Genomic DNA, 53,932 nt, shown 5'->3' with positions numbered 1-53,932 from the left:
ATGACACGAGCGCGGGGTGGCTGACCCTGCGACCCCTGGTGACCTCTGGGTCTTCGTGGACTGGTGATCGAGAGGGGAAAGACAAACAGTTAGTATCTGTTAACAATGGAAATAATGCATCCACTAATCCGCTCTGTGGGTTTAAATATGGCATTGGTGATTTTCAACTTTAAAAGTGGGTGCTTCGTTTTCTTTGAAGGAAAATATTATTAATAGTACATTGCCTTTGGTCCACAATGATCCCAAAGGATTAGACATTCAACAACTCGTGAAACGAGAACCTTTGGACTCTTGATCACAGCTCTAGGAGAGACCTTCTGAAGTATGTTTACGTACTCCAGAAGTTGGGTAATGGTGGATCTGATCGACCACGGATCGATACATAAGACGGGTGATTAAAAGAGCTCGGGGACCATTAAATAGACATGTGGTCGGAGAAGACTTCACCATGGACCCTGGTTAATGAATTACACCCCGATGCGTTAGTCCAACCAGCTGCATAATTAATCTACTCATGCTCTCGTTTATTTGTTATAAGAAGATAAAGGCCTAGTAACCCTAATATTGTAGATGTGACAGGTAGGATATTATTAATGACTGGGAGGGAATGGCATTGTTTTTATTCCAATGATAGATGAGCACATCGTACGATTGAGACAGTATTAAACTATGATTAGGCCCCTGGCAGCTGTTTGTTTGTCCCTTATCAGCCCAGGTTATCGAAATTAGGGATAAATTAATCAAGTCATTTGACACCAAGGAAGGAAAATCAACCACGTGTGAAGTTATAACCTGTACCTGTATGTTTTTCATAATTCCACAACACGATGTCTAAAAAGCTCTGACGCTTTAATGATTTTTTTTGTGTGTTCTTTGCATATTAATTTAGCAGTTTGGAGATTCTGGAGCTCAATTCAAATTAAAGCCTGATCCCAGACAGTGTACTCGAGAATCTTAAATATTTGGATGTGTGTGTGTGTGTGTGTGTGTGTGTGTGTGTGTGTGTGTGTGTGTGTGTGTGTGTGTGTGTGTGTGTGTGTGTGTGTGTGTGTGTGTGTGTGTGTGTGTGTGTGTGTGTGTGTGTGTGTGTGTGTGTGTGTGTGTGTGTGTGTGCGCGCGTGCGTGCGAGTGTGTGAAATGAGTTGACACATGATGCTATATGTAATGATCTGGAAAAAAAAATTGAAGTAAGCCTGGATGTATGTATGTATGTATATAAACATATATTAGGTTAAAATAGTATTAAATTAGGCCTGTGTAATATAATTGTTTTCACAAAATAATATATATTTTTAATTAAAGTTAGTTTTATCTTATGTCTGTCGGCATCTTTTCAAATGATTTGAAACAATGTTATAGCCATTATAATACGGTTATATGGTGCTTCTGTTTGCCTATCATCGTTCTCAACGTAACTCATCCCTTCGCGCCCTTATCGGATGATATTTAAATGTCCCTGAGCTCTGGTCCAAGCACGCGGCCACCATTTAAATACAGCGGCTGACGGCCACGCGCCTCCTCTGCGCGAGGCCCTTTGTCCGGCCAACACAACCCCCACATGTCGGCCTCTGAATAAAGAGTGAGAATAAAGACTGAGAGTGAAGACTGAGAATAAAGAGAGGGAATAAAGAGTGAGAATATAGACTGAGAATTAAGACTGAGAGTAAAGAGTGAGAATAAAGACTGAGAGTGTGCACATGTGTTCATCTAGGAATGGCAGAAGTTGGAATAATAATTTGCCTAATAGCAATAATTACATATATATAATATAATATTAACAATTCCAACCAAACTATAGTAATAGTATTATTCGATTACTATTATTATATAATAATAATTATTATTATTATCGTTATTATTATTATTATTATTTTTCGCTGTTCATATTTGCAATATGCTGCAATCAAGCTAATTTACGGCTTAAAACCAATTGCTACACATTTGACCAGAAGCACCATATTATTAAATTATATAGGTAATGATATAATAGCCTTACTTAATCGTTCATATTTTCAATTAGCAAGAATGTTTATTGCATAAATATTTAGCAGAGTGAAACGGTGTTGATCTATCATATAGAGGACCTGCTCCCCCCACCATCACCTCCAACCCTCAGAATGAACCCAACCCACCGGAAACATGCGGCCTGACCCCGCGAGGACTGCTCCGTCATCTGGACCCTCGTTACCGTGCATATTCAGAGCAGGCGAGAGAGAGAGAGAGAGAGAGAGAGAGAGAGAGAGAGAGAGAGAGAGAGAGAGAGAGAGAGAGAGAGAGAGAGAGAGGGGGGGGGGGGGGGGGGGGGGGGGGGTTGAGACAGATGAGAGAGGGACCGACAAACAGATGCTAAGTTGCGCAAAGCAGTAGTGTTGCTGGTTGTCACCAACGCTATAGATTAGCATGAGGTCTCGAGCACAAAGCTACCGGATCAATATTCTGACAAAGCAGATGGCGGGAGAAGAGAGAGGAGGGGAGAGGAGAGGAGAGGAAAGAAGAGGATTGGAGAGAGGAGAGGGGAGGAGTAGAGAAGAGGAGAGGAGAGGAGGAGAGGAGAGGAGGAGAGGGTCAGAGAGAGGAGAGGAGAGGATTGGAGAGGGGAGAGGAGAGGAGAGGAGGAGAGGGTCAGAGAGAGGAGAGGAGAGGATTGGAGAGGGGAGAGGAGGAGAGGGTCAGAGAGAGGAGAGGAGAGGATTGGAGAGGGGAGAGGAGAGGAGGAGAGGGTCAGAGAGAGGAGAGGGGAGGGAGAGATGCAGGTTTAGCTCGACCCAAGACTGTTCGGCCTATATTTGCTTTTAGAGATAGATTTATACACCGCTGTACAAGGAGGACTGACAGAGATCCACTGTTTTATTCTTTCTCTATTTAGTTAAAACAATGAAAACAAAAAGTAAGATTGCTCAAACAGAACTATACAGTGTGCGTGTGCGTGCGTGTGCGTGTGTGTGCGTGCTTGTGTGTGTGTTTGTGAGGTGAGGGCTTTATGTGTGCGCGTTTGCGTGAGTGTGTATGTGTTAATGTGTGCCTGTGTATGTGTGTTTGTGTGTGTGTGTGTGTGTGTGTGTGTGTGTGTGTGTGTGTGTGTGTGTGTGTGTGTGTGTGTGTGTGTGTGTGTGTGTGTGTGTGTGTGTGTGTGTGTGTGTGTGTGTGTGTGTGTGTGTGTGTGTGGTACCTTCTCTGCTGGGTCACTCATTGACAATATGCACCCACCGTGCGAGCAAGACTAAATGTTTGGTTCCTGCACACGCGTCCGTTTGTCGACGCACGCGAGGGGGTGTGTGGGGGGGGGTGGGGGGGGGGGAGCAGCTGAAACTAAGAGATAGAGCGCGAGAGTCGCCGATAGGAAAAGAGAGGGAGCTGAAGAGAGAGAGGGAGAGAGAGGGGGAGAGGGAGGGAGAGAGGCCCGTGCCGGATTGGACCCCCCGCTCCTACTTTGACAGCTGATCAAAAGGACCAAAATAGGTCACGCTTCTCCTCCTTCTTAATTACACTGTCTTTAAACAAAGCAACATCTGCGAACCTTCTCCGTCCTCCCATCTCCTCCCTCTCCTCCACGGTCGACCTTGCTCTGCTCTTCTCCTCTTCTCATCTTCATCTCCTCTCCTTCCTCTCTCTCTCTCTCTCCGTCGACTCCGTATTCCGCCGTCGGACGTCCGGCCGTGGCTCGCGCGGGGCGAGCGATAACAACAAGAACAATGGAACAGAATAACGGGTTTTGGTTTTGAAATATAACTAAATAGGATGTGAATAAAAAAATAAAAAACACAATTAATGCATAAATAAATAAACTATATTCACAGGCATCACTAACTAATTCTGCAGTGATAGTGCCTTGCTCTACTGAGCTACACAGGGAATATTTTGCCTAAGCCTGCAGTGATAGTACCATGCTGTACACAGGAAATATAACCTTTTTACCTTATCCTCTAAACAGTGATCGACCTGATTTAAGTCATAATATTTTACAGTTATTGCGAAATCTGTGAGCCAATGTCTGTGCGCTCAATACACACTTTGCGTCCCTCATTGTAATTCAGCCCTGTTGTGGTATATCTCTGGCTGTTTTAACCATCTCCTCGTCTCTATTAACTTCTCATTTATCAGACGCTTTACACAAAGCGACGAGCAGCGAGGAGCAGGTATACGTCTTGCTAAAGGATGTTTGCAGACGTTGGGGATTGAACTCAGAACCTTTGGGCTGAGAGTCAAACCACCACCAGACAATGCTGCTGCACCTCTTCATCTCCCGTGTCCTCGTTTAATGTCTACTCATCTCCTGTCTTCTTATCTTCAACATCCTCGTCTCCTCGCCCCCTTGTCCCCTCGTCTCCTCATCTCCTACACTCATCCCCACCTGCTCCTCACATCAGCATTTCCTGAGACGGACACATAAAGCTAGATATATAGATAGATAGTTGGTATTATGGGATGTTCCATCTGTGATCAAGCGGAGGTTGAGAGGGTGATTAAGGCGGATCCCTGCTCGCTTCTCCCTGCAGCCGGATTGGTCATCTTCTGAAGAAGCCCGCCCCTGGGCGGGCACACTGCTCAGGGACTGGTTATGTGGACTGTCCATCACCCCGCAGGCCCCGCCCCTCGATGATGCGCTTCCCTGCAGAGCGGACAGCTCCCGCAGACAGTAGCAGTCGGAGGAGGAGAGGGTTGGTGAGGCGGAGCGGCAGCACGGGCCCCTAGGATCACATAACAAAGTGGACGTTATTACCGGGGAGAGAACACACCGAGCCGGAGGGGCCCTCGACGGACTAAACCCAAAGGTGGAATTAACATTAAAACCAAAGAGAAAGACGGTGGATTGGAGCGACCCATCCCGGGCGGAGAGGAGGAAGAGGGGGCGTAGAGGTTTCTGTGTCAGCCGATGGACCGAGCGGACTGATGAATGAAGACTGCCTACACTAACGCCTACCGATGCCTGGCCAAGGACCTGGACGCGTACGCTATGAACGCGGAGATGACGATGGACAACATCGCAGGTCTGCATGGCGGGGTGAGCGTGGGGGTGGCGGCCCATGAGGCGGACATGATGAGCGGACACAGCCCCCACCAGGGCCGGGGGGTCTCGGCAGGGGCACCAGGGGGGGCTGTGTCCGCTGCGTCCAGTCTACGGTTACACCAGGACCTCGCCTCGCGCTCCGCCATGGTGTCCAGCATGGCCACCATCCTGGACGGCTCCGGGGACTACCGGCCGGAGCTATCGCTGCAGCCGCTGCACCACGCCATGAGCATGCCGTGCGACACCTCTCCGTCGGGGATGGGGATGAGCGGGACGTACACCACCCTCACGCCGCTGCAGCCCCTTCCCCCGATCTCCACCGTCTCGGATAAATTCCACCACGCGCACCACCACCACCACCACGCGCACCACCAGCACCAGCGCCTGTCCGGGAACGTCAGCGGGAGCTTCACCCTGATGCGGGACGACCGGGGGCTGCCGACAATGAACAACATCTACAACCCCTACAAGGACCCCATGTCCGGGATGGGTCAGAGCCTCTCCCCGGTGCTAGGCTCTATCCACAACACCCAGCAGGCGCTCCACTACGGCCCCGCGACGCACGCAGCGGGGCACGACAAGATGCTGGCCGCCGCCGCCAACTTCGACGCCCACCACACCGCCACCATGCTGGCCCGGGGAGACCCCCACCAGCATCGGGGCCTGGCGGGCCCCCCGGCCGGCATGATGCCGCACTTAAACGGGATGCACCACTCTGGCTCGGTGGGCCACCACCCCCAGCTGCAGTCCCCCTCCCACGGGCAGGTGTTGAGCTCCAGTCGGGAGAGACCCCCCTCTTCCTCGGGGTCACAGGGGGGGAACGGCTCGGGCCAGCTGGAGGAGATCAACACCAAGGAGGTGGCACAAAGGATCACGGCGGAGCTGAAGCGCTACAGCATCCCGCAAGCCATCTTCGCCCAGCGGGTGCTTTGTCGCTCCCAGGGAACCCTCTCCGACCTCTTGCGGAACCCCAAGCCCTGGAGTAAGCTCAAGTCCGGCCGGGAGACTTTCCGGCGGATGTGGAAGTGGCTCCAAGAGCCCGAATTCCAGCGGATGTCTGCCCTTCGGCTAGCAGGTAAGAAAAGGTATCCGCAAAGCCACCTGTCTCTCTGTGTCCCACCTGTCTGTGTGTTCCAGCTGTCTCTGTGTGTCCCACCTGTCTCTCACTGTGTCCCACCTGTCTCTCTCTGTGTCCCACCTGTCTCTCTGTGTCCCACCTGTCTCTCTGTGTCCCAGCTTTCTCTCTGTGTCCCACCTGTCTCTCTGTGTCCCACCTGTTTCTCTGTGCCCCACTTGTCTCTCTGTGTCTGTCTCTCTGTGTCGCTGCCCCTGTTCTTATTTCTATTTCTGAGTCGCAGAGGAAAACCAAATATCGTCAGCCGTAAAACTCGCTGAAATCACGGCTGTGTGTGTGTGTGCTTGTGTGTGCTTGTGTGTGTGTGTTTGTGGCTGCAATTGTGTTTGTTTTGGTTTCCCCTGGCTGTAACGTGTGTGATTCGGGACCCGTTTCAATACGTCTCACTCTCACACTCAAACGGAGAAGACTGACATTTATTGCTAATCACAGTATTATGATTACCAATATTGATCATAACACGCGATCGATAGGAAAAGACAAGGTCACGGGATTTCCCTCCAGCGGCCCCCTGACCTCACTCATAACATACACTCTCTCTCTCTCTCTCTCTCTCTCTCTCTCTCTCTCTCTCTCTCTCTCTCTCTCTCTCTCTCTCTCTCTCTCTCTCTCTCTCTCTCTCTCTCTCGCTCTCTCATAACACACACTCCGTCACTCCTTACCTGATCGCCCAAATCACCTGCTTCTCCCCATCAGGATAAAGGATCCCGTTAATACCGTGGGATCTATTCTGAGCTCCGCTGTCTCTCCCGGTGTGTTGAGGTCTTTATAAACAAATAAACAACGAGTAGCTACTGTGTGTGCGTGTGTGTGTGTGTGTGTGTGTGTGTGTGTGTGTGTGTGTGTGTGTGTGTGTGTGTGTGTGTGTGTGTGTGTGTGTGTGTGTGTGTGTGTGTGTGTGTGTGTGTGTGTGTGTGTGTGTGTGTGTGCGGTGTGTGTGCTCCGTGCGGGACGCGGGGGAACAGAGGGGTACGGGCCGGGGGGCGATGCCCCCTCTAGCGAGGAGCAGCATCTGTCCCCGGCACACCTCTCCATTGTGCCGAGAAAGACGAGGGAGAGAAAACGGACCGTCGATGTTCCGGATAATAACCCATAATACCTCCATGGATAGTAGCGATAAGGCCCGTAGAGCTCCCGGTGTTTTTAACGGGGCTCAGCCCTGACCGTCCTTTGTAGTGATGTGATTATTATACAATCAGGGGTATAACACACGCGTTATCTAGCCTATAAATGTTGGACTATTCGATGGATAAGAAATACAGGTTTATTAAAACGTGTGGCCTCTCTATTTGACTGAATACTAGGCTATATGGCTTATTATTATCTTAAAGTTTGTGTCACGACTAAACTGTAAAGAAATAACCCTTAATCCAATATGATTCTCAGGGTTTGGGTTTGGATGTATCGGACAAAGATAAAGGTATTATAAAGGAAAAGGTACACTTCTAATACCGTGTTGACGGCTGACATCTATAACATGTTCTGTTTTAGAAATATGTGCTTTCATAATGATCATCATTATTATAATTGTTGTTCTGTTTTTTATAATTATTAATAATTAGTACATTGCAAGGAAGGAAACCGAAGGCCATATAAACAGACTCAAAATGTATAGTATAATAATAATATATTAATATTCTAACGACAATACTGGACTTCGAGCCTCACCAGTAAAAGAGGAGATTGGGACAAGACTGTACAACACTAAAGAAAACATTAACGCAATTCTAACAGGATAAATGACCATCTGAAATATACTCTGAACACAACCTTTGGTCTGTTTTCCTCTCAATACAACGGCCTTGTTATTATGTTTCACTAATATCATTGTTCAAAATGTTAACTTTATCCTGATATCATATTCATAAGATTGATACTTAATTAATTATTGCTGGAACTGTGCATTCTATGCTCTGTGTGTACAATTATGAAAAAAGATGAAGGAATATGAACGATTATCGTCCCTATGCTGGCCTTGTGATAAAAAGATTAAAAAGAAAATTAGTGACGGATTTCTATAATGTTGTACGTAAATCTTTTAAATGATACGCATTTAAAGGCTTGTATTCTTTAGTGTGTAAATACTGGGCTATTCTGTGGTGTGTGTGTGTGTGTGTGTGTGTGTGTGTGTGTGTGTGTGTGTGTGTGTGTGTGTGTGTGTGTGTGTGTGTGTGTGTGTGTGTGTGTGCGTGCGTGCGTGCGTGCGTGCGTGCGTGCGTGTGTGTGTGTGTTTGTGTGCGTGTGTGTGTGTGTGTGTGTGTGTGTGTGTGTGTGTGTGTGTGTGTGTGTGTGTGTGTGTGTGTGTGTATCCGTGTGTGTGTGATTGTGTGTTTGCGAGTTTGTGTGTGTGCCTCGTGAAAATCCACCTGATCAGATTGGACGATGTGTGTTGGGGTCTATCTCTTGAGCTCTACCTCTTAATGCACTCTCTCTCTCTCTCTCTCTCTCTCTCTCTCTCTCTCTCTCTCTCTCTCTCTCTCTCTCTCTCTCTCCCTATCCCCGGATTTTGGGGGTGCGTCATGTGATCCTGTGAGTCGGGGGAGTTGAAGAGAATAGGGGGCAGCAGCGGCAGAATGAATCATTGATGAATTATTGAAAGGAATCTCAGCATGACCCGTCTCGCGCTGCCTTCCTCACCTTGCGACGGGTTAACCAGGCAACACAGGGGGAGAGAAAGACAGACAGAGAGAGAGAGAGAGAGAGAGAGAGAGAGAGAGAGATAGAGAGAGAAGAGAGAGAGACAGATAGAGGAGAGAGAGAGAGAGAGAGAGAGAGAGAGAGAGAGAGAGATCGAGAGAGAGAGAGAGGCGAGAGAGAGAGAGAGAGACAGACAGACAGACAGACAGACAGACAGACAGACAGACAGACAGACAGACAGACAGACAGACAGACAGACAGACAGACAGACAGACAGACAGACAGACAGACAGACAGACAGACAGACAGACAGACAGACAGACAAGACAGCGAGAGATGGGAGAGACCGACGGACAGAGAGGTATAGGGGAGACAGGGAGTGAGAGTCAGGCTTTTGTTACGTTAGAGGGAGACGCCTCCAGTGCCGCCATAGCAGTGAATAATAGATTTACACCAATACCTGAATTACAGAAATAAAGTATTCAAATTATAATATATTATGCAGAAATGCACTAAATGTCTCCGTATTTTCTGTTTTAAGATGCATTCATTAAATTGTCGGGTTTAGTTTTAATTAATGTTAGAGTTCGACATTTCCTTTGACTTTTTACTCAGTCCTGCAGGGTTAACGGTGAACCTGATCTTCTCTTTGTTAGGACTAAACAGGCCAAGCTATAGAGAGCAGAATGTGTTCATACTAAAATACATTTAAATAGTTTTATAATAAAAACCACATGTTCGCCAGTTTGTCCCCACGGAAAATAGTATAACCCACAAATTAAATTATGTTAAAATACAATTGATATCGATGTATAACTTTTCTTTGTCTTTTTTTCTTTCTTTATTCATTCAAATTTAAAAATATGAATATGCAAAATGGGTTAGTGTTAGCCAATAAAATTCAATAAATTCAAATTGCTTTTGGCATTTGCACAGAAATCATCGATACAAAAAAAACGATTTAAAAAAAGTTAATAAATGTATAGCTATGTATAGACATAAAGTAAATAAGATTTCTTCTGACAAATTACTGTAAATCGCTTTGGATAAAAGCGTCTGCTAAAGGCCCTGAATATAAGGAGGAGAAATTATATAAAATACAACCCAATAACCGGATAGTCAATAACACTAATATGACAGCTGGACAGTGGATCAGTTGTCAGTTAGAAGAAACCGTCGGCCTCCTATGGCAATTATGGAAAGTATAAAAGTTACACAAACGCTGATTTCAAAACCATTCATTCTACTAACAAAAAACATGAGAATAAGAAGACATTCCTCATCAAGTGGAATATAGTTGTTTTTTAAAACGTCTAGTTGATGAACATCATGCTGTCTGTCTCTCCTCCTGCCTGTTTCTTTACGGAGCGCTGTGTGTGCGGGGCTGTCCTCCTGTCTGTCTCTCTACGGGCCGCTGTGTGCGGGACTATCGTGTCTGAAGCGCGTGAGCTAAACTCGATGCGGAACACATGATGACGTCACCGCTGAACCCCGCTCCTCTGACAGCCGGCGGTGAGAGCGCGCGGCCGGCAGATGTCTATCTATAGTAGATCGATATGATGTCTATCTATAGTCGATCGATACAAACAAACACGGAGAGTGAGCGCGCGGCTGTTTGTTGTGTTTCCTGCCCCTCCGTGTTTTTCCACTTGTCACATTTCTCCACCGATGTGAGTGAAACAGCAGTCGGAGTATAGATGAACGCGGATCGATGCCTCTAATCCCGGGCAGATTAAAAGAGCTTGAACGCTGCCAACGAGAACGTAAACGGTGTGAACCGGGACCGCATTGATCCGCGGAACCTGATCCGCTCGGTTCCTGGAAGAGAGAGCTGACGAGGGGCGGGGGTCAGGACGCGCGGTGTGTGTGTGTGTGTGTGTGTGTGTGTGTGTGTGTGTGTGTGTGTGTGTGTGTGTGTGTGTGTGTGTGTGTGTGTGTGTGTGTGTGTGTGTGTGTGTGTGTGTGTGTGTGTGTGTGTGTGTGTGTGTGTGTGTGGTGTGTGTGTGTGTGTGTGTGTGTGTGTGTGTGTGTGTGTGTGTGTGTGTGTGTGTGTGTGTGTGTGAGGGTTTTTTGTCTGTGTGTATTGGGAAACCAAGGAAGTATAAACTTTATGTTTGTGTGGTTGGAAGGCATAAAATATACATGGGATACGTTTTTCTGTAATGCATAAGGTTTTTAGTTTTGGATTATGTTGATGAAAGTGTGTGTGTATGTGAGATCGAGAGGGAGAGCGAGAGAGAGGGGTATCAGAGTTCTTGTCAGAGTCACCGGCCATTGTATCATAGTGTTATCTTAGTCATCATCGTCATCATCATCACATCATCTATCTATCTATCTATCTATCTATCTATCTATCTATCTATCTATCTATCTATCTATCTATCTATCTGTCTGTCTGTCTGTCTGTCTGTCTGTCTGTCTGTCTGTCTGTCTGTCTGTCTGTCTGTCTGTCTGTCTGTCTGTCTGTCTGTCTGTCTGTCTGTCTGTCTGTCTGTCTGTCTGTCTGTCTGTCTATCCATCTATAATAATTTAAACCAGGAGATCCTCACTGACAATTGGCTTAACAACAATACAAACTATAAACTATGTGTAAATAGTACAATTTATATAGAAATTATACAAACAATCTTACAATATACAAACACACAATGTACAAACACAATAAATAACAAGCGTTAACGTTAACTTTAACCCTCTCCTTTCAGCCTTCAAACACACCCACACGCATACACACATGCACCCATGGTCATCCACACAAACACATGCACGCGCACACAAAACACAAACACACACATGCACACACAAACACACACACAGAGCTAAAGCACGTCTTGATTAACCAGGGACTACAATAGCATATTGATTGAGTTATCTGCGGTGTCGTCTTGTGAAACAGAGTCCATCTCTCCAGTCTGTCTCTAAAACAAACAGAAGCCCCTCCACCTGTTAACACATCACCTATTCCTGTGTGGGAGAGTGTGTGTCAACAGTAGCAGGGTAAAGGCCGGAGCCGCTCGCTGATTCCAAACTCTCAGCGTAACCCAACTCAACATTTAAATGGATGCTTTTCTCCTGTCGTACTTCTTGCAAAATTATGCTATACATAATAATAAGACGTTATTCTATATTCTTTGCATCTCAATGGGTCCAAGTAGGGCGGGAATAACACCAAACCAAACCCAGCGACTGAGGAAACAATGAATTGTAAATAACGTGTTGTAGCTTATCTTGTGTTCTCCTGTTACGTATTCAACTAAGCTCGCACAAATAAACGCCTTCTGAGTGAAGATGTGAAATGATAACCTTCATTCAAACCCACAATGTGATTGTGTCAGCATCAAGTGTTCCTACAATTCCAACACTCAAACCATGAACACCTGAACCATGGAATCCCATCTGAGTTTGTTCCACACGTTCTACTGAAGGACGATACCATCTGACCTCCCTTCTCTGTACTCTCTCACTCTTTCACTCGCTCTAATAAGTGTCACAAACCTTTGACCAACAAATTCAACCAGTGTCGGCTTAGTTCAATATTCTCCCGTGTGTACACAAAGTGATGTACCTTTACAGTAATAAACTTAAGCACCTAAACATATTTATCATGGCATAATATTGGTTTCTGCAGTATCATCTCAACTAAATATTTTCTATGGCTAGTGTATTATCAGGTTGAGGTTCTAAGTTTAGCAGTCTGTCTACTTGTCCCATCTTCGCTCCCTCCCTTTCTTCTCCTCCTTCTCCTCTCTCCTTCTCTCTCCCTTCTCTCTCTCCATCCCCACGCTACTCTTCTCTCTCTGGCTGCCAGGTTGTCACTCAAGGAGCTCCAACCCTGACCTTCATAAACCCGTGTTGGGAGGACATCTCATCTTGTCTGCCTTCAGACGTCCTCTTAAGCTTCTTCTGCGACGATTAGCCGCTGTGGCTTTTTGCTACGCTAGCGGCCTAGCCATTCGCCGCCGTAGCTTATGTGCACTGCTCAAAAAGGTTTCTACACGTCGGAATGCAGACCCATCAACAATGTGGTGGCTGTTTTTCAGACATAGGATTATACTGCAACCTTCAGACCTTTAGAATAGATCCTGGGTTGGGTTTAGATGTACTGTTGTAGAGCTAGAGAACCAGGAACCGGTGTCACGCCGTTGTGATGGCGTTAGGTCAGTCTGCCACCGGCTGTCGGCTGAACGCTGGTCTATGTGTACTTTCTTTGTATCATACATGTTAGCATATGTCATTCTGAAACGGCTCTTATTTTTACTAGTGTACACTCTGAACGACTAACCGGTTCAAACTGGTTATGTTTTACATCCAAAGAACAGGCATCACTCAAAAATAAGTGCAATCCTTCCCAGTGGTTCCCTTTGGCTGGCTTCCGTCCGTTCTGGTTAAATAAACAGAGCTAACTTATTTTGTATTCTCCAACACACCCGTCTGTGCTGATCTCAGTCTAATGTGTGTTTATTTGTGTGTTGCTGTGTGTGTGTGAACCTGTTCTAAAGTATGTGCTCCTGCATTTATGCTTGCGTGAGTGTATGTGTGTGTGTTTGATAAGATAGGAATTTGCGTAGACCTTTGCACAGTGATGTCACAACAGACTGCTGACACACAGATATACAGTACACACATACCCACACACAGGCACAAACAAACACACACACACACACACACACACACACACACACACACACACACACACACACACACACACCACACACACACACACACACACACACACACACACACACACACACACACACACACACACACACACACACACACACACACACACACACACACACACACACACACACACACACACACCACACAACTGCAACAGAGCCACAAGAAACATGATTTAAATCTGTCCGTCTTTCTGCTGGTGATTTTGTTGTTTGGTTTACCTATCTGCTGGCACCAGTAATTAGATATATTGCTATGTGTGTGTGTGCGTGTGTCTTTCTGTCTGTCTGTCTGTGTCTGTCTGTCAGTGTGTCTGTTTGTGTGTTGTTGCCGGTCCAAACGAGGCCCTGGTGTCGCTCCATCACATTTCCCTGCGTCCCAGTGTGGCGCCATGGAAACAGAGATGCACATGCAAGGTCAACATCACTACTTACCCCCACTCCCATACCCTCAGTGTAATGGATACTAAGCCTTAAGTGGTAATGGCTTATAAAAGAGACAGACAGACAGACAGATGGAGAGACAGAGAGAGCGAGACAAAGACAGAGACAGAGAGAGAGAGAGAGAGAGAGAGAGAGAGAGAGAGAGAGAGAGAGAGAGAGAGAGAGAGAGAGAGGGAGAGAGAGAGAGAGAGGGAGAGAGAGAGAGAGAGAGAGAGAGAGAGAGAGAGAGAGAGAGAGAGAGAGAGAGAGAGAGAGAGGGAGAGAGAGAGAGAGAGAGAGAGAGAGACAGAGAGAGACAAGACAGAGACAGAGAGAGAGAGAGAGAGAGAGAGAGAGAGAGAGAGAGAGAGAGAGAGAGAGAGAGAGAGAGAGAGAGAGAGAGATAGACAGAGAGAGAAAGAGAGAGAAAGAGAGAGAGAGAGATAGTGTGTGTGTGTGTGTGTGTGTGTGTGTGTGTGTGTGTGTGTGTGTGTGTGTGTGTGTGTGTGTGTGTGTGTGTGTGTGTGTGTGTGTGTGTGTGTGTGTGTGTGTGTGTGTGCGTGTGTGTGTGTGTTTGTGTGTGCGTGCGTGTGTGTGCGTGTGTGTGTGTGTGGCAGAGAGGGAGTAAGAGGAGACAATTGAAAAGAGAGAAAGTGAAGTAGCGGTTTATCAAAGAGAGGGGGAACACATGAGAGAAAAGCAAACTTTGAGAAAGAACAGAGCAACAGAGAGAGAGAAACAGACAGAGAGAGAGAGAGAGAGACAGACAGACATAAAGACATACAGACAGAAAGACATACAGACAGACAGACAGCGAGAGAGTGTGTGTGTTTATGTGTGTAGGAAGATGTAGGGTGTGTGTCTGAGAGTGTTGGATATAGATATAATGTATGTTTAAGAGGAAGTACATCAGAGAGAGAGAGAGAGAGAGAGAGAGAGAGAGAGAGAGAGAGAGAGAGAGAGAGAGAGAGAGAGAGAGAGAGAGAGAGGGCAAGGAGGCAGACATCAGACAACGAAGGCTTTCCAGTCGTGATGACCAGGAGCCTGTCTGTGTCTCTGTATGTGTGTCTGTCTGATAGTTGGTCTTAAGGGTTTTAAGGTAATGGGACATATACATGTACATCCCTTCTCTACCTTACTCTGGCTGCTCCCGCCATCTCTCTCCTCGTCTTCCGCTCATCCACTCTATCGTCCTCCCACTCTCTCCCCCCTGTCTCCCTCCCTCCCTCTCTAGTATTCAGAGGCTTTAATAGGCCCACTTACCCGGAGAGACGTCTCTCTCCTCTCTCTCTCGGCTCCCTCTCCCCTCTGAAGATGACTGAGGAGATACCAGACACTATCTTCCTGTCAGCAGTTAAACACACAACACATGGCAGAGCCACCAGCCCGACTCCAGAAGTGCTACTGCTGCTGCAGTGCTATTACTACCAGTAATACTACAACTAACACGGCTTATAATGCACCTGAGAGAGAGAGAAACACACATCACAACAAACAGTCACCATACCATATTGCTATTAATACTTAAGTATTTCATAGGAATAATAATAACATAAATGCAATTCTTATTCTTAATAATAATAATAATAATAATGAAATAATAATGATAATAATAATAATAATGATAATATTAGTAATACTGTGAACTCTTTTCATTAGGTACCTTAAAGACACATCACTGTATGTCCCCATGTCCCAGGGCTTGTAATGGCGGACCCCCTCACACTGCGTGGTGGGGGGGTCTCTGCGATGAGGAAGAGGGTTAGCAATCTGTTTTGGGGAGAGAAAGAACAAGAGGGAGAGAAGAGTGAGAGATCGAAAGAGAGAGAGAGACAGAGGGGAGGAAGTGAGAGAGAGAGAGAGAGAATGAGAGAGATAGAGGGGAGGAAGAGAGAGAGAGAGAGAGAGAGAGAGAGAGAGAGAGAGAGAGAGAGAGAGAGAGAGAGAGAGAGAGAGAGAGAGAGAGAAACAGAGAGAGAGATAGAGGGGAGGAAGTGAGAGAGAGAGAGAGAGAGAGAGAGAGAGAGAGAGAGAGAGAGAGAGAGAGAGAGAGAGAGAGAGAGAGAGAGAGAGAGAGAGAGAGAGAGAGAGAGAGAAAGAGTAAGGGGAGGAAGTGAGAGAGAGAGAGAGAGAGAGAGAGAGAGAGAGAGAGAGAGAGAGAGAGAGAGAGAGAGAGAGAGAGAGAGAGAGAGAGAGAGAGAGAGGAGAGAGAGAGAGAGGAGAGAGAGAAACAGAGAGAGAGAGAGAGAGAGAGGAGAGAGAGAGAGAGGAGAGGAGTGAGAGAGAGAGAGAGAGAGAGAGAGAGAGAGAGAGAGAGAGAGAGAGAGGGAGGAAGGGAGTGAGAGAATCTAATCACTGATTCATTGAGCAGAGGAGCAGTGGGGCGATGTAACCCTCACTAAATAGTATGAAGACATATGGCTGCTTCATGTCTGCGCTCATTGCTCAGAGCTAATCAATTGCTGCACAGCTTCAGAGCCTTATATAACATAATGAATATTATAGAATCTCTATTAATATAGACCAACCGTGGGGCCTCAACCTGTGATATACTGAGCACTGAGGAGTATTACTCATTCTCCTTATTGGTGTGTGAGCCATGTATAAACTGTGAGAGGAGCGGGGTGTGAGTCATGATGTGGACGTGGCGTGGGATTGGATCAGGCTTTGATTGGCGGTGTAGTTTAGTTTGAGAGGAAGTGAAGGGGATTAAATGTAAAATAATCATAACTTTGATATTGTTCTGTTTAGCATTGCAAAATAGATACAGTAAGGCAAGGCAAATTTATTTGTATAGCCCATTTCATACTCATAGGCAATTCAATGTGCTTCACACAAAAACAATAAAAAGACAAAAATATAGAACCATACGCAATTTTAGCAATTATAAAAGTAAAATGTAAAATGTACATCGAACAACAACAGCAAAGAGTCCATTTAAAAGTTAGTGAAAAAAAAAGACATATCAAACGTGCATTAACTGCAGAAAGCATCTGAAGAGAGTTGGGTCTTTACTCTAATTATAAAAATCCCGACAGTTTGGGCGTTTTTGATGTTCTCTGGAGCTGGTTCCAAAGATGGACGCCATAGCGGCTAAAAGTTGTTTCACCCTGCTTTGTTCTGACAGTTGGTTTCAGTAGTAATTGCTTGTGTTGTGATCTAAGGGACCTTGTTTGAGAATATTGTTTAAATATGTCATGTGAGAAGTTTGGCGCAACCCCCTTCAAAGACTTAAAAAGGTAGAGAAAAAAATTAACATGGTCAAAAATCAACAAGCTGATATAGCCACCGCTGGACGGACGATTCATTTTGGTGTTTTATAATTTGTTATTTTTGTATTTTTTATAAACTTTTTTTTATTCAGAGGCCATTGAGAGAACTCTCTCTTTTTCAATGACGCCCTGATCACAATAGGCCTACCTACATCAAAAACAGACATACAAATGTAGGGGCCTACAATAGATATAAACAGTCGGTAAAACAACCAGAACAACATTTCAAATAATAGCCTACAATACAATGGGACAATTAAGAGAGCTATTTAAAAAACGAGCAGTCCTTATTTATGCGACCTCAATCATCCCCTTGAACGTCTTAATCGAGACCAATCAGGAGGGAAATCCGTTTGTATTTTGGATAGATATGTTGTTTGATTGATTCAGCATGGAGCCTTTATCGCACCGCCTAACCCCCTAACACTGTTGACGGTGCGGTGTGACCGGAGGAGGCCGGACGGGTCGGGACGGGACGGGGAAGCCGTGGAGAGAGAGAGAGTCTGGACTGTTCGGGGCTGATGAAAGACCACGGAGCCCTTCCTTAATCGATCCCATCGATTTACCGTTACCCTTAAAGAACCCTCCATTCAGTGAGACCCCCTCCCCCAACACACACCATCATAACACCGCCCGGTCCTCAGCCCGCCAAAAGCCCTTTCTGAATAGTATAATTGCGTTTTAGATCCTAACTGTAACCCCTACCGATGAAGAGGCTGATTGAATCAGTCAGGCGAAGTCTTTCTTTGACGGCTCCGTGTGTGCGTGTGTGCGTGTGTGTGTGTGTGTTTCGGCTGCTGAAGCATAGCTGAAAGCACCACATTTAACGGAACAAAGGAGAAATTCTGATAAGTAAACTGTGGCTTTAGTCTTGGCTATAGGCCTATCAGCCTTTCAAAATAAAAACGATTGTCCAACTGTTGTGTCCAACAAAGGCATCGCGTTATTGCTATTTTCCAAATGTCTTCAGTGAATCCCCATTGAAAATTAAAAGGGATTGATTTGCCCTGATGGATATGCCTCCTGGTGTCCAAAATAGCCGGCTTTTACTTACATATTTAGGGAATACATTTAATGACATAAATTACGTAGCCTACAATTACGTTAAAAAACCAAACCGACATTGTTTTCCAAACGAGAACAGACGCACAATCTCAGTGGACGTGTTTGTATGAACCACCCTGTGGTCAACAGCGCCCCCTGTTGGCAGTAACACGTAACGCTGTGGTCAACAGCACCCCCTACTGTCAGTAACCCGTAACGCTCTGGTCAAGGGGTTTCTGAAGCTTAGGATGCTAAGAGACTTGCTTCTACATTATTATGTCGGCCTACGTTCGGTTTGTTTGGACTTTCACACATTGGAGTTATGTTGTTTGCATTGGCCGTGTCCATCATGACGTCCCTGTTTCTAGATACAAGCTCTGGGCATGTCTTGGTCTAGGACCATGGACAGCGAACATACCAGTGATGCAGACCCCCTTCTAACAGAAACTGTTCACCACCAACCCCAGTGCACCTTTCTCTCTCACCAGCCTAGATCTAGACGGATTAGCCCAGAACAGCTCTCCACGGTCCAGGGTCACTCTGTTGGTCTGAGGTGGGATGGTTTAAAGCACTTGTTTCTGATTGGTCGCCGTGAATTCCAGCGTGAACGGAAGACACAATGTGTTTTATTGTTTGGCATCTGATGAAAGTAATAACACTATTTAACCAGATGTAATTTCCTAAGCCAGTCGCTTTCAGTGTTTTATTCTATTTGTTTGTCTGTAGGATGTCAACGGTTGCCTCATAATAATAATAATAATAAATATAACCGCAAGCGGTGAAAAGTCAAGAACACACTAATGGAAATATATAAATATGACATATAATTATGAAGGAAAGATGTTGATGTTCCCCTTAAGGCCATAGCCTACTGTGCCTCGGCTTCCAGGTAGCAGAGCAATTGCCAAATGTCATGTTCAGCTTGTTCATAATAGTCTAATCGGTATTCAAACTCTCAAACTAAGGATCAGGCATTATCCCATTGAGCCATTGACAAACCTGAAATGTAGCCTCATTCACATGGTGAAATTTCTATTGATAAGCACACAACATCCACAAAACTCCAAGCAAACATTTCTCAAATGAATTAGGGCTTTCATAAAAGCAAATACTTGACAAATCTTTGAGATTCTGGGGAAATAAAATTTGTTGTCAAGAACACTAACGGAAGAAATAAAAATATGACAGAGTTCATTATGAAGGAAAAATGGTTAATGAAGAAGTTCCCCTTAATGCCATACTGTGTCTTCGCAGTCAGATTCTTGGAAACTAATGAGCCGGAATGTCGATTGTCTGATGAATTTCAGGTGCTGTTCAATGTTGTGTTTCTTAAATGAGTGGCAAGGACAGAATGTCATGTTCAGCTTGTTCATAATGCTCAAATCAGGGTTCGGACTCTCAACCTAAGATCAGCAGTACACGGCATTATCCCGTTGAGCCACTGACATTCCTGAACTGCATGAAGCCTCATTCACATGGTGAAAATGTCGATTGATAAGCGCACAACATCAAGAAAAATCCAAGCACAGATTTCACAAGAGAATTAGGGTCTTTCTTAAAAGAGTAAAGATCTGAAAATCTGCACTGTTAATGGTATCCACTTAATGATAGCCGTATGGTAGTTATACAATAAAAAAATTGTCATATAGGCAAAATGGGTTGAGACTGTGGACGTTTGGCTTTTCTATGAAATTGTGGGAAAAGTAAAAATTTTAGGGCATAAGACCCGGATTTTATAAATGCATCTGATTCTATAGATTAATATTCTGAAAGAATTTTGAGTCCAGGTCATTCTGGTGAGGAGAAATAAGGCCAATTCATGATTTATTTTACAATAGCGCCGCCTTTAGGTACAATACCACAAATTTGGGTTTATGGGTAGAGGGGGTTATTGGTGACCATACCTGAACATTTCAAGAGTTTTCGACTTATGGTAGGCCTATAGGCTGCAGTATGACGGCAAATCACCAGAAGAAAGACGGACAGATATAAAACATCATGTTTCTTGTTGCTCTGTTGCAGTTGTGTGGTGTGTGTGTGTGTGTGTGTGTGTGTGTGTGTGTGTGTGTGTGTGTGTGTGTGTGTGTGTGTGTGTGTGTGTGTGTGTGTGTGTGTGTGTGTGTGTGTGTGTGTGTGTGTGTGTGTGTGTGTGTGTGTGTGTGTGTGTGTGTTCGTGTTCACATTGACATGCCAGCTGTTTTCCTTACATAATAGTTTAGGACTCAATTGAGTCCTGAACACGATCGGTATCGACCAGCTCGGACAGGTCTTGTGCCGTCCTTAATTCAGGGAAGTTGCAGAGGAAACATGCGCAGACAGCGCCCCCTGCAGGGCTACTATGGCACCGAAGAGGCTGCTATATCACAACTTAACTTCTGTACCGAATTTGTGTGTTTTTTGTGTGTTTATCTATAGACTATAAATGATGGTATAGTTAAATATTTTGTCATCAAATATACGCTTAAAATGTAGCCTTTATTGACAGAGACAGACTTATAATTGAAAGAATGAAAAGGAAGGATGTTTTCTTTCTGAAAACAAATGAAACACTAAGATGACATACTAAATATTATACTCCCTCTTGCCTCCCATAATAATTTTCTCCCTCCCCTCTCTGCTCCCCTCCTCCCTTCCTCTACACCTCCCCTCTGATCCTCCTCCTCACCCAATCTGCCCCCCTCCTCTCCTCCTCCTCCCCTCCCCTGCTCCCCTCCTCTCTGCCTCCTCACCCTCTCTGCTCCCCTCCCCTCCTGTCCTCCTCCATCCTCCCCTCCCCTCCTCCTCCTCCTCCTCCTCCTCCTCCCCCTCCTCCTCCTCCTCCTCCTCCTCCTCCTCCTCCTCCTCCTCCTCCTCCCTCCCTCTCTGCTCCTCTCAGCCTGCAAAAGAAAGGAGCTGGACCCAAGCAAAGACCGCCACAACACACCAAAGAAGTCCCGGCTGGTGTTCACCGACCTGCAGCGGCGCACCCTGCTGGCCATCTTCAAGGAGAACAAGCGTCCGTCTAAGGAGATGCAGCTGACCATCTCCCAGCAGCTGGGCCTGGAGCTCACCACCGTCAGCAACTTCTTCATGAACGCCCGGCGCCGCAGCCTGGACAAGTGGATGGACGAGGGCTGCAGCCCCGGGGGCATGTCCTCCGCCTCCAGCACCTGTACCAAAGCTTAGGGGGGGAGGGAGGGAGGGAGGGAGGGAGGGAGGGAGGGGGAGGGAGGGGGAGGGGGAGGGCAGCAGTACCACCATGGTGATGAAGAAAAATAACTTTTTTAAGTTTTAGTTTTTTGTGTGCTTTTTTTCAACAAGGCTTCGGAGCGGGGCTGCCTGGTGCATGCAACCAAAAACACACCATGTACACCATCCCATCTCCTCCACATCCCATTGGCCCAGCCCCACGACGTGTCCCTCCCAGCCCACTGGTCTCACGCTCACCCCAGTGCCAGCAGCACTGACCCGCCCAGGAGAGGACCTAGATTCGATATCCTGCTAAATAAGCTAAGAGGCAGAAGTCCAATAGTCAATTTATGAATATGGAGAATGTTCTAGAACGTTCCCTAACCCCCCTTACTCATGAGGTACCCCGACACAATCTTCAACCAGTCAGCTGTACTGTTGACATGTTAGTAATTAATTGGTATGGAAACAAAACATCAAATCAATTGAGTATAACCTTAACAGAGGAACCCAAGTTAAAAGGTTCACAAATATGCAAGCACAAACACATGCACACATGCACACACACACACACACACACACACACACACACACACACACACACACACACACACACACACACACACACACACACACACACACACACACACACACACACACACACATATTACAGAGAGATTTTTGAGCGTAGGGAGCAGTTGTCGAAGTATCGAACAAACAAAATGATATAAATATATCGGGAACATATAAAACGTATGTGAGCACAATCTTTAAGCACATTTTCTTTGCAATAGAACCGGTGCGAGGCCTACACAGCCAAACTCAGGAGGTGGTTGTTACTAACGGACGGCGAGTCAGATGTAGCACATCAACAGGCACACGTCTGCTGTGTGCCGGGACACAGACACACAGGGACTCCAACACAAAGACACACCCCAGTGGAGACAAACACTAGCACACAAACGGGCGCCTCAGAACATGACTCCCTGAACACAAGTAGGACCCCTGTGACAGGACCCCACCCATCACAATTACACTATTGTTAGCCCCCGAGCTCCACCCCAGCTTCACTGGCGCCTCTTCAGGCTCAATGGAAAGCATTCCCAAGCAAGCATCGTGCTAGTCACTGTCAGCTAGCCTCGTGCTAGTCATGGTTAGCCACCGGTAGCCGTTCTTGGTGAACGCTAACCCTGGTGCTAGCATCGTGCTAGTAACTGTTAGCTAGCATTGTGCTAGTCATGGTTAGCCACCGGTAGCCATTTTTGCTGAACGCTAACCCTGGTGCTAGCATCGTGCTAGTAACTGTTAGCTAGCATTGTGCTAGTCATGGTTAGCCACCGGTAGCCATTCTTGGTGAACGCTAACCCTGGTGCTAGCATCGTGCTAGTAACTGTTACCTAGCATTGTGCTAGTCATGGATAGCCACCGGTAGCCATTCTTGGTGAACGCTAACCCTGGTGCTAGCATCGTGCTAGTAACTGTTAAACTCATGCTTAGCCACCGGTAGCCATTCTTGGGGAATCTTAACCTAGCATCCTGCGGGGGGTGCGTATCCCTGTGAGAACCCCGGCCAGCAGCACTAAACCAAAAAGGCTCCATCAGTTTCCCGCTAAATCAAGATACATTCCACCCTAGCCAGCAGGGGGCGACCCGGAGCCCGGACGAGGGGTGACCTGTCATGGCGAATCAGGGCCTTCAGAATAATTTAAGAGGACAATCCAAAGACGATGTCAGACAGGTTCACCTGGTCCAAAGGGCTCCAACACTCCTTCACTCCACCCTGTATCACGTCCTCATCCAGGGACAGACGTAGAGACATGAGAGAGACAGGGCCCCCTTGGGTCTCCCTCCTCCAAAGACAGGGGCAGCAGAAGCACTGGAATTGGAACAGCGAGACGGACCACAATCTATCTGTCCGTCTGTTTAAGTTTCCTTTCAGTCGCTGTATTTAATTTGTGCCTGGCTTTATAGTCACTAAAAACACACACACACACTCACATACACATACACACGCACACACACACACACACACACACACACACACACACACACACACACACACACACACACACACACACACACACACACACACACACACACACAAATGTACACACACACACACACACACACACACACACACACACACACACACACACACACACACACACACACACACCGTGAGACCCCCCCTCTTAAAAACCCTCTCCAACCCCATCATCATCATCATCATCATCATCATCATCATCATCATCCTCATCATCATCATCATCCTCTCACTCACAGCTACCAAACCAAAAAGCAAACCAAACCAAAGGAAAGACATCAGTTTGCAGCCCCGTCTCCATAGCAACGCTGGGAGAAGCAAGCCAAAGGCTCCAAAGAAGGATTCCGAGCAGGAGGAATAGACACTTGTGACTTTTTCTATTTATTGACGAAATCGAAACCAAAGAAAACCTTTTTCTGCACCTAACTGTTCTAACAAGGGAAAAAACTGAAGTACTCTAAGGACGGAAAGTAATTATTAACTAAAAAAGAAAAAAAACACCAAAAAAAGAAGAGTGGCGCAATGGATGTGTAGGAAGAGGAGAAGAGGAGAAGAGGAAAGGCCGGGATGGCGAGGTGGACACCACACCCCCACCCGGAAGGACAGAAACGTGTCTCTCACTGTTGAAGAGTGTCTTTAACGTGTGCCTATGCAGTTTTTCAAAGTTAAAAAAACGGTAAGAGAACAACGAAAACCTCATCAGCTAACAAACCAAAGATCCACGTGTACTCTGGTAGCAGTTTGATTCCCTCCCCAGTGGCTTGCACTAGGCACTGACCCTGAGACCACCTCCAGGCCAACGGCGTCCATCGTGGATGTCGTCGTTCAGAGGTGACAGCTTTATCCGTTATAATGTCGGCAAACCAAACCAAATGACTGTGTTAACGACAAAGGTCTACAGTAGCTTTTAGCATTTTAAGATCTGAGTGAAGTACGATCTCCAGTAGACCTTTGAAGTCCTTGTTTAGCTGTAGCATTAGCAACCATTTCAGAAGCTCTGTGCTAGTGTAAGTCAACGGAACGGGGAGACCCCTTAGTGTCCCTTAGTGTATCTTGACGTAGCTTTCCTCCTCTCCAGCATGGCATTAACCGGTGTAGCTAACGCGTACTGAATCCCAACTAGCCTATCCTAGCCATGATTAGAGGCTATTCGTCCCTACAGCATGGATCTGGGCGACGTCAGTGATTAGCACAACTAGCAAGCGGGACAGCACGACTTTAGCTCCACCTGTGAGTGGATCATTCATTCATCGTCCATGGGCACAAGCTACCTCTGACACCCTACCAGTAAGGCAAACTGTTAGACAACTGTACTACAGACTCCGAAGTCATGTTTTGAAAGGCTTTGCTGGTGGTTGGCTGAAAGACGTTAGCACTCCTGCTCGTAGTTCAGTCTAACTAATGTTCAAAGTGCCAGAGCAGGGATTTTAACTGGCAACTGCCCTGACAAAACTACAGTTTTCTGACAGTCTTCAGTACTGTGGAGTGTGTACTACTACGACAACCGAGAATTACAGTGTATACCAAAGATTTAACTTTCACTGATGTTGTTATTTTATACATCCTCACGGTTCCTGTCCGGGTCGCCCGGTAACCCAAACCCTGATCAACTAACACTAATCAGTTCAGTTGGGGGACGTCTCTCCCATTAACCTTTCGATGGATTAAAAAGATGAACTCAATCCACATTAGTAAAACTCATCAGAGCATACTGACATAGTGACATATTTCAAGTCAAGGTCTTTAGTGATGTATTTGTTACGTCTTTCCCACAATGTCTCATTGTAAACCACCATGCCATGCTTGAGAAGTGAGGAGGCTTTCAAAGATGATTGGACGTCCAAACTGTCCTTTAGAGTCTGGTAGCCAACCGACATAAGCGTTCCTTCAAGGGGGAGGGACTACACTGCTACTGTAAATGTACAACAACAATAAGCAAAAGCCAAACCAAAAAATAACAACAGATAACTGCTGAGAGAAACTGCTCGAAAAATCGGTCAAATAGCTTTATCCTTTAGTTTTTCTCTTTCTGTCTGTTACGCTTCTACTCCAAAGACAGCCCTGCCCCTAGTGGAGAAGGGGCGGGGCAAAGGGTGTAGAAGGTGGAGCCTACTGCAGGGTGTGTCTGCAGGTTACATTGGGCTGAACCAAACCAAAAAAGAGGGAGGGGGGGTTTGAAATCCAAAGAGCTTTTCATTGCTTGTCTTTATAGTACTTAAAAATGTAACTACTTCTACTACTTCTGCTACTATGTTGCTTCTTTTGCAATATTTGATTTTTATTAAATGTAATTTATATTTTTTTATGTAATTTCTTTTTTTTATGTTTAATTCAGATTTAATTTAAACTGTTTTGTTTTACTGTTGCAAAATCTCCCCGTTAACCTTTGACCCTTAATGCGATTAGCTTTGCCAAAGTTTACAATGTTTGTTCTGTTTATCTTCCTATTTTGGCGCTGTATTTATTTATGAGCCGTCCTAGAACACATTAGTTTTGTACTTAATAATTTAATGTTATTTAATTAGATGTAATCACTTTTTTTGTAATGAATATTTATGGTTATTTAAGAATGTTAGTTGCATCAAAGATGCAGTGCTTCTACACCACGAGTTAATTTATTCCTATCTTTACTTTGAGGAGCAGGGTGAATGTTGGGCTTTAAGGACAGAAAACCGTAGGAATGTGTGATTAGATGTAGAGAGCGTTCTCTTCTGTCTCCTCTCCCACCCTGCACTGTCCCCCTGTGCGACCTTTATGATCAAATCAATCTTAATAGGACCAGTAGTACCGAGGATGGGCATCGCTTTGACCAGCCTTTTCCTTTCTAGGGATTGTTCCATTGTTGGCTTGTTTTCCATTTTGTTTTAATGCAAATTATTTTGCAGTCGGCCGCTACTGAACAAGCATTGTTTGTGCAACACTTTGTACTGAAGAGTGAGAGGCAGGGGGGTGTTCTTTAAAGAAAACAGAGAAACCAAAGATGTATCTTCTCCAAGCTTGGCCTGGGCAACCACTCTCCTCCTCTCCCTCCTCCTGTCTTTCAGCCTCTCGATCCCCCTGCTCTCCTCTTGTTCTGAAGGGGACAGGAAATGGCGTGACTTCTCTTCCTTAACAGAGGGAGGGGGGGCAGTAGACAGAACACAGACACCCAACCAGCCGTCCACTGTTGTCGAAGGGAAGCCAATCCAGCGAAGGGCTGATGAAACAGGTTGATATGAGGAGCTAGTTGGCCGTTGCATGGTTAGCCTGCTGCTAATGTCCTAGTGTCTCATCCATCTCCTGTCAAACCATCCAATATGAGATGAGGTAGAACTAAACCCCCCCCACCCCCGCTGACGCCCACAAAAATGGGGATGTTTTTTGTTTTACGGTGAATTAAGATCCCAGGAGGCCACATCTGTATTCCAGTTAGATTACATCACTGTCTGACCTGTAACTCAAAGCGCTTAGGGAACATCCCTCCGGAGGGGATGTCACTCAGACCCTCATGAGCACTGGACCAAGTTAGTCTGGGAGAGAGAGAGAGAGAGAGAGAGAGAGAGAGAGAGAGAGAGAGAGAGAGAGAGAGAGAGAGAGAGAGAGAGAGAGAGAGAGAGAGAGAGAGAGAGAGAGAGAGAGAGTTGCTAATGCTAACCATGGGTTGTTGGGCTTGCTTTGTTCTTGTATGTTTCCTGAGTCAGTCCTGCTCCCAGAGAAGTCGAGGGGGGGGGGGGTTGTTGGTGAGAACCCTGAGAGATCCCTGGACCAGTGCCTTGCTTGCGACCAAGTGACAGTCCAGACAACTCAGTGAGTCTTACAGGTGTCTGTTCAAATACCTCAAAGTATTAAACCAAAGTATAAAACCAAAGTATTCCCCTTGAGCTGGCCTTGACTGCCTCTCTCCGCGTGCCCACGGGTCCAGTTGGAGTGATTGTGTCTGTTGTCCCTCCTCGCCTGTTCGTCGAATCAAAGCAATGTGGTTCAACCCTAACCAAAGTGATGAGGCAGTGGTTCCGTGTGTTCTGTCTTCTCTACCCCACTCTCTCTAGACGGTGGCAAAGCTTTAAAGGCCGAGGTTGCAGAGATACCTCATAGCGTGTAGCTTTAGTGCCATGTTTAGGATGTAGCGTATCCTAATGCGCTACATATGAAGTGTATCGACCGTTACTCACTGACTCCTCCTCCTTCCTTGGGTCAGCGACCTCTGAACCAAATGATTGGGGTCAACCTTATGTCTTGATTCCGTTTTTCAGATAGAATAACATTTATTTTGTCAACGTTGGAGAAGAGTGCCGAAACCAAAAATGAAAGAGCTTGTCCTTTTACCTCCACTCTCTCTCTCTGTGTTTAGTTGTTTTATCTCTCTGAGGTCTCTCCGTCGTCGGCTGAGGAGGGGGGTTGAACTGACGGCTTTTTGGGATATTATTGGAGCAAGGCCAGATTTGAACTGCCTTTAATCAGATCATTACCATATTATTTGCATCCTGTCCAGCCATCAAACGATTGAACTCCATGCATCATTGATTTTGATTATTGATTATATCTGATCAGTGTTCTACTCTCAAACATTACCGCAGACTGATTTTATGCATGAGTATATTTACAATTAGCTAGCCATGTAATGCATTGTGATTAATATCCTTGTTATTATGTATTATTACTTTTCATTTAATAATGGGTATTGTACTATTAGCTTGCGTTACGTTTTGCAATACTCTGAATCACTAGCACATGCTAACAGGTTGTCAATCAGCAGACAGGAACAGGAAACAGAGACCTCCATGGGTCCTGTTGCCTTCCAAAGAAAGACCCTCCCACCAAAACCACAGTCCGACTGGCAGCATTGTGCAAACAAGGTAGCGTCGGGTGAACTATGTGGCTTCAAAAACGAACATTCCAAAGTTAGCCACCACGAAACAGTTAGCATCATGTATAGGAGGCTTTAAGATGGCTTCAGGTAACACCGTGTGAAAGAAGCAGCTTTAAGATGGCTTCAGACAGAACATGGATGGAGGGGTCTGAATGAGTCCCCTGATGTCTTCACATCCTCTGTAGTGCCTGACCATCTCTCCCCTCAGGAGTCACCTCGGTCCGTCTGAAGATGGCCCATGGATCCTGATTGTATTCAATTAATTGAAACAACCCAAATTCAATATTTCCCTCAACACCTGTCGCCAAACCGAGTCATTATTTGTGAAGAACCTAGAGCAGATTAACAGTATTTTAAGTGTAACCACAAAGTGTTTCGTTTTAATCAGTATTACACTTTAGAAAATGCCAAATATGTAATCTAAATTTTTTTTTTTTGCAGTTTTAGCGCCATGTTGACCAAAGATCACTTATTTTCTTTTGATCAGAATAACTGATATTCTGAAACTGTAAACCAAATTAATTCAAATATAAACCAAAGTAAACTCCATGCCTGTCCATATTGCTTATTATCTAGCACACGCCAAAGCAACCTGACCCCACCTTAATGTCATCACCAAGCATTCTTGCTTTTTATTTTTTGATCCTGTTTCTTTCCAAAATATTGTTTTTCTGATCATTTTTTTATATGTATTTTGTTCCATAATTGTTGTAATTATACTGAAATGATGCATTTTATTTTACAGAAAAAGAAACAATTGAAAACTTGATCAAAATTGAAGGAGGGATTTGGAGTAAATGTTGTTCCACTCTATGTATAAATGAAAAAATAAAGTTGTCACAATGGTCTTATCCATGTATACCGTCTGCCATCAGTCTGCTTTTTACAACCACTTTCTGGATGTTTTACTAGTTTTGCAACCTACTTGAATCATTCAGTTGTGATATGACTAGCCCTCTCTCCCTCAACACCCTGGTCTCTCTACCAATCCGTCCCTGAGCAGATCCAGAGCAGCACCTCTCTCTGCATGCCCCCACCCTCTTTCTCATCGATTGCACCAGCCGTTAATCAGTGAAGGGAGGGAAGGAGAGGGGAGGGAAAGATAGGGGGTAAGAGAAAAGGAGAGAGGAAGAGAAATGATAATGGCAGAGGAGATGGCCCCTGCCGTCCCCAGACACTCATCGGCTCAGAGAGAGCTGAACTGGAACCAATCAACCGCAGATGTGAGGACTGGGCCACCGCATGGGAGAGGGGAGCCCTGAGCAGAAGGAACATTGAGTGGAGAAGAGCGAGGAGATATGAGTGAGTAGAGAGGAAAGGAGATATGAGTGAGTGCAGGAGAGGAGATATGAGTGAGTGGAGAAGAGAGAGGAGATATGAGTGAGTGGAGGAGAGGAGATATGAGTGAGTAGAGAGAGGAGATATGAGTAAGTAGAGAAAAGAGATATGAGTGAGTAGAGAAGAGAGGAGATATGAGTGAGTAGAGAGAGGAGATATGAGTGAGTGGAGAAGAGAGAGGAGATATGAGTAAGTGGAGAAGAGAGAGGAGATATGAGTGAGTAGAGAGAGGAGATATGAGTGAGTGGAGAAGAGCGAGGAGATACGAGTGAGTGGAGAAGTGAGAGGAGAAACGAGTGAGTGGAGGAGAGCGAGGAGATATGAGTGAGTGGAGAAGAGAGGAGATATGAGTGAGTGGAGAAGAGAGGAGATACGAGTGAGTGGAGAAGAGAGAGGGGATATGAGTGAGTGGAGAAGAGAGAGGGGATATGAGTGAGTGGAGAAGAAGGAGGAGATACGAGTGAGGGGATAAGAAAGAAGAGATATGAGTGGAGATGAAAGAGGAGATACGAGTGAGGGGATAAGAAAGAGGAGATATGAGTGAGGGGATAAGAAAGAGATATGAGTGAGGGGAGAAGAGCGAGTAGCTTCGAGGGTTGCAGGAGAGGAGGAACCGTTACCGTGTGGGCCAGTAAGCCATGGCGAAATAAAATGATAAATAAAGACCGAAGGAGACATAGAAGAGGTTAACCACAGTAAGGAAGGGAGATGATAACAGACAACGACTCACTTAGGCCATTGAGCGCTTTTATTTTGAAGGAAGACTGATCATACATTTCATCCCATTATATTTGGGTCTCTTAAATATAAAAAGATACACGTCTGAACAGCATGAGGTGGATGACCTATGAAAGGATTAATAAATACCTTTAAAAAAAAAAATGCTATATGAATTAGCGAGCTCTTAGCTGGCAGATAACCCGGCTTAATGTAAATTCAAAGAAATACAAACAAACTTTAGCCTCCTTTACAGAAAGGACAGCTCACAGTTAATGCATTAGGACGTCCAGAAACAAAACGTCTTCAAATACGACGAGCATTTCTGTGAACTTTACACTAAAACCAAACAAACCCTGCAAAAGACAAGCCAAACGATGGGTACTAGGGGCATGTTCACCTGTGGAAGACCACTGGACATCAGGAAACAACGGAGCATTGTAGCGGTCCAAGAGGTACCTTTAATGTGCTCCCCAATTAAGTATTGGATGATATGAACAACGCCAGCCCAGATACCCCCGGCGGTGGTATGGTGCTAGGAGCCTCAGTACAGAACACTTCAGCCCAGAGCACAGGGTCGGGATCCACTTCAGTGACGCTTCCGTTCCTATCTGGAAACTTAGTTGAAGTACACATGCATGGGAAAGCAAAGATCCAGCCGTTGAGCTTGTAAAAAGGCACATAATCAAGGCTTTAGAGATCAGCACACACAACGTCGTTCAGCTCATCCTCAGGAAAGGAAGGGCATTCAATGTGTGGGCACATACATCTGAGAAGAGGGACACACATCTGAGAACATTGACCCACAGCCCAGTAGTGGATCCAGGGCAACCAAATGTAACATTAAGCAGAAAACCAGGACATTCATTCCCAGGATGTACCCGGTCATGTTCGGTTTACCTTGAACTCAAGAGGAAGGTGGAAAATAAGAAGAAAATACCACAAAAAAATAAATAGAAAAAAGTACTGCATTGTGCCTGAATGGTGAACAAATCTGCTCCCCAGGAAACCTTACAAGATATAACAGAGATTGAGAGATTTATCTCTATACATTTTCATATATATATATATATATATATATATATAGATAGACAGATCTGTCTCTATACCCGATTCCCTTGCATTCTACCATTACAAGGCCATGGTCAGTGGATCCATTTTGTGTACTCGTCACTTCGCTCTAGTCATGACTTCAGTGGAACATGTTAGTGTAGCTAAACTTGTTCTAGCCAAGCTAACCTTGGAAAGATAATCCCATTTGAAATCTGGTTTAAAACCCAGTGGTGGCATGACAGGAGTCTAGATGGAGTCCGATCTCCCGTTAGGGTGGGATAAGGTAGCATGAACCACGTAGTGGTTGGGATGGCGACTAGCATGAAAAAAAGAGAAGCAGATCGAAGCACCAGAAATATTAACGATATTCGAGATTTTACTGACTGTTGGAAGATCTACCACCACTGCCGCTGGTGTCCGATTAGTGAACTGCACCCGGCATAACTGATCTAAAAGTAGCCATCTAGTGAGCCACCCTTAAATTACTAATGAGGTGACCATGGTTATCGCTCAAATCCCACAGAAGACACTGAACTCCAGAGCAAATCCTGTAAGTGATAAAGGGAAGAGATTTGTGCACAGTTCTACACTGCTCCTGAAGAAAAATTAAACTACCAATAATAATTCTAATACTAAATGTTTCTGCGTCAGATGTGCTGTCTTAGAGTTAAACCATACCTTACATATTAATGTGAAGCACTTAATTTCCCTTTCTCCTCCAATCAGAAGGCAGGGATTAGAGATAGAGCGTGATATCAGAAGCTGACCAATGTGGTGGGGACTTAGCGAGACGCAGGCTGGAAACGACATCAATGCCGTCCCAATATCCATCAGCAGGGGCCGACAGGGTTTCCTACACACATGTTCAGGGGCCGAGTGTGTGAGGCGAATAAATAACCAATAAATAACAACTTCCTGTCGTCTGCACTCGTTTGTGACTCTTGTATACCAGATTAGTGGGCTGTTTTTTCCATCCTGGAAGTGTGTGTGTGTTGTGTTCTGTTGTATGTGGTGTGTGTGTGTCCATCCTAAGCGTAATGTACACCATATTATGCAGCATGTCACTATCTCTATGCAGTCTTATGGATCCTCTGTGTGGTACTACAGGCGGTCATAAGGTGGGTGGTGCTTGGCGGGGACGGTCACGCCTTCTGGGCGGAGAAGAAGGCCTTGGCCTCTCCGCAGGTGGGGTTGATGCAGAGGGGGCACCTGAGGGTGAGCTGGCGGGAGCAGGGCTGATCGGAGATCAGGTGGGACTGGACCAGCTGCGCTAGTGCCTGCAGAGAGAGAAAAAGAGAGAGAGAGAGAGACACCCGTCATCACCTGGTTCTGCTCGCCCGCACCGCCACCCAGCCGCCATGCACCGCTACACATGCGAGCAGCAACGGGTTGGTTAGTCAGAACCAACGCGTCAGAAACCCTCCTCAAGCAGAGGCTCCCCGTCCCACCCTGTTCATAGGGTGGGGTGGTTTTGCGGCGTTTCTCGGAGGCACGCCCCCTTTTTGTCTTCATCTCTCAGTGATGATGCCCTCAGCAAAATGGCTGTGCACGTGAAGACGTTGGTCATTTTAAATGATTTTAAATGCTCGTACACACTTGATTACATTGCTACTATATTCCGGTCACCAATGTATGCATTGCAGGGTCTTGCTGTGCGTGCAATACAATGTAAAGTTGTGTTGTTTGTTTTTGCGCTGGTTTGCTAAAGAGGCTAATAAAAAAACAACGACTAGCCAATTTCATGACACAATCACAAAGTCGAACGGGAACGCTATAAATGCTCCGAGACCGGAAACAACCTCAAAAGTGCAACTCGGAAAGCTGGCTTCAGAGGATTCATGATCACACCATGAGACCCCCTTATGACGTCTGGACATATATACTGGGACATCTATAGAACTGTATACAGGGACATCTATAGAACTATATACAAGGACATCTTTAGAACTATAAAGAGATATATGGGCCAAATATATTGAGAAATTGATTGAACTGGGACTTTTAACAATACATGCATCATACTGCTTTACAGGTGTTTTAATAACCATTAATGTTATTAAGCTAGTGTGTTTATGTGTTGCTTGGCAACAGTTCAGTCCCAGTCGCGGATCTATTTGTGTTGGTGAAGTCAAATAAATCATTAAATAAACAAACAAATCATAATCTGTTGTTGCTGATTACTGTTAACTAATAAATGGTGCTTGTAGAACTGTTTTATAAAAGCAATTTCCCACTGAAGGTCGTGCTGTTGTACTGAATATCAGCACGGCTGGGATTATCTTCGGCACTGGGCCTACGGTCCGAGGCTGATGTTCAGGACAACAGCACGACCTCTCGTGTGATATTGCTTAAATATACAAAATGTAGTGTATGTATGTAATGTATGTGTGTGTGCGTACAAACCTTCATGAACAGAGGATTCCCGTTCAGAGACTCAGCTCGTCTAATATTCTCCACCCCACACTGGAGAGCATAAATACAAGCAAAGAATGAAAAACAGACACTACACATACCTGCGGTGTCCCATTCAGTTTAAATGTATAAAGTGTATTAGAGTCAGACCCTAGAAGGCCCATTTTGAGCTTCCCTTGGCATTACTTAATCTTATATCTAGCAAGACCAGTGACTTGTATTAATGAATGAGTCAGTGAGTGAGTGAGTGAGTGAACGATTGAGTAATGAGTGAGTGAACGATTGAGTAATGAGTGAGTGAACAAATTGAGTAATGAGTGAGTGAACGATTGAGTAATGAGTGAACGAATGAGTGAGTAATGAGTGAATAATGAGTGAACTAATGAGTGAGTAATGAGTGAATAATGAGTGAACGAGTAATGAGTGAACGAGTGAGTGAGTAATGAGTGAACGAGTGAACGAGTTGAGTGAGTAATGAGTGAGTAATGAGTGACTAATGAGTGAGCGAGTGAGTAATGAGTGAACGAGTGAACGAGTGAGTAATGAGTGAACGAGTGAGCGAGTGAGTGAGTAGTGAGTGAGTAGTGAGTGAGTAATGAGTGAGTAGTGAGTGAGTGAACGAGTGAGTAATGAGTGAGCGACTGAGTGAACGAGTGAGTGAACGAGTGAGTAACGAGTGAACGAGTGAGCGAGTGAGTAACGAGTGAACGAGTAACGAGTGAACGAGTAGTGAGTGAGTAACGAGTGAGCGAGTGAGTAACGAGTGAACGAGTAACGAGTGAACGAGTAGTGAGTGAGTAACGAGTGAGCGAGTGAACGAGTAGTGAGTGAGTAACGAGTGAACGAGTGAGTAACCAGTGAGCGAGTGAGTAACGAGTGAACGAGGAGTGAGTGAGTGAGTGAGTGAGTGAGTGAGTGAGTGAGTGAGTGAGTGAGTGAGTGAGTGAGTGAGTGAGTGAGTGAGTGAGTGAGTGAGTGAGTGGTCCTACCTCCTCCCCCAGGACCTGTGAGTACTCTATGTCCAGCTCGTGGAGCGTCTCGATGTGGTCGGAGGTGAAGGCGATGGGGACCAGCAGCAGGTTCTTCTTCCCCCGCTCACACAGACCCTTGATCACGTCGTCTGTCTGGGGCCCCAGCCACGCCATGGGCCCCACCTGGGGAGCGCCGGGAACCAGCCCTCAGTTAGCACACACATACCCAGCGGACGCAAGAGGACCCTACACATCACAGCTGCACAGGGAGGTGACAGATTGGTATTGTGTTTTCTATTGTAGGGTCTTTATTTAATGTGATTAGATTTATTATCATTGATATTTGTACCTAATATAACTTCAGCCGCTTTGGCAATGGGGAGTGTGTATTCAGATTGATAAAGTAAGGTTCTTAGGATTAATAGAGACACATTGCCCCCTTGTGGCCAGTCTCTATATAACAATAAAAAATAGGCCAACAGGTTAGATTCCCTCCTCCTTGGTGTGTGTGGTGTGTGTTGTGTGTGCAGACCTTGGACTGCCACACGAGCCTGTAGGGGTTACAGTGGTCCAGAGCCTCCATGACTCTCTGGACCGTGGCCCCCACCTCCTGGGGATAGGGGTCGCCGCGGTTCACCACCTACACCCCCACCACGCAGAGGAGACAACAAGGAAGTGCATTGGTAAATGGGCATGGCGCTTCCTGTGGCGAAGTGGAATGATTGGTCCACCTTGAGGGAAAGCTATAGTGAGTATCATTAGTCCTCATTTCAGAGATCAGAATCCAAATCCAAAAATCATGATATATGAAAATGGAATGGAGTCTACGCAGGAATCATGATGGGGAGAGAGCGGAGTCTACGCAGGACTCATGATGGGGAGAGAGCGGAGTCTACGCAGGACTCATGATGGGGAGAGAGCGGAGTCTACGCAGGACACATGATGGTAGAGTAGAGTGGGGTCTACGCAGGACTCATGATGGTAGAGTGTGGGGTCTACGCAGGACTCATGATGGTAGAGAGTGGGGTCTACGCAGGACTCATGATGGTAGAGAGTGGGGTCTACGCAGTCCTCATGATGGTAGAGAGTGGGGTCTACGCAGGACTCATGATGGTAGAGAGTGGGGTCTACGCAGGACTCATGATGGTAGAGGGGTCTACACAGGACTCATGATGGTAGAGGGGTCTACACAGGACTCATGATGGCAGAGAGTGGGGTCTAAACAGGACTCACGGCCATGGGGAGAGAGTGTGCGGAGAAGAGGATCACGACTTCATTCCTCTTATCTTCCGGAAACTTCAGCAGCTCGTTGCGGATGTGATCTGCAAAACACTGTCAAGGAAAGAACATTGAAATACCTCCTTCACAATGTTATAACTTACTGCTTCATTTCAAATGACTTCATGAGGAGAAGGTTAAAAAAGGATTGACTTAGAAATGACTCAGTGAACGAGGATGGCTCTACAAGAGAACCCTCGGTTCATCGTGCTCAGGGACGGGACCAGCTTCTGCTGAGTGTCCTCACTGACAAACAGGTCGGTCTGTCACCACACCCGTGCTCCCACCTCAGGCGTTCTTTCATCTTTACTCTCGTTGTCCTGTGTAAGTCTGACTGAAGTGTGTGTCTCACCTCCACCAGCAGAGGGTGGGTGGGCCAGCGGTCGATCACGCTCCAGCGCATCTTGGGCCCCTCCCCCCGGTCTCTATAGTAACGGTAGATGGCGTTCAGGCTGCTTCCTGTTCGACACAAAAAATAAAAACAAACTGATGTATAAAGTATACAAAATATAAATATATATCTATGGAAATGTTTACTACTTATTGATAATGCACACACCTTCATACATACAGACATACATATATATACTTTTTTATGTCCATAACTGGGTAGTGTTAAGTAGTGTGCATATAATACTGTAGTATTACTAGGGGTACTACTGGTATTACCTGTAGTAGAACAGCTGTACTGGGGGTACTGGGTGAAGGCGACTGCCCTCTCTATCCCGTCCTTCTCCATCTCTTCGATGGACTCCTCCGTCAGCGGGTGGACGTAGCGGAAGCCGATGTAGAATTTGTGAGGCGCTGGGAACAGAGAGGCCAGGTTAGTGCTTTGATCCAGGATCCTCATGCCCTGTCCTGTCTCCCCCCGCCTCCTCCACCCCCCCCCCCCCCCCCCCCCCCCTCCCACATGTTCCAGGATGTCCCAGTTCAACAGATGTACCCAGAAGGCCTTCTGATGTTCACTCCAACAATGGCCGCAAATATGCAGAGCGCACATGTATGGTACCGAGGCATACAACAGAGTTGTAGAGGGGTACATAACAGAGTTGTAGCGAGGTATACAACAGTGTTGTAGCGAGGTATACAGCAGAGTTGTAGCGAGGTATACAACAGTGTTGTAGAGAGGTACACTGTAGCGAGGTATACAACAGAGTTGTAGCGAGGTGTACAACTGAGTGTGTGCTCTGGGCCACTTCATTGTGATTCTTCATTCAGAGGTCAGGATTAGGAGCGCCAAACAGACCCACTACTCAAGGAGGGGCTCCAAACAGAGCAGGAGGGAGAGGGATGGTCTCCGGACGCAGCCTGAGCTAGGGAGAGAAGGGGTGCTACATGGAGACCAGTTGGGGTGGTCTCCATGACCACAACACGTTATCAGGGTGGGTTGTGAGAACACACCCCAGCGCAACCCCTTATCTCCAACACACACCAGCCCTTCTACCGGCTATCCCGACCCAGGGGATTGACAATACACAAGGTATCATATGGATTTGGAAACGCTTGACAGTTTCGCATTGATATCTTTGTGATCGTTTACCCTGACATGCAGTGTTAGCATATTACATTTATAACACTCAACTGTGATGATGAACACCTGGCTTCATCAGGATAAATCCGTCTTTAAGAATAAGAGTTGATAAAGATCTTTCAGGAGAACATTTCTTCAACAGACATAAGGCTGAGACCCAACGTACACCAGCTGGACTGATCTGATCGGGGGAGCAGCGAGAGCCCTCTGTCTGTTCTGCCTCGATAGGGAAGGAACACACATGATCCGCTACCGAGGCCTGCTTTAATAACCTTTAGAGAAGCCCAGTGTGCATAGGGTACGACTCAAACCCATGAGCAGATTGAGAGGTGACTAGATGTCCAGCTATATTCACATGGTACCGGCCTCCGTGTGATCCACGGACTACTCCAGACTAACCCAGGGATCAGAGCGGGTTACGGCGGGAAGCGGCTCGGCGCCAGTGGTCCGCTATGTCAACGGACTAGGCCGCTCTCCTCACCCGTGTCGGGGGACATCTGGTCCAGGAGCCGCACCATGCCCTCCCCCTGCATGGAGGTCCAGTGCTTGATCGGGGAGCCTCCTCCGATGCGGCTGTACTGCTCCTGGATCTTTGGTGTCCGCCGTCTGGCGATCAGCGGCCCCAGCTTACTGTGAGGGGAACCATACCCGTTATTACCCTCTATCATTACCCTCCATCAGCTCACTATGAGGGGAACCATACCCGTTATTACCCTCTATCATTACCCTCCATCAGCTCACTGTGAGGGGAACCATACCCGTTATTACCCTCTATCATTACCCTCCATCAGCTCACTGTGAGGGGAACCATACCCGTTAGTACCCTCTATCATTACCCTCCATCAGCTTACTGTGAGGGGAACCATACCCGTTATTACCCTCCATCAGCTCACTGTGAGGGGAACCATACCCGTTATTACCCTCTATCATTACCCTCCATCAGCTTACTGTGAGGGGAACCATACCCGTTATTACCCTCTATCATTACCCTCCATCAGCTCACTGTGAGGGGAACCATACCCGTTATTACCCTCCATCATTACCCTCCATCAGCTTACTGTGAGGGGAACCATACCCGTTATTACCCTCTATCATTACCCTCCATCAGCTTACTGTGAGGGGAACCATACCCGTTATTACCCTCTATCATTACCCTCCATCAGCTCTGTGTGAGGGGAACCATACCCGTTATTACCCTCTATCATTACCCTCCATCAGCTTACTGTGAGGGGAACCATACCCGTTATTACCCTCTATCATTACCCTCCATCAGCTCACTGTGAGGGGAACCATACCCGTTATTACCCTCTATCATTACCCTCCATCAGCTTACTGTGAGGGGAACCATACCCGTTATTACCCTCTATCATTACCCTCCATCAGCTCACTATGAGGGGAACATACCCGTTATTACCCTCTATCTTTACCCTCCATCATTACCCTCTATTATTACCCTCCATCAGCTTACTGTGAGGGGAACCATACCCATTATTACCCTCTATCATTACCCTCCATCAGCTCACTGTGAGGGGAACCATACCCGTTATACCCTCTATCTTTACCCTCCATCATTACCCTCTATTATTACCCTCCATCAGCTTACTGTGAGGGGAACCATACCCGTTATTACCCTCTATCATTACCCTCCATCAGCTCACTGTGAGGGGAACCATACCCGTTATTACCCTCCATCAGCTCACTGTGAGGGGAACCATACCCGTTATTACCCTCCATCATTACCCTCCATCAGCTCACTGTGAGGGGAACCATACCCGTTATTACCCTCTATCATTACCCTCCATCAGCTCACTGTGAGGGGAACCATACCCGTTATTACCCTCTATCATTACCCTCCATCAGCTCACTGTGAGGGGAACCATACCCGTTATTACCCTCTATCATTACCCTCCATCAGCTCACTGTGAGGGGAACATACCCGTTATTACCCTCTATCTTTACCCTCCATCATTACCCTCTATTATTACCCTCCATCAGCTTACTGTGAGGGGAACCATACCCATTATTACCCTCTATCATTACCCTCCATCAGCTCACTGTGAGGGGAACCATACCCGTTATTACCCTCTATCTTTACCCTCCATCATTACCCTCTATTATTACCCTCCATCAGCTTACTGTGAAGGGAACCATACCCGTTATTACCCTCTATCATTACCCTCCATCAGCTCACTGTGAGGGGAACCATACCCGTTATTACCCTCCATCAGCTCACTGTGAGGGGAACCATACCCGTTATTACCCTCCATCAGCTCACTGTGAGGGGAACCATACCCGTTATACCCTCCATCATTACCCTCCATCAGCTCACTGTGGGGGTTATAGTGTTCCATCAGGAGGAGGGAGAACCATACAGTCTATTACCCTCCATGGTTACATCTCGTGTTCCCAACTCGCCTAATCATACTGCGTGTTCAAATGAACATAGAGTGTAACACTGGGATCTTCCTTTACGTCAACAGGAACACGAGCAGTGTTGCCAGATTGGGCCAGATTTCCCGCCCAATCAGGCAACACTGAACACGAGACAACTTGAAAGCTGATGAGTTCATTAAACAAGCATGGTTAAGGTCTAATACTCCAATACCATCGATCACGAGTCACGACCAATGGCGTGTGAGCTTACCTCTGTACAGGAAGCTTCATGAGGTCCGTGTCCTTGAAGAGGCGGAGCAGAAAGTCGTGGACGTCCTCTAGCTTCTCCGGCCCGCCCATGTTCAGCATCAGGATCCCCGTCTTGGGCTTCCTGAAACATTGGCTGGCACTTACTACTGACATGTGATCTACATGCTTTATGTTAGCCAGAAGTGTTACATATTAGCTGTATGCTCTGCTACGAATGTTAGCTACATGTAACGTATGTTAGCTACATGCAGTGTGTGTGGTATGTATATATATATATATGCTTAATGTAAGCCAAAAGTGGTGATAAAGTGTGATTTGTGTTAGCTATGTGATAAAATGACTATTAGCCAGAAGAAGTGCCACTTGGGTTTTTTCGGATACTAACTACACCTGCAACACATATTACATTTCTCCAGTATAAGTGGAATATACTGTAGAACAGGGGTGCCCAACCTTTTTTGACCCAAGATCTACTTTTCAAGTAGCCAACCTCCCGAGATCTACCAGCAAACCTACCTTCAAGCCGGGGGGGGGGGGGGGGGGGGGTAGAGAACAATTGTTGACGGGGGGGAGGGGGTTGTATCGTGAACCTACGGACTTCAGTGGGGGTTTCATTCCGTCTGCGCACGGCACCTTCTCAACGATAATCAATAATCTTCCTCCCACTCAGGGTGAAAATGGTAGGTCTTAGCTTGTTTCCCCTCAGCCATGCCAACGTTTAGGAGTGTGTAACTACTGTTGACGGCTTTCAACTGCTGTTAACAGCACATGCGCTACCGCGCGTATATGTCCCGCGCAAATTTAATTTCATTAAAAAAAAAAAAAAAAATCTTTTTTTTTTTTTTTTTCTTCACCCCTCGCGATCGACTTGGGATCTGTCGGCGATCTACTGGTAGACCGCGATCGACTGGTTGGGCACCCCTGCTGTAGAAGCACAGGAGAACTTTAATATGAAACAGATAATTTGTTTAATGCTAGTTTCACTGAGCCGATATCTGCAGGCATCAGAGGGCCAATGAAATACCTGCTCGCTCATTCTAGAACGCTCACTCAACAAGAGTCTATGAGAAATGTCATGTCAGAATATGTGTGTGTGTGTGTGTGTGTACCTGTTCTCCAGGGTCTCTATGGGAGAGGTTTGTGCCAGTGCAGCAGCAGTACAGCGACTCCTCAGGAAAGCACAAACGCTGGATACTAACAGACACACACATAATTATGTTATCTATAGCAATTCAATTCAATAACACTGCAGAGCTGGGGGTTATATTCCCTGTGTAGATCAATACAAAACAACGTAATATCATCGTCATGAATCATTAAGTACAGTTATGTACAACTGATGTTACATCAGCAGAGTCAAAGCTTATCAATGAACTCAATTTCATAATGCCAGCTGCAGTAACCCCCATGGCCACGGGGGGCGCGGGTTATGCAAGTTGAGAAATTGGAATTGTGTAACTAGGAAATGCTCCTTCTTATACATCCTCCTACTTTAAACAACCCTAGCCGCCTCAAGCTTTGCAGTTCACGACTTCTCTTCAAGTAAACAAACAGCGTTTACGTACGGGATAAACAGTGTTTAACGTTAACAGTCACACAACATCGTCACCTAGAGTAATGTTGATAAGTTACATGTGCTACAGCCAGACCCACTACATACGGCTCCACACACAGCGGAACCACCCCACCGACACACAGTCCCTCTGGCGTGCAGGGGGAACGGGACTGCACGGACCAGGTGGGTCCTACAGTGGGTTACAGAGCTACATGGCTAACAGCACACTTGACCTACGGTGAATGAGCCTCCGAGTGCCTCCAAGCACCGCCATCATGGTCCCTCCGCACCGCCCGGTCTGCTTAAGAGGAAGGTTTAACTACGTCTGGACAGTCGCTACACTATGTCCTCTTGGAGCTAGGCGCACAAGTCCTTCAGCCTCAACCCCACTCTGACAGACCGACTAACTGACAGTAAACCACCACACTTACTGGCTGACAGTAAACCACCAGTGCGTCGCCGACGTTTCCTCTGCGTCATAACGCGTAGTAGGCAGACCCCGCCTACTCCGACTATAGCCACGCCCACTGCGACCATAGCCGCGCCCGCTGTACCCTCTGTTCGCCCATAGATAAAGTATCTGAAAGAACCCTTTGACTGAACAAACATTAAAAGAGTTAAGAGAACGACTTGATTAAATATGTCCTTTCTCCTGCAAATCAATGAGTCACACCACATTCTCATTAATGTGCCAAATGTTTCCTTGTTCCTGGCCCAGAACCGAAGGAGGAACTAGATTCTACTTTCTCCTTCCAGGAATGTGATCTAGTTACCAGATCAGAGCATCGGTCATAACCCAACAAACACAGCCACTCATTTATATCACAGCCGACAAACACGCAAGAACTATACAATAAGTTCCTGTTCATTGTTAACACATGCTTTCTCCCACGGTTTGAAGCAGGCCTTTAAAGCTAACCCTTTATATCAAGTTGGACTCAGACTGTGTGTGTGTGAGTGTGTGTGTTTGTATATGAATATATATAAGGGTTTAAGCAATGCTCTAAGAAATGAACTTAACTAACAATAAAATGTGCATGTTGTAATATGAGATTGTTATTAACCGTCTCTTTGAGAGTGTTGATACTAATAGTTGTGGTTGTGAAAGCAGAAAAAAAAAAAAAAAAAATCCAGAGTAAGAGAGTATTTTTATTTTCCACCCAATAGGAAAGCAGCACAGAAACGCTATCACAGCACACAACACTTTTATGGACTGTTGGTTAAGCTAGAGCAGGGGCAAGAGTGTGTGTGTGTGTGTTTTTGTGTCTGTCTGTGTGTGTGCGTGCGTGTTGTCGTGTGCGTGTGTGTGTGTGTGTATTAGTGTCTGTGCGTGTGTGTTAGTTTCTTTGCGTGTGCGTGGGTGTTGCCGTGTGCGTGTGTGTGTATTAGTGTCTGTGCGTGTGTGTTCAGGGCCTGCAGCGCGAGATGAAGCGGGGGTACAGGCACACGTCTCTGATGTGGTGGCGGTTCAGCAGCCAGGTGAGGAAGCTAGAGCAGGGGCAAGAGTGTGTGTGTGTGTTTTTGTGTCTGTCTGTGTGTGTGCGTGCGTGTTGTCGTGTGCGTGTGTGTGTGTGTGTGTATTAGTGTCTGTGCGTGTGTGTTAGTTTCTTTGCGTGTGCGTGCGTGTTGCCGTGTGCGTGTGTGTGTGTGTATTAGTGTCTGTGCGTGTGTGTTCAGGGCCTGCAGCGCGAGATGAAGCGGGGGTACAGGCACACGTCTCTGATGTGGTGGCGGTTCAGCAGCCAGGTGAGGAACCGCTCCAGGCCCAGGCCGTACCCCCCATGGGGACAGGAGCCGTACTTCCTCTGGAAACACACACACACATTAACATACACATCTCAAACACACTCATTGATATACAAATCTCACACACAGTACTATACACATCTCAGACACACACACACACTACTATACAAAACCATACACACATCTCCCACATTACTATACACATCTTACACATTACCATACACATCTCCCACATTACTATACACATCTCCACACAGGTGTAGCAGTAGAGGGCCGTACCTGGTCTGTGTACCAGTAGTAGGGCGTGGGGTCGATGCCCTCCCTCTTGTAGCCCTCCAGAAGCTCCTCAGAATCCCAGATACGCATGGAGCCTCCAACGATCTCTCCCACGTTCGGCATCAGGACGTCCACCTGGAAACACGCCACGGTCAGACCGCTATCCACACTGCCAGCTGGCCAATGGCATACAGCTAGCTCACCACCTAGCCACAGTCAGACATCCGGCCACAGGGCTAGCTGAACACATAGCCACTCTGCCAGCTAGCGGTAGGGTTCTGGCTCTCACAAAGCCAGTAAGTGAAACACCATCAAAACGCCAGCCAGACACTACTCTCCATCACACGACTAGCTAGCTGGGGCTTGCTGTAGCTAGATGTAGCTAGATGTAGCTAGATGTAGCTCGGCGTATCTAGCCGTAGCTAGATGTAGCTCGCAGCATCTCGCTGTAGCTCGCCGCAACTAGCCAGCGGGCCGGGCTGTTGGACTGACCGACTCGGTGAGGCGGCGGTCCTCTGGGCAGCGCATCATGTAGAAGGACTTGATCTCGGCTGGGAAGCGACACAGCAGGATGGTCTCGCCGATGGCATCGGTCATCAGCCTCTCCGGGGCTTCTGGGATGTCCTGAGAGAGAGCCACAGACCTTGGATTTAACTATCAAGAGTTTGTTTTCACCACTTGGTAAAACAATTATAACCATATTATCATTCAAATCGTTTGCAATTAAAAAATATATCATTCAGGGAACTGGGATGAGACTGGTGTGCTGTGTTCTGCTTTGTGCAACGTAGATGAAACCTCATGTGGACAAGGAAAGGGACCAGGCATGTCCGACTAGCCCCGCATACTGGTGTTCTTGCTCGCCTTAATGTTTGACGTTTAATCAACGCAATTATGAGACAGAGTAGTGACTACGTGTCAAAGGGGGAATGGTAGCACTAAGTACAAACGGGCTGAAGCAACCGCTGACACAGGTAACGCCGCTAGCTCTGGTGGCCATGAGGGGGCGCACCAGAGCACAGCCCAGGAAGGACAACTCCATGACCTACAGCCAGGAGATGCATCGTGGCCAAAGCTTATCGGACACGTGCCTGGAACTCACTGAAGTCACAGAGGTTGCACTCCAATACGGCAATGGCGTGAGAATTGATCCTCACATCAACCAGTGGGGTGTGTTAATGTGTAAATGACAGGTTAAGATGCGATCAGGAGAAGAATACCAGGCCATGAATGTCCTTCATAAAATCTCTTCCTGGGGTATCCAAAGTCTGTCGAGGGCACCTCCTTTGTAAGGCATCTGATAAAAATGTTGATGCCCTATTGCTAATATTAATCACTGTTGCATGAGTTAAAGCCTTTGTAACCAAATGTACCACAACCGCGGCATAGCAAGTCCTAGTCATGGCCCCGATATAGATCAGGGAGGGGTCAGACCCCGGTAGGAAGGAGTAAGAAGTCCTTTTATACTGTCTTCACTAAAAGTGGAACGGTATAATTATCTGTCCCCTTATGGTCAGACATGTTCGATTGTGAACCTTTGTTGGCTCTAGATTGAATATGGGAATTTATAATCCTAAATTATGCATTCATTTGTCATTATAAATAATTAAAGGTGTTCTATGAAAGAGTGTTCTATGAAAAAAATCGATGTAAATTTTTCACTATTTGTACTATTTTCCTAACTAGACTGTTATGTTGTACCGCCTGTCCTAACCGCCTGTCCTAACTGTTTCCTTAGATTCTCCAGTAGTGATGTGGTATTGTGGTAGCTCATAGACACTCGTACCTCTCCAAACTCGTAGTAGGAGCCGTCCTCCTTCTTGACGTCGTGCTCTTTGAGCCAGGCGATGGCCTCCGTGTACTGCATCCTCTTGAAGGGCCTCTTGGGAACCTTGAAGTCCTGGGAGACAGACAACACACAGGTCAGCACCTCAGACACACCACTCGTTCACATGCACAGCCACGCACCCTCCTCTCGTCAGCCCGAGGGATGGGCACGGTCATTCGAATATTCGAAATGACGTGGGTATTCGACTTTAGCTGTAGCAGATATTTTTTTATTTTTGCCTAAAGTTAATTAAATATTATTCATTAGCTTTATTAATTACATATTGTTCATTAAACATGTTTACTGATGCCATTTAAAATATGTAAAGCAGAAAGAAAGAAAAACGTGAAACTTGCAGGCAGTGTGCACACTAAAAAAAATGGCGACCCAAAGAAGCCAAGTGTGGGAATATTTTGACCAGATAGGTGAAAAAATTGTGCAATGCACTCTTTTTAAAGCAAAAATACTTTGCTATACCGGCAACCTCCGTGCCAGCGGAGTCTTTCCACGGCGGGCTTGATTGTAAATCGCCTCCGCACCCGCCTATCCCCGAGCATGTAGATATGCTCTTTTCTTTTAAGAATGAGTGATGCAGTAGGTGGGCTTATGTGTTATGTTAACTGGAAATGTTTTAGACACTGTATTTCCGTCTTACACATAATATATTTTTGTTGATGTTCTGTTATATGCGCTTCATTCATAATACGAGGCAGGCCCATGCGCTGCAAGTGGAGTTCTGTTGATGTCCAAGCCCACCAGTACTTGTTGTGCTTCAGTTACTTGAATCTATTCAGTTTGTGCCTTAAATTTACTTGAATCCAATTTCAGTTTGTGCCTAAGTATGCATTAGTGTTCATTCATATTCTTGTCAAAAAGGACGTTCCAACTCGTTTGCGATTCAGCATACTGATTTTCAGTGTTTTTTTCCTTCTAAAATGCTGAATAAATTGGATTTGATTTCCTTATTTATTTGACTAATAGATGGAAAACGAATTCATTTGTTTAGTGAAGACCAGATCACGGAAGCCCTTCAGAGTGTGTGTGTGTGTGTGTGTGTGTGTGTGTGTGTGTGTGTGTGTGTGTGTGTGTGTGTGTGTGTGTGTGTGTGTGTGTGTGTGTGTGTGTGTGTGTGTGTGTGTGTGTGTGTGTGTGTGTGTGTGTGTGTGTGTGTGTACGTACAGGGTTGAGGTCGTAGAGCAGCTGGGCCGCCGGGGACTTGAGGACGCGGTCGACCACGCCACACACCAGGTCCTCCAGACGACACAGCAGGTCGTCAAAGTCCATGAAGGGGCACTCGGCCTCCACGTGGGTGTACCTGGAGACGCGCACACACACTGCTTCACACGGTGCATCCAACCAGCACAGCGTCATCCGCACTGGCTTCTTTGTGTTAGTATTTCCATTGTACATTCACCTTCCCTTTTGTACCTCTGCATAGTTTGTGATATTGCACAGCTAGAAATATCTACAGAGGTTAGACAAGTCTGTCGGCCTGTTCTGTATCCAGGTCCCCATTACATAATGCTTGTTTTCTTCACTCGTTCTTTATATTGAAGGCTGTGTGTGCGGGGGATTGGGGGGGGTACCTACTCGGCCAGGTGTCTGCGGGTGCGGGACTGCTCGGCACGGTAGGACTGGGAGATGCAGAAGGTGTCCCCCAGGGCAGGGATGCAGGTCTCCAGGTAGAGCTGGGAGGACTGGGTCAGGTAGGCCTCCTCCCCAAAGTAGTTGAATTTGAAGAGGGTGGAGCCGCCCTCCACCTGGGTCTGCACCAGGGTGGGTGGGGTGATCTAGGGGAAGAGAGGACACACTTCTAGCTGAATGCACCGTTCTGTCGCACCCCAAGTTGGCAGAGATCCATGTTGAACTGCGACGGTTGAACGCGTCAACAAGGTTGCAGTAGTCCGACGCCGAATGTACACGAACGGACGCGCAAAACTAATCTGAGTCTGCCCCATTGAAAAGAGGTTGAAAAAGCAACCATGTGAAAAATATGTTACGATTTAATGCTGGAGAGAGGTTGGTGTATCGCAACCAACTGAAAATATGATCTGAATAGGGATATATTGTGTAATCGATCCTATGGTTTATTGGTGTAAGCCTCTACATCTCCGATATATTCACCGGAAAACAAACTCCTTTGGACAGCCGCACATTACAATACATTTCAAAGTGAATGATGTCAAATCTAATTTGTTACGATTAGATCCAACTATGCCTTCATCCTGGTCCCCACTCCATGACGGGGCTCCGAGGGACTGTGGCGTGCACCGTGGCAACACAGAGCAAACTGCCGATCACCAGGGGCCGTTACGTTTAGGAGTTCAAACATTAGAAATGATTATAGTTACTCGACTTACTGCGGCAGCCTTAATGCAAACACAATGACCGTTTGCTTTATTTGTGATTATTCTTTATCCAGTTCAAACCAATATCCTTCCTCTCCTTTAGGTTTGCGGGGGACCTGAATATGCCATTTTATTTTTACAGCTATGCAAAGAAAGGTATTTTTTCCCACCCACTCAATTGTTTTTTAATTTAACTTCTGTATCACTCTGTTTTATTATATATAAAAAACTTGGACCACACCGCGTCCTGTCTTAATTCAGAATAGACGATTCCTTACTGAGGTAGGTGGCACCTGTGGATTATCACGTTAGCAAGGACTAGCAGTTTAAATTCACATGAAAGTGCTACCATTTGCCAAATAAAGATTAGGATGAAACATGTGTTCAGGAACGAGGCATAGCATGTAGTGCGTCTGTGTGCGTGGCCCCCCTGACCTCGCAAACCTCCTTTAGGTTTGCGGGGGACCTGAATATGCCATTTTATTTTTACAGCTATGCAAAGAAAGGTATTTTTTCCCACCCACTCAATTGTTTTTTAATTTAACTTCTGTATCACTCTGTTTTATTATATATAAAAAACTTGGACCACACCGCGTCCTGTCTTAATTCAGAATAGACGATTCCTTACTGAGGTAGGTGGCACCTGTGGATTATCACGTTAGCAAGGACTAGCAGTTTAAATTCACATGAAAGTGCTACCATTTGCCAAATAAAGATTAGGATGAAACATGTGTTCAGGAACGAGGCATAGCATGTAGTGCGTCTGTGTGCGTGGCCCCCCTGACCTCGCAGTAGCCCTTGCTGAAGAAGTGGTCCCTGAAGCACTGCACGACGGTGGACCGCACACGCAGGATCTTGGAGATGCTCTCGCCCCTCAGCATCATGTGCCGGTTGTTGAGCTGCACGTCCACGTCAGACTCCTCGTTCACCAGGTTGTCGGCCCCGCCCGCCGGGGCAAGGCCAATCAGCTCAAAGAAGTCACACAGCAGCTCGTGGCCGCCGGGCGCCTGGGGGAACACAGGCAGAGCTTCATGTGCTACTGGAGTGCGACCGCATACAGGTGCGGCAGCAGTTGCCGTTGTGCAGGTCTTCCTTCGTGCATTAGTAAAGTGCAGAGCGGTCACCGTGGCAACCGGACGCCGCTTGCCGGGGAGATGCTCACCTGTTTGCCCTCGGGGACGGGGGTGACGGTTCCAAAGAGGGCCACGGTGCTCTCAGTGGACAGGACCACAGCGTTGTAGCACTGACACTGAGACCGACACACACACACACACAATGATATAGCACCAATGCACAACAAACACAACTATAGTATTATGGCATAACAAGAAGTATACGAAAAAGTATAACCAGATGAAAGAAAAGTGTAGCAATCCAGTAGTGCTCAGCAGTGCTACAGTGCTGAGGTGGGAGTAAGGGTGTGGGGTTCAGCAGTGCTACAGTGCTGAGGTGGGAGTAAGGGTGTGGGGTTCAGCAGTGCTACAGTGCTGAGGTGGGAGTAAGGGTGTGGGGTTCAGCAGTGCTACAGTGCTGAGGTGGGAGTAAGGGTGTGGGGTTCAGCAGTGCTACAGTGCTGAGGTGGGAGTAAGGGTGTGGGGCTCAGCAGTGCTACAGTGCTGAGGTGGTAGTAAGGGTGTGGGGTTCAGCAGTGCTACAGTGCTGAGGTGGGAGTAAGGGTGTGGGGTTCAGCAGTGCTGAGGTGGGAGTAAGGGTGTTGTGGCAGACTGACCAGTTTGTCAGTGAGGACACACTGCAGGAAGCCAGTCCCGTCCCTGAGCACAATGAACAGCAGGTTCTTTCCTGAAAGGAGACCAAACACAACAATCACCCTCCTTCTAACGTTATGCTTACAGCACAGAGGTCTAAGCGCAGGTCCAAGGAGGCCCACGAGGGCACACCACCTCTTATGCAGACAGCTAGGATGGACATTTTGGTGTCCAGTTAGCATGGGGGTCTAATGGTTCTTTGCTGCAAAGAAAAGGTTAATGAAGGTCTAGATCAAAAGGCACACTGCGTTGATTTTAGTTTAAACAATATTTACTTGCACAACAAAATATCCATTTGAAAAATGACGCTCTAAAGACTAAAGATTTGACAATAGTACCCACTATTACATTCCGTAAACAAGAAGAACCAGAGAATAATTGGCCCTTATTAAGCTGCATGGAGGTCTGCAGGGAGCTCTCCATACATACCCTGCCTCCTGAGCCGGTGCACCCAGCCAAACACCTTCACTCTCTGGCCTCTCAGGGACTCCAGCTTGTGGATCTTGGCCTAAGAACAATAAAATAAAAAACAAGAACGACTATAGGTTAGCAAACCTTACTCACCTAGGAGCTTGGAGAGTCTCTTGGTGCTTGGAATGTAACCAAGTTAAAGTTAAAAAGGAATACCTTGAATTAAAAAAAAATTATTATATAATTATTTGGCGGCCGCAAAACGGATGTAACAGTCAGCGAAAGGGACATCCTGACTGCCAGAGAGAGAGCTAACTGACGAAGTGTCCAACACCATCATCTCGTAAGGAATTGATGTTAGGTGCAATGTGGTGCTTCAGCCACTGGATGGCGGTACGTTGTCGACTGGCTAGAAGCAAACACCATACTGATAACAGTATGTGTATAAAAAGTGCTCTATAAAAGGTACCACGTACAGCCACTGGATGGCGGTACGTTGTTGACCGGCTAGAAGCAAACAACATACTGATAACAGTATGTGTATAAAAAGGGCTATATAAATAAAGTTGCCTTGCCTAACAGTCACACCCATGGCCTAGAATAGTCGTTGGTTGGCGAGTGGCAAAGACCAGCGTCCTACGGGGACTATGGTCAGCGTTTTTCCTTACAGTGCCCACTGCCCAACGGTTTGTAGGCGTGTCTCAAGTTTGTGAGACCCGCCTACGTTAAAACCTACCAACAAATAAAGCTGTAAAAGCAAATCAACATCCTAGGAGCTTCCACAATGTGCCTCTATTCTTTTTTAGTTTTTGGATAAAGATGCAGCAATTACAAATGTTTATTTTTTTATCAGATTCATCGAAAAAATAATCGATTATTAAAATAATCGTTAGTTGCAGCCCTAGAGGCTCTGCCTGGCCTCATTTATTGTGTAGCTCTTGGGCGTGTGCATTTATGCCCTCATGACATGACAGGTAATTTCCCATATATGGTATGAAATAAAGTTCCATCTTATCTATATTATCTAAAAGGTAATATAGATAAGATATTACAGTTTAGGCTGTGCAAGTCAAACGTGGCAGAATAATAATAAAACTAACAATTACAATAGGTTGCCTTCGCGCCCTAATAAAAACACTAACATTACAATAGGTTGCCTTCGCACTTTGTGCTTGGCACCCCTATAAATAAACGTACGGTAGTGGGCGCCGGAAGGCTGGGATCCTGCTCCACCACGATCTTCTTGGCGTCCTCCAGGTTCTTCTCTCTCCTGTCGGTGTCCTCCGCCTGGAAATCACATGGACTTCTCATTAAAAGGCTCACCTTACTTCACCTGAAAAGACCCATGTTACTACACCTTGAGAGTCTCACATGATTTCACAATAAAAGTTGAATTTCCACATTAAAAGCCAAACATAAGACGGGAGAATCCACTGAACTTTGTGAGTCTGCTCACGCCATTCCATTGTCTGAAGCTGAAGGGCTAATGGATTCTGAAATAATGACTGATTAGCAGCCTGAAGCCCTGGCAGAGGCCAACCTGGACGTCTCCTCACCTCCTTCTGGTCTTTGCAGGCCGACTTTGCCTGATCTCTGCTCAACGCCTTCTTAGCATTCTTCATCTGGGTCTTGGAGATCACCGCCCAGCGCTGAGGACAACCACAGACACAGGGTGAGGTTCTAGAGATGAGACTTAATCATACCGTGGTGAAGAGAAGACCCATCTAAGGACAACCACCATGCTTTGACTGTTTTGTAGCAGGACCCGAATTTGGACCCGAACAGTCCAAATGTCAGGTATACCATGTCACGGGACATGGTATACCTGACAGTAAGGAAAAACCCAGAAAGGAGACCTAAAGAGAAGGGGGGGGGGGGGGGGGGGGGGGAGAGAAAGAGAAAGAGAAAGAGAAAGAGAAAGAGACCCATAGAACAGTAGAGCTTCTGTAACTGTGTTGGACATACCTCTCCCTCTGTCTGGGAGTCCACGTAGAGGGTGGGCAGCGGCCCCTGCCCCACGGAGGACAGCGCCTGGACAGCAGAGGACAGACCGTCAGTACATCCTCCCCTTTAGCCGTGTTCACAGCTCAGTGAGTTCACTAGAGGAGGTGCTGTTATCGTCTTTTAACAGTATCTGCGATGTAATCAATCCCAATTCTCTGTAAGTCAAAGCTTAGACAGCAATTTCATCCTAATTTATTAACATGAATAGTCAACGATACAAATAACACGTCACTGACTTTGAATGATTTGGTAAAGGGGTTCTCCATTTGCCTTCCCTTCCCTGTTATTATTTATATTAGAGAAATTATTTAACAAATCAAATAGTAGACATTCCCATGTATTATGTTGTGTTTATTTTTGTTTATTCACGGAAATAAATGATTAGGTATGTTATTTTTATTTTAGCTTACTTTGGCAACCGGGTATGGAACAGTTAAGGGAAGAAAGATCGAAAGGGAAACCGATTCGATGACTGTGCAGTATCTTGGCCTCCTGGAAACTCCCTAGGAGGTGCAGCCTCTAGCTCCTGCATTCACTGATGGAGGAAGCGCAGAGCTCTAGCTCCTCCCTTTACTGGACGAGGAAGTGGTGCACAGCTTTAACTATCATCAGAGGAGATGCACAGCTCTAACTACCGTTAGAGAAGGGGGTGGTGTTGTGATCCTACCTTCAGAGGGGTTTTGAAGGGCTTCTGTTCTGATCCATCTCCGTCCTGGTCGCTGCCCTGTTTGTCGGAGACGTACAGCTCACCTGGGATCAACACAAATACAAATAAACCACTCCCGTCTTCATAGATCCCAGTGGGTGTCCTTGGTGAAAACAGTGGATCGACTATACTATCCTACTAACTGGAAAAAAAGCAACTGTGGCTTTAAGGGATCTAGCAGACTTGTCGAAACAATCACCAGATGTCTCATGTTTAATCACGGATGTCTCATGTCCAATAACATTGCTAATGTTCCTTTGTCATGGACAACCAAAGACAAGAATAATAACATTTCTGTATAACTTCCATAGTCAACATTTGCTTTATTTCACACAGTATGGTGGCCCTAGAGGCAATTTCACAGCTCTCTACTATAGCCTAAATGTAAATGGTGACAAAACTGACTGAAAATAGACGCAGCTATTTTTATTACTATTATGTATCGGTTATTCTATTCAACAGAGCATAGTATTGTTATTCAATATAACATAGTATTGAGGCTGATGAAGGGCGGCAGTGCAGAGTTTGGTTGATCCTCTGCAACTGCTGGCCCGCTAACCTAACATGATGCAATACCCTTCTGCTGGGGTACGGCCAACTCCCCTTAATGCTCGCTTCTTCCTTACCCACTGAGAGGCTATCCGCACCTTTCGAGAGTTCCTCGGCCATGTCTTCAGATGTCCGTCCAGTACCCCGGGTGATGAACTTGGTTTGAAGAACGAAAAAGCACAAGACAGCGACCAAGAACAGGGCAAAGCGTGCAACTTTGCGTCAGCTTCCGGTGGTGCGCAGAGGAAGGGGGAGGCCACGCCCCCGAATGACTGAGCGATGCGTGGCTCCAGACATGCCATACAGCAGGTTGGTCGAGATGTGTTTTTTTCATATTTTTTTCCTGCTAATGTATTTGATTTTATCCTCAACTCATAATAATCTCCGATCCATCAATGCAATAAGAACCTGACACCAACCGAGTCAGTGTTTCCATTTTTACAAAATATGTTTCCGTTTACAAAAAACATGAATCCAAAATATGATTTAATTGTCTCAAATATCTCAAAGATTTTATTGTTATTTCGGCAACCAAAGTATT

The 53,932-nt window shown here is 46.2% G+C and overlaps 3 protein-coding genes across 5 annotated transcripts; 1 reads left to right on the top strand and 2 right to left on the bottom strand.

Annotated features, from left to right (window-relative positions):
• The first annotated feature begins 4,651 nt into the window (after positions 1–4,651).
• onecut2 (one cut homeobox 2) lies at positions 4,652–21,363 on the top strand. Of its 2 annotated transcripts, none has more exons than XM_056578358.1 (2): positions 4,652–6,083; positions 21,074–21,363. In XM_056578358.1, the coding sequence occupies exons 1-2, from the start codon at positions 4,895–4,897 to the stop codon at positions 21,361–21,363; spliced, it is 1,479 nt and encodes a 492-aa protein (XP_056434333.1). In that variant the 5' UTR covers positions 4,652–4,894. The 2 variants fall into 2 exon arrangements, with proteins under 2 accessions (XP_056434333.1, XP_056434334.1); XM_056578359.1 differs by having other exon boundaries at positions 4,652–6,093; positions 21,074–21,296.
• Positions 21,364–30,303: 8,940 nt separating this feature from the next.
• On the bottom strand, positions 30,304–42,895 carry fech (ferrochelatase). Its single transcript, XM_056578356.1, has 11 exons — positions 41,995–42,895; positions 41,312–41,396; positions 40,204–40,323; positions 38,041–38,189; positions 36,698–36,832; positions 36,381–36,487; positions 35,984–36,082; positions 35,283–35,390; positions 34,769–34,933; positions 33,771–33,830; positions 30,304–32,644 (listed from the first exon to the last, which is right to left on the bottom strand). Exons 1-11 carry the CDS (start codon positions 42,032–42,034, stop codon positions 32,510–32,512), a joined length of 1,203 nt encoding a protein of 400 aa, XP_056434331.1. The 5' UTR covers positions 42,035–42,895; the 3' UTR covers positions 30,304–32,509.
• Positions 42,896–43,242: 347 nt separating this feature from the next.
• nars1 (asparaginyl-tRNA synthetase 1) lies at positions 43,243–53,646 on the bottom strand. Of its 2 annotated transcripts, none has more exons than XM_056578355.1 (15): positions 53,490–53,646; positions 52,804–52,886; positions 52,098–52,163; positions 51,689–51,781; positions 51,330–51,419; positions 50,151–50,229; positions 49,685–49,755; positions 49,118–49,204; positions 48,741–48,962; positions 47,198–47,397; positions 46,787–46,922; positions 45,566–45,679; positions 44,272–44,403; positions 43,783–43,914; positions 43,243–43,562 (listed from the first exon to the last, which is right to left on the bottom strand). In XM_056578355.1, exons 1-15 carry the CDS (start codon positions 53,509–53,511, stop codon positions 43,431–43,433), a joined length of 1,659 nt encoding a protein of 552 aa, XP_056434330.1. In that variant the 5' UTR covers positions 53,512–53,646; the 3' UTR covers positions 43,243–43,430. The 2 variants fall into 2 exon arrangements, with proteins under 2 accessions (XP_056434330.1, XP_056434329.1); XM_056578354.1 differs by having other exon boundaries at positions 53,469–53,645.
• Between the last annotated feature and the right edge of the window lie 286 nt (positions 53,647–53,932).

The sequence above is a fragment of the Gadus chalcogrammus genome, chromosome 19 (genome assembly GCF_026213295.1).
Source record: "Gadus chalcogrammus isolate NIFS_2021 chromosome 19, NIFS_Gcha_1.0, whole genome shotgun sequence".
NCBI classification, from domain to species: Eukaryota; Metazoa; Chordata; class Actinopteri; order Gadiformes; family Gadidae; genus Gadus; species Gadus chalcogrammus.
Note: the sequence above shows the minus strand (reverse complement) of the source record. Positions and strands in the feature narration are given on the sequence as shown.

What these genes read in the sequence shown, in the direction of transcription:
- onecut2 (XM_056578358.1), top strand. Translation starts at nt 4,895, where the DNA reads ATGAAGACTGCCTACACTAACGCCTACCGATGCCTGGCCAAGGACCTG. An exon ending in GTCTGCCCTTCGGCTAGCAG is followed by an intron (nt 6,084 to 21,073) that starts GTAAGAAAAGGT and finishes TGCTCCTCTCAG; the next exon opens with CCTGCAAAAGAAAGGAGCTG.
- fech (XM_056578356.1), bottom strand. Translation starts at nt 42,034, where the DNA reads ATGATGGCGGTGCTTGGAGGCACTCGGAGGCTCATTCACC. An exon ending in GGCTCGTGTGGCAGTCCAAG is followed by an intron (nt 34,934 to 35,282) that starts GTCTGCACACAC and finishes GGCGCTCCCCAG; the next exon opens with GTGGGGCCCATGGCGTGGCT. An exon ending in GGAATCCTCTGTTCATGAAG is followed by an intron (nt 32,645 to 33,770) that starts GTTTGTACGCAC and finishes CTCTCTCTGCAG; the next exon opens with GCACTAGCGCAGCTGGTCCA.
- nars1 (XM_056578354.1), bottom strand. Translation starts at nt 53,511, where the DNA reads ATGGCCGAGGAACTCTCGAAAGGTGCGGATAGCCTCTCAGTGG. An exon ending in TGCGGATAGCCTCTCAGTGG is followed by an intron (nt 52,887 to 53,468) that starts GTAAGGAAGAAG and finishes TGTTGATCCCAG; the next exon opens with GTGAGCTGTACGTCTCCGAC. An exon ending in GCACCGGCTCAGGAGGCAGG is followed by an intron (nt 49,756 to 50,150) that starts GTATGTATGGAG and finishes GTCTCCTTTCAG; the next exon opens with GAAAGAACCTGCTGTTCATT.